Genomic DNA, 72,089 nt, shown 5'->3' on the forward strand with positions numbered 1-72,089 from the left:
TGTGATACCAAGTTGAGTTATTAAGAATTTTCCAGCACATATTGGCATATTGTTGGTTATGCATCACGACTATGTTGCCCCCCTTATCGGAGGGCTTAATAGTCAATTGTAATTGTTTGGTAAGAGCAGTAAGTGCCTGGTTTTCTTCTAGACTGAGATTAGAAGCTCGAGTCTGAGGAGAAAGTTTGATTTTCTCAATATCTTGGGAAACCAACATGACAAAAGCTGCCAGATTGGTATTGCTGTTTAGAGCAGGAAATTTGTCCGATTTTTTTTGAAAGCGGTTTGTTACGCCAGATTGAGGATGTTCGTTTAATAAAGAGTCCAAATCGATCCTGTCTATTAGGTCTAAACCGTCTTGTTCCTCTAGTAAGGCAATTAGTGTATCTAAAGCTTCCGTTTCTAATTTTCTGGTTTTGGGTTGCAGTAGTTTAGGGTTATGTTTCTGAGCATGTTGACTTTGTAAGAGAATTTTTCGAGCAAATAGATTTAGATCTTTTTTGAAAGTGAATTTGTCTATATCAGTGGTGGGACAGAAAGTGAGGCCTTTACGCAGTAAAGATATTTGGGCTGGTGACAGAGTGTAATCTGAAAGATTAATGATGTCACTGTCATCACTGGAAGAGGTTGAGTTTCATGAGTGGTCCTCAAAATCCGTGTTGTCTGCCGCCATGGCATGCGTGGTATCTGTAATTACTATGTGTTTGGTTTCTAGTGTGTTTTTGACCGGTAAGTTCATATGGGCTAAGCGTCGTGTATCTGATGGGAGTGGGGGCCCTGAAGGAGTTGGGGGGCGTTTGCTCGCATTTGTGTTATCATCTTGGGCAAAGGATCTTTTAGTTTTCACTTGTTTGCCCCTATTAAGAGTGGGCAGTGAAGATGAAGACAGTGAAGAGTTTATAGATGAATTTGAGCCTAAATTATGATCGGCTCTGGTTAAATCGCGTCTTTTAGGGCGAGGTTGTGTTTGTCGTTGATGCCATTTATAGGCCTTTTTGTCACGGAAGGCTATTCTGTCCCTACAGAGTTTTTGCTCCTTTTTGTTAATGTTCAATTTGATATTTTTATCTAATTGATTTTTTATGTTGTTTTCCAAATTAATAAATTTTGGGGTGTCCAAATGTGTCTCTAATTGTTCATAAAGTTTCTCAATGGTCAGGTCTAATCCCTTTATTCTCTTATGGTATTCTTCAATGAGGAGGCACATCATGTTCTTTGAACATAATTGTAGATTTGCCTCCCATTTGGATTTAAAGATTTCATCGAGATCCTCAATAGTTGGAAAGATTTGGACTCGTAGGCCTAGGGGATTAAGATTTTCTCTATTATATGTTTCGAAATTATCAATATGAAGATATAGATTGGTTTTCTTTTCTACCGCTTTTTTTAGTTCGAAAATTAAGGATTCAATTTTGGTGTCCTGGGCTTCTTTTTTGCTGTGTTCTCTATAGGACAGGAGAAGATTATCAAAGCCTGTACCCCTAAACATAATGTCTATCAAGGGATTTATTTGTATAGATCGTAAGAATGGGATAGATAGGGATGCTCTAAACCGTATATTTAGATTCTGTCACCTATAAGTTTGAACTATTGAAATATAGAGCAAATGTTGGTTATAGTAGACTAGATAGCGTGAAAATAGATGAAAAGGTTGCTTTGTTTAAACTGTCTGTCTATTGTTGTCCTCAAAGGCAGGGCAATATATGTAAAAAGTAAAAGGAAGGGTTGTGTATTGGTCTCAAACAGATCTCGAGAATAGTAAGGCAGTAAGGGGAAGGGAAGTGAAAGCTATTTTTTCTCACGTCACCCTAATAGACCCTGGGTCCTGGGGGTCCCCGGGGTCTGAAACAGAGCTAAGGGGGCCAACCAGGGCCCTGGGTACTTCGGGTAAACGAGCACACAATAAGGTAACCTTATTTAAGTAGTAACTAGTATTTCATTAAAATAGTAACTCAAATGGTAGCACTAAAAGATTTGTCTTTTTTGTGCACATGAAAATAATAGTCAAGTATAGAAAACACAGAATACGAATGAGACGGGGAAGTGGGTGTTTGCCACCCTAAATATTCAGAAAAGATAAATTCGAATTCTGTGTTTTAAACCTGGGATCTTGCCAACATCCCTAATGAATATGGAACAACAAAAACCCCTGAGGATTGGGACTTTCAACGGCAAGAATCAGGACTTGAGTATAAAAAATATATAAATTTTATTTCACATATGATAAAGATAGATTATACATAATCACATATAAAGTATATGATAAAAACAAGGTCATAGATACGTCTTGGAACCAGGAGGGTCTGAGGTGTCTGGATCGGACTAGACGCGTTTCGGTCCAAATGCCTTTCTCAATGGTCCACAAAACACCAGAGCTCAGACTAGGAGCATAAAAGGTAACAATGAGTATAATACAGAGAATGAGTATAAGGTTAAATTTAACATGTATTAAACAATGTTAAAATCAATGTAACACATAATTCATTATACATAGTGTTTGTCGTATTTAGATGTAAAAAAGAGGGGGGGCAAAAAATGCCTCTATAAATACGTACCAGATATGTAAGACCTCTGTGAAATCCAGGACGTGAGACCAAAAGGATGGGCCTTGGTGGATGAGAAAAAGGCCTTCAATTGACTATGGCCGCAAAGAGTGTATGCTAATCAAAATGGGTCTATGCAAGATAGACTACATCAATATGTTAATATTTGTATGGGTTTCCAGGGGAGATTTCAATATTTGTAAGCCAAATACACAGTGGTATGGCAAATGACAGTGAGAAAGGAGCTCCACGGACAGAAAATCCCACGAGGATCTCCAAAATGAGGTCAGAAACGCACAGGTCATCTAGAAAGTTATGGAAAGATATAGAAGAAAAATTTAATGAAGTCTGTCTATCATGGAAAATAAAGGGGAAAGTAGGACAGCATATTATGAATACAGAATACCTGTGGAATAGTAGTAGGATAGGTATGTCCCCCGATGGATTTATGATGCTGGGACGTGTCCAGCCATGCATCCCTGTTGACATGGAATATGTCAAGCCTGAAATCATGAGGGATATCAAAGGGTAAATAGATAGGGAGTAAATGCAAAGGTAGAAAAAGGTCTCGTTTCTCAACGTGAGTACTGCAGTTGATAGGAAACAAGGAAAAGACTGAGTGGGGAAAAGGCTGAGTAATAAGGAGGAATATGGAAGCAGTGTGTAGTCTGGAATAGAAGTTACTGGATAAGAGAAGAAGTGGTACTAGTAGGAGTCTCAAAGGGTGCCCAGGTATCGGAATGAATATTAGCCAAAGTTCAATGGCGGAGAACAGATATCCTAGGAATCAGAGATAGGAATAGCCAAGTAAGGGGAAAATAGTCCCAATAGTAGTCTCAAAGGGTGCTCAAATACCAGGGGTAGATGTTGACCAGAGTATTGTGACAAAAGCGGGTCCTAAGAGCAGTTTAGAAAATCCAGGGAGAAAGTAACTTACCTGTGTAGGTCTGTGCATAGGAGTAATGGCGGCGCGCTCTGAATAGAGCGCGGTCCGCCATTAAGTACGCCGGCGCATGCGCCGGAGCCTGCGTCCAGTCTCCTCCCAAGGCGAGTGCGGACCAATAGAGGTCCCCCGTGTCTGGAGCGCACAGACGCCGCCCACACAGGGTTGGCCGCGGCGTGCGTTCCAGGCACGCCGACGCGCAATGTCCGGGTCTGAATCTCCGCCTATGGCGGGATCAGGTGACCGGTGACGGGGCGGAAGAACGCCCCCATGTGCGCCGGGGGGAGAATCTGTACGGGGAGCATACAGTGTCACTGACATATGGTTGCGGCTGAGGGGACAAAACCAAGACTATAGACATATAAACAAGGCAAACTCTATGTTTACACAAAGATATAACAATAAAAAGACAGATGTAGATTGATAATGGATATTTTGCAGTAGCATTCAATAGGGACAAGAGCAAAAGACCACTGCAAGGAAGGTGTATTGAATGGCCACATATTTACATGAAGAGAAGGCAAATATGGAAAAAGGATATAGATTGATATTAGATACTTTGAAATGGCACTTAAATAAAGAACCGGAGCAACAAGCTACTGTAAAGGGGGTATATTGAATGACCACGAAGTGGTACTTGTATATTATGCGATGTAGAAAAATTAATTTGTTCTATATATATAGATGGGAAAAAGAAAAGAAATCCTATCCCATATGTTATGGGTATATGGATGTGTTATGGTAATTTTAAAAAGGGGCATGAATTACATTTAAAGACATTACCCCAGGATATTGTCATAGGATAATGTCCTCAAGAGGGAGAAGACAAGGAGAAATAGTGTCCAAAATGCAATGGGTATATATGTACTTTTGATAATTTTAAAATGAAGCAGATATTGCACAGAAGAGCATTACCTCATAGTATTGTCATTTAACCACAGATAGATTATGGATCCCATCCCCCTGATGAGAACCCTTCAAGGAAGGGCTTGAAACTAATGTTTTCATTAAGTCCTGGGGGGATGGTAGCTCTAAGGTTATGGATCCATCTAGATTCCCTCTGTAAGAGAGTTTTGTCCCAATCTCCTCCTCTGCTGCTGGGGTGCACCCGGTCAAGGATGACAAAAGAACAGCGTGGGAAAATACCGCTGTGTGTGGTCAGGACATGTCTCCCAAGAGGGAGATCAGGATTGCGTTGGCGCATACATGTAATATGTCGTTGAGCTCGTTTATGGAATTCATTTTTCGTTTTCCCGACATAAAAACACCCACAGCAGCAGAGGAGGAGATAGACTACTCCTATCGTTTGACAATTGGAAAAATGTAGAGGTCTGTATGGGGAACCATTAGGCAAAATTATATTGGGGTCTGTACAGATGTATTGGCATATATTGCACCCTCCACACTTAAAAGTTCCTAGGCGTTTACATGGATCTTGGCGAAATTCACCTGTATATTCACTTTTAACTAACTTGTCCTTAAGTGAACGGGTCTTGCGATAAGTTATCGCCGGTTGGTCAGTGACAAAGGGATTAAGATGTGGGTCACATGTGAGTAAGTGCCAGTATTTGTTAAGGACATTGTAAACTCTGTCATGTTGTTTCGTGTACGAGGTTATAATACGTGCCTGATGTTGGATCTGATTATTGTCACGTGAAGTTTTGATCGATTTTTTGAATATGAGATCTTGTCGATGTTGCGATTTGGCCCTACGATAGGCCTTTTTGAGGCAAGTTTGTGTATAGCCTCTAGAGGTCAATCTTGTTCTAAGTTTATCTGCTTCCAACTTGAAAATTGCGTCTTCGGAGCAATTGCGTCTAAGTCGCAAATATTGCCCGTAAGGGATAGACTTTATTAAAGGAGCTGGATGAGCACTAGTTGCGTAAAGTACTGTATTGGCAGCGGTGGGTTTTCTAAATAGTGTGGTAGTAATGTTTCCTAATTGATTTTTGTTGATAGTGATGTCCAGGAAGTCAATGGAATTGCTATTGTAACTAAGGGTGAATGAGAGGTTGAAATTGTTTGTGTTCATAGAATGAACACAGTCTAGAAGTGATTCCTCATTGCCTGTCCAGATAATGAGTACATCGTCAATATACCTGTGCCAGGCCAATATGTGCTGAGTGTATTTCAAATGTTGTTCCTCAGAGAGGAAAGAACGTTCCCATTCCCCCAGGTACAGGTTGGCGTACGATGGGGCACAACATGTCCCCATCGCAACGCCCTGTACCTGGAGGAAATGGGAACCATCAAAAGAGAATACATTACGAGTAAGAATGTATTCAAGTGATTGTAGAATAAATTTTTGTGTGGCTGGGGAATCTGAGTTGGATTGTGTGAGGGCATGTGCGACCGTGCGGATACCCTGCTGGTGGGGGATGGAGCTGTATAATGCTTCAACATCTATAGCCACCAGCAGGGCATCCGCAGGGATCGACATGCCCTCCAACAATTGAAGGAGGTGTATGGTATCCTTTACAAAGGAAGGGAGAGTTTGCACGAATGGATACAGTTTGCTGTCCACATATCTACTTAAGTTTTCTGATATACTGCCCCTACCCGAGACGATAGGTCGTCCAGGCGGGTCGTTTTTATTTTTGTGGACTTTAGGCAAACTATAAAAGGTAGGAATAGTAGGGAATTTGATTCTCAAATAATCCCAAGTGGTTTTATCTATGCAACCCGTTAAGTAACCATTGTCCACCAAGGCATAGAATTCTGCAAAATACTTATCGATGGTTGTTCTGGATATTTTGTGATACCAAGTTGAGTTATTAAGAATTTTCCAGCACATATTGGCATATTGTTGGTTATGCATCACGACTATGTTGCCCCCCTTATCGGAGGGCTTAATAGTCAATTGTAATTGTTTGGTAAGAGCAGTAAGTGCCTGGTTTTCTTCTAGACTGAGATTAGAAGCTCGAGTCTGAGGAGAAAGTTTGATTTTCTCAATATCTTGGGAAACCAACATGACAAAAGCTGCCAGATTGGTATTGCTGTTTAGAGCAGGAAATTTGTCCGATTTTTTTTGAAAGCGGTTTGTTACGCCAGATTGAGGATGTTCGTTTAATAAAGAGTCCAAATCGATCCTGTCTATTAGGTCTAAACCGTCTTGTTCCTCTAGTAAGGCAATTAGTGTATCTAAAGCTTCCGTTTCTAATTTTCTGGTTTTGGGTTGCAGTAGTTTAGGGTTATGTTTCTGAGCATGTTGACTTTGTAAGAGAATTTTTCGAGCAAATAGATTTAGATCTTTTTTGAAAGTGAATTTGTCTATATCAGTGGTGGGACAGAAAGTGAGGCCTTTACGCAGTAAAGATATTTGGGCTGGTGACAGAGTGTAATCTGAAAGATTAATGATGTCACTGTCATCACTGGAAGAGGTTGAGTTTCATGAGTGGTCCTCAAAATCCGTGTTGTCTGCCGCCATGGCATGCGTGGTATCTGTAATTACTATGTGTTTGGTTTCTAGTGTGTTTTTGACCGGTAAGTTCATATGGGCTAAGCGTCGTGTATCTGATGGGAGTGGGGGCCCTGAAGGAGTTGGGGGGCGTTTGCTCGCATTTGTGTTATCATCTTGGGCAAAGGATCTTTTAGTTTTCACTTGTTTGCCCCTATTAAGAGTGGGCAGTGAAGATGAAGACAGTGAAGAGTTTATAGATGAATTTGAGCCTAAATTATGATCGGCTCTGGTTAAATCGCGTCTTTTAGGGCGAGGTTGTGTTTGTCGTTGATGCCATTTATAGGCCTTTTTGTCACGGAAGGCTATTCTGTCCCTACAGAGTTTTTGCTCCTTTTTGTTAATGTTCAATTTGATATTTTTATCTAATTGATTTTTTATGTTGTTTTCCAAATTAATAAATTTTGGGGTGTCCAAATGTGTCTCTAATTGTTCATAAAGTTTCTCAATGGTCAGGTCTAATCCCTTTATTCTCTTATGGTATTCTTCAATGAGGAGGCACATCATGTTCTTTGAACATAATTGTAGATTTGCCTCCCATTTGGATTTAAAGATTTCATCGAGATCCTCAATAGTTGGAAAGATTTGGACTCGTAGGCCTAGGGGATTAAGATTTTCTCTATTATATGTTTCGAAATTATCAATATGAAGATATAGATTGGTTTTCTTTTCTACCGCTTTTTTTAGTTCGAAAATTAAGGATTCAATTTTGGTGTCCTGGGCTTCTTTTTTGCTGTGTTCTCTATAGGACAGGAGAAGATTATCAAAGCCTGTACCCCTAAACATAATGTCTATCAAGGGATTTATTTGTATAGATCGTAAGAATGGGATAGATAGGGATGCTCTAAACCGTATATTTAGATTCTGTCACCTATAAGTTTGAACTATTGAAATATAGAGCAAATGTTGGTTATAGTAGACTAGATAGCGTGAAAATAGATGAAAAGGTTGCTTTGTTTAAACTGTCTGTCTATTGTTGTCCTCAAAGGCAGGGCAATATATGTAAAAAGTAAAAGGAAGGGTTGTGTATTGGTCTCAAACAGATCTCGAGAATAGTAAGGCAGTAAGGGGAAGGGAAGTGAAAGCTATTTTTTCTCACGTCACCCTAATAGACCCTGGGTCCTGGGGGTCCCCGGGGTCTGAAACAGAGCTAAGGGGGCCAACCAGGGCCCTGGGTACTTCGGGTAAACGAGCACACAATAAGGTAACCTTATTTAAGTAGTAACTAGTATTTCATTAAAATAGTAACTCAAATGGTAGCACTAAAAGATTTGTCTTTTTTGTGCACATGAAAATAATAGTCAAGTATAGAAAACACAGAATACGAATGAGACGGGGAAGTGGGTGTTTGCCACCCTAAATATTCAGAAAAGATAAATTCGAATTCTGTGTTTTAAACCTGGGATCTTGCCAACATCCCTAATGAATATGGAACAACAAAAACCCCTGAGGATTGGGACTTTCAACGGCAAGAATCAGGACTTGAGTATGAAAATATATAAATTTTATTTCACATATGATAAAGATAGATTATACATAATCACATATAAAGTATATGATAAAAACAAGGTCATAGATACGTCTTGGAACCAGGAGGGTCTGAGGTGTCTGGATCGGACTAGACGCGTTTCGGTCCAAATGCCTTTCTCAATGGTCCACAAAACACCAGAGCTCAGACTAGGAGCATAAAAGGTAACAATGAGTATAATACAGAGAATGAGTATAAGGTTAAATTTAACATGTATTAAACAATGTTAAAATCAATGTAACACATAATTCATTATACATAGTGTTTGTCGTATTTAGATGTAAAAAAGAGGGGGGGCAAAAAATGCCTCTATAAATACGTACCAGATATGTAAGACCTCTGTGAAATCCAGGACGTGAGACCAAAAGGATGGGCCTTGGTGGATGAGAAAAAGGCCTTCAATTGACTATGGCCGCAAAGAGTGTATGCTAATCAAAATGGGTCTATGCAAGATAGACTACATCAATATGTTAATATTTGTATGGGTTTCCAGGGGAGATTTCAATATTTGTAAGCCAAATACACAGTGGTATGGCAAATGACAGTGAGAAAGGAGCTCCACGGACAGAAAATCCCACGAGGATCTCCAAAATGAGGTCAGAAACGCACAGGTCATCTAGAAAGTTATGGAAAGATATAGAAGAAAAATTTAATGAAGTCTGTCTATCATGGAAAATAAAGGGGAAAGTAGGACAGCATATTATGAATACAGAATACCTGTGGAATAGTAGTAGGATAGGTATGTCCCCCGATGGATTTATGATGCTGGGACGTGTCCAGCCATGCATCCCTGTTGACATGGAATATGTCAAGCCTGAAATCATGAGGGATATCAAAGGGTAAATAGATAGGGAGTAAATGCAAAGGTAGAAAAAGGTCTCGTTTCTCAACGTGAGTACTGCAGTTGATAGGAAACAAGGAAAAGACTGAGTGGGGAAAAGGCTGAGTAATAAGGAGGAATATGGAAGCAGTGTGTAGTCTGGAATAGAAGTTACTGGATAAGAGAAGAAGTGGTACTAGTAGGAGTCTCAAAGGGTGCCCAGGTATCGGAATGAATATTAGCCAAAGTTCAATGGCTGTGAATGAAAACAGCGGGAGCGAGCCTCCGGCGGCGCGGGAGCGAGCCTCCGGCGGCGCGCAAGCGCCGCCCAGAAGGGGGAGTGTCTGACGACGTTAATACTACGTCGTCAGACGATAACGAACCACTTTGCCGCAGTAGTACTACCGTACTCGGTCGGCAAGTGGTTAAAAGCCACTAAAAGAAACCTCTATTTGAGTGAAAAAGAGTGATAAAATAAAACTTTCATATGGATACAGTGTTGTATGACTGCAAAATTGTCATTCAAAGTGTGATGGCGCTGAAAGCTGAAAATTGGCCTTGGCAGGAAGGGGTAAAAGTGCCCAGTAGGCAAGTGGTTAAACTAGTGTTCTTTGTATTTGTATGTATGTGGAAAAAATGGAAAGAGGAAAAAACAAAAACAGCAATAGCTGTCTACACCCCACTCACTCAGCGCTATGAAGCTAATTGCGCTGCCGCAATAAAACTGATATAAAATATCTAAACAAAAATTATAAACAGCAGCTGTTATAAATAGAAATGACATATAAAAGGTGTGTACATAATATCCTGCTAGTAGAAGGCACATGCAAACACTAACAGCGCTAAAATAGTACACAGCAAAAAGTCCCAGTGTGTAATAAGTAGTCAGAGGTGCTCAGACTAGTCTGACGTGGGTGCAGGATGAGACAATACAGAGGAAAAAATCCTGTTAAAAAGTCTTTAATACTGGTCAGAAAAGCTGGCATAGGCATGCACCATCACCTCACCGTTGTGACCCCCCCTAGGTATTGCCCACGTTCCTTTTGTATGTATATGTTTTCTCCTTTTTATATGTTTGATTGTTAACTTGTGTTCTGTTATTTTAAAATTGTTACTTTATTTTTTTCCCTGAGTTTTTTTCTTTCTGTGAAACTAGTCTATGGATGGAGGAATAAGGTGTAATATTTATCTTTTTTCACCACGCTGTGTGACTAGTCTCCTGAAGTTTCTATCCAGCCAGCAGTCTCATGCTGACAATATTAAAGTGGTTCTAAAGCTAAACATTTTTACCCTAATTCATTCTCTGCATTGGGGTTATAAATGTTTACATGACATTATCACCCTCTCACACCTCCTTATACTTACCTGAGCCCCCAATTGAGCCTTCACCTCACTCCATATGTAAAGGCTCTCTCTGCTCTCACAGGCTTTGCTGAGGCAGAGGGAGCTGTGAGGAGGGAGTGGGGGGTGGGGCCAAGCTGCACTGATTGTGTCTATGGACACAGGCAGTGCAGCGCGAGATCAAGTCCGCAGGTGTATCACCATAGAAAACGGCATCCTATGGTGGCACACTGAGAAAAGGAGGAGCCAGGAGTGCCGATGGTGGGACCTGAGAAGGGGAGGATGGGAGCCATTCTGTGCAAGTGAATTGCAGGTAAGTATCATATTTTTGTTATTATACAAAAAAATGTACTTTACAATCACTAATAGCCCTGCCTTGTACATGAAGACAGCAATGGCCCATTCATAACCCTCAGCATCAGAGAGATGAGGTGAGCACCTGAAGCTCTGTAAAACAACGCAGACCACTGTTCTGTCAGTAATTAAAACAGGGATCCTGTGTCCCTCATATTTATGTTAGAAAGCACCCCCTAGGGACACATTTAACCCTTTGATCGCCCCTGGTGTTAACCCCTTCCCTGCCAGTGTCATTAGTACAATAACAGTAACAGTGCATATTTTTGCACTGATTAGTGTGGTAATGTCACTGGTCCTCCCCAAAAGTGTCAAAAATGTTAGGGGTCCGATCTGTCCGCCGCAATGTCATAGTTCTGCTAAAAATCACTGATCGTCGTCATTACTAGTGAAAAATAAAATATGTAATAAAAATGACATAAAACTTTCCCCTAGTTTGTAGACACGATAACTTTTTCACAAACCAATCAATAGACACTTATTGGGATTTTTTTTACCAAAAATATGTAGCAGAATACAAATTGGCCTAAAATTATGAACATTTTTAAATTTTTATTTTTTAAATTGGGAATGTTATAAAGTAGAAAGTGAAAAATATTGCAGAGGTGATTAAATACCACCAAAAGAAAGCTCTATTTGTGGGAAAAAAAGGACATAAATTTTATTAGGGTACAGCGTCGCACGACTGTGTAATTGTCAGTTAACCACTTTACCACCGGAGGATTTTGCTGTCTTACGTCTGGGCCACTTTTTGCGATTCGGCACTGTGCAAATTTAACTGACAATTGCGCGGTCGTGCGACGCCGTACCCAAACAAAATTTAGGTCCTTTTTTTCCCACAAACAGAGCTTTATTTTGGTGGTATTTGATCACCTGTGCGATTTTTACCTTTTGCGCTATAAACAAAAAAAGAGCGTTTATTTTGAAAAAATAACAATATTTTTCACATTTTTTTTATATGAAATCCCCCCCCCCCCCCAAAAAATGTAAAAATCAATTTTTTTTTACATTTTTGGCCAATTTGTTTTCTGCTACCTATGTTTGTTAAAAAAAATCACAATAAGCGTATTTTGATTGGTTTGCACAAAGGTTATTGCGTTTACTAACTAAGGGAAATATTTCTGTCATTTTTGGTGTTTTTCTTTTTTTTAACGAGTAATGGTGGCGATCTGCGTTTTTTTTTTGCGGGACTGCGACATTGTGGCGGACAGATCGGACCCTTGACTGACATTTTTGACACTTTTGGGGGTACCAGTGACATTACTACAGTAATCAGTGCTATACATATGCACTGTTACTGTAAAAATTACACTGGAAGGGAAGGGGTTAATTTTATTGGAGAGGGAGGGGTTAATGTATGCCTGGTGCTTACTAACGTGTGTGGGGGGAGGTGACTGAGTGACACAGGGACAGATCGCAGGTTCAGCTATGCTGAACCCTGCAATCTGACCCTGTCTGTCACTTAGAAGATCCGCCCGCTTTGTTTACACAAGCGGGCGGATCTCCAGACTCGATTTCCCGACGATCGGGGAAGAGCAGTGGTGAGCGCCACCGCTCCTCCCCTGGCCCGACTGAATACAGCGGGAGCAAGCCTCCAGCGGTGTGCGCTCGCCGCCCACAAGGGGAGGAGTCCAGCGACGTAGGTCTACGTCGTTGGACGGGAACTAAGCATTTTGCCGCAGTACAGTCAACGTGACTGGTCGGCAAGTGGTTAAAGTAATACAGTGCTGTATCACAAAAAATGGCCTGGTCATTAAGGGGGAAAACCTTCAGGCCCAGAAGTGGTTAACAAGCATTTGGGAGAGTCCCACTGCAAGGGTGTTGTTGTTTAATTTTTAGAATTCTGCTTTAAAACCTATCGTACCCTTAAACTTTACCAAAAAACACCTTAATTTATCATTCTCCATTGACTCATATGCATTCTGCAAATTGGCAAACTTTTACAGAAATCTCCTGATTTTCACCAAAATTTCCGGGAAATGACAACTCTCAATTTTGCTCATCATTTTATTGAAACCCACTGTAACGTTTGTCAACTATGTAGAAATAAATTGGTTTTCACACAGGAGACTCTTCCCTTTAGGTTTCCAGGAACTGAAGACTTACAAGATTGCTAAATAATTCTTAACAGATCTTTTCATATCAATCTTTTATTCATACAGTAATGGTCCGATTGGTATACTATACAACACATCACTGTTCAGCTCACAGCTACATTCCATATTTATGTACATTTTACTGCTGTGTATCAAAATTTGCTACTGGGAAAATGCAAATTATATCAGAAGAACTGTTTACTTAAAGGGGATCTTCACTGCATCTAAACCCCACAAACAATATATATTTTTAATTTTTATACTTTTTCAAGATATTACAACGTAATATAAGCAAACAGAAAATAAAATAAAATATAAAATTAAAAATCAGATATTATTTTGGTACCCAGTGACACTATTTAATTCATTTTTAACATTCTAAGCAAACTCCCCCATCCATCCATATACTGTATTTCTCTATGCTTTATTTTGTTGAAAAATCACTTTGAAAAACACCACCTAAGTACCTAAATAAATTCATTCACCACAAGGCAGTCTCAGCACTGGTTATTTTAGCAAATTATATTGAAGCACTCATCACTTTTAGTCACTTATACATACCATTACCCAGCACACTGGCACTTTATAACACACAATCTGGTCCCCTGGCTCCACAAGGACCATATCTTACTGGGTCTAAGCAATTTTTTCCCAGATTTTAAATCCAGCACTGAACATTTTTTTATATGCACTGTGCACTTTCATATGACCCAATACCACTATATTGGCTCTTATGTGATTTAGGTCTCTTAATATTTTAAACATTTGGCACAGTTTGTGGTTTCACCTTCTTATGAGTTTTATGATTTATGTCCTTTAACCTGGAATACAGTGGCAGCGCCATTTTACCAACATATTTACACCTTTTTATTCATTCACTACCTCAGTGGTAGGTTGGTGGCAGCTTTTAACCACATATAAACCCCCAACTCCATAGCACAGGTATAACCTAACCTTTTTCAAGACCAAAGAGCTGTCCAAGGACGTCAAGGAAAAGATTGTAGAACTACACAAGGCTGGAATGACCATCGCCAAGCAGCTTAGTGAGAGGGTGACAACAGTTGGTGATATTATTCGCAAATGAAAGAAACACAAAATAATTGTCAATCTCCCTCGGTTTGGGGCTCCATGCAAGATCTCACCTCGAGTTTCAATGATCATGAGAACGGTGAAGAATCAGCCCAGAATGATATGGGAGAGTCTTGTCAATGATTTCAAGGCAGCTGGGACCATAGTCACCAAGAAAATAATTGGTAACACTAGGCCATGAAGGACTGAAAGGTCCCCCTGCTCAAGAAAGCACATGTACAGGCTGTATGAAGTTTGCTAATGAACATCTGAATGATTCAGAGGAGAACTGGGTGAAAGTGCTGTCATCAGATGAGACCAAAATAAAGCTCTTTAGCATCAACTTAACTTGCTCTGTTTGGAAAAGGAGGAACGCTGCCTATGACCCCAAGAACACCATCCCCATTATCAACATGGAGGTGGAAACATTATACTTTGAGGTGTTTTTCTGCTAAGAGGACAGAACAACTTCACTGGATCAAAGGGACAATGGACGTGGTCATGTAATGTCAAATCTTGGGTGAGAACCTCCTTCCCTCAGCCAGGGCATTGAAAATGGGTCGTGGATTGGTATTTCAGCATGACAATGACCTAAAACACACAGCAAGGCAACAAAGAAGTGGCTCAAGAAGAAGCACATTAAGGTCCTGGAGTGGCCTAGCCAGTCTCCAAACCTTAATCCCATAAAATAATGTATGGAGGGAGCTGAAGGCTCGAGTTACCAAACGTCAGCCTCAAAACCTAATGACTTGAAGAGGATCTGCAAAGAGGACTGGGACAAAATCCCTCCTAAGATGTGTGCAAACCTGGAAAACTACATGAAACATCCTACCTCTGTGATTGCCAACAAGTATTAAGTCATGTTTTGCGATTTTGCAATAAATGTAAATTATTAAAATGCAATAGAATTTATAACTTTTTTGAAATGTGTTTTTCTGGATTTGTTTTATTGTTATTCTGTCTCCCACTGTTAAAATAAACCTACCATTAAAATTATAAACTGATCATTTCTTTGTCAGTGGGAAAACGTACAAAATCAGCAGGGGATCAAATACTTTTTTCCCTCACTGTAAGGATCTAGCATAGATGAAGGAGACCTCAGTGGCTTTGTCTACAAGCAGAATGAAGCTGCTGGGAAATGTCATTTTCCGGTAATTTAGGTAGTACTCTTTTTCTTTGTATATGTCACTTTTGTTGTAATACATTTTATACATCTTACGGATGCTTGGGGCACCCCTCAGGCATGTTATTTAAAGGAATTTTTCATTTATTAATGTTGCCATTTAAGCATTATTATAATAGGTGCTCCTCACTTAAAGTGTTACTAAACCCACAACAATAAAATCAGTCTGTACAGTATATGCAGTAATGCATGCTTGCTATAATCAATGTGGAACATAAGAGGTTAATCCTCTGCATTATGTAAAAAGGCTGTTTGGTCCTGTCTTCTCCGATCCTACCCTTCTTCAACTGTCCCGTGATAATTTTCTGATAACACAGTCTATGGAGTCAGGCTGCACATGCTCGGTTTGGTATGTATTGCCAGAGAGGTTTTTGTTTTTCTTGAGAGAGTGCACTTGATAAGCACAGGGCCAATCAGCACTGCCCAGACAGAAGGTCAGGGATCTTGCATTCTCATATGACAGTCAAAAAACTCCTCCCACAAGCTTTAACCAGTGCTTGGATGGACACTGATAGAAGTAACAAGACTGTTATATACTGCTGATGAGAAAAGGTATTTAGCAGTCTATATTTACTAAAACTATTACATTTTCATGGTCTGTGTACTCTGGGAGAACAGATATAGTGAATGCAGGGTCCTGGATTTAATAGAATTAAAAAAAGGCATTGGTACACATTCTGCCAACTGATTCCAGGTAAGTTCATCTCATCCCCATTCTGCTCCTAGTTGATAAATGTCATCTTAAATCAACCCTCCGCTTGATCCTTTGGCTGATTACACAACCTGTGACACTTGTAGAAAGGAAGTGGTTGCAAAACGTTTATTGGAGATCAGCAGCACTGAGATGCAACAATGAATAAAGAAAATGTAAAAATAACGGCAATTGTTTAAGATGCACAGTGTTTTAGCAAACAAAATATCATTATTTAGCACCCATTCACATAGGGGCGACGCTACTTTGCACCGCGACCTCCGAGGTCGCGGTGCGAGCAGCGCGCCGCTACCTCGGAGCGGCCGCCACGGACTTCATAACATTGAAGTCTATGGCGGTCGCCTCCGGGTCGCCCCAAAGAAGCTCCGTACCCTTTTTCTAGGTCGGAGCGACTTGTGTCGCTCCTATTAGAACGGGTCCACAGCTTCCCTATGGGAGGCGACCTGCGGCGACCTGTGAGGTGACCAGGTCGCCTCACAGGTCGCCCTAGTGTGAACCGGCACTTAGGGTTTACATCTCTTTAAAATGTGCCTGTGTTTCTCTTGGAAGAGCCTTTGCAAATATTCATCTAGCACAGGATATGTAGATATAGCCCAAACAAGCTGAAGTATTAGTAAATGTGAATAAATAAGCCTGTCGTTGTTTGGTACGATGATATTATACTCAATCATACTGGAATAAATGTATGCTTTTGAATAACAATATCAGGTATTAGCAGTTCCTGAATGTCTACTCTACCGTTTATTTTTACATCTTTAATGCAGCACTGCAACCTTCAATGTGTATCTTTTTTTATTCTGGAAAACGTAGACGTATATAAATAAAATAATTTTGTCTCCAAACTTGTAGCTCGGTAATGAACTCCAACTCTCCCCGGGCTCCATCAAAATATATGAGGGTATAAAATAATCTACATATAAAACTATATCACTCTTCTTAGATTACTGTATCGAGATAAAAATAAACGTGTAGAGCAGCAAACTATTTATGCCTTTATTAAATTAGGGTAATGAGCTTCTCCGGGTAACTTATACGCATTCATCTAACAACATATAAACATCTTTTAAACAGCAATAAAATATAATAAAATGGTAATTCGGCTTTAAGGTGGCAATGAATTCACTTGTTTTATGCACCATCTAGTGGCCTTTCTTTAAACTACATATAGCAAAGCACAGTAGAGCCTTTTTAGGCAGAAGGTTATCTCCATGTCTCTTTCCATCCTAAATCCCAAAAATGAGGGGTGATTATTATTTATGTGGACATAGTGGGTGATGCCACACATTTTTTTTTTTTTTTAATGCCTTTAGGTCAGCTGTATATTCAGACCTGTTGGATGAAGTTTGGAATGAATAGATAATATTAGGTTATAACTGTTCTATACACCAACAGGTGTAGGGTTGTTAGCTATCAGTGTGAAGAAATAATAGAGTAGGGTTTGGGTATCATTGAAAAAGTATATTCTGTTGAGTTTTTCTATCTACACATACATATTATAAGTTGCTAAGGTGCTAGGCTATGCTCTTTATCTCCCCCCCCCCCCCTGTACACATTATCCCTCTGTTCTGCTGACATATAATCAATGTTATATGCCATAGGGGTTATTTCAGGGATTCAGGTCAGTACATAGGACTGACAGAAGCAGCAAAATGCTGCTTTATCCTTTTGGTGTTTTTTTTTTTTAATTGTTTAAACACTTCTTAGGCACAACTAAAGGAACTGGAATTGGGCGTAAGCCTAGTAAATTCATGACTCTCGCTAGACAGGTACTTTAAATCCATTTCTATCTCTGAATGCTGTGAATGGATAAACTGTTGGTGCTCTTTGTATATCACAAACAACATTGCGCTCCAAATTTTACATTTTGGGCTTTCATTTTCAGGGATGAAATCCAGCAACAATAACATACAGTGTTATTTTAAGAAGCTATTCCTTTTTTTTTTTTTTTTTTTTTTTTTTACAGTAAAGTTTATTGGGTTTTGACAAAAGAAAAATTCAAGAACAATTACAGTACACACATATAGGTAAAACAGCCTAAATTAACTTATGATAAATAAGTCATACAGAAATCTGGAGTGTTAACGCACAGTACAAAAAAGGGAAACAGATAGTATATAGGAACACATATACCGGTATTACCCCCCTGAAGTCAATCACGGCTTCTCTTCTGGGCTCTGGAACATATTTCTCCAGATGCCAGAGGAGGTGATTGGAATAGGAGAATTTAGCAAAGAGAATCCAGATGGATTTATAATTTGAAAGTCACTTATCCACCAGGTCTTAATGTTATATACCATTACTAGATGGTTTCATCTCAGGAAAAACTAAGCATGCTGGACTAGGTGGGTGGTGCCTACAGCACTGGCACCACATGATTGGACTGGGAATTTTCCACATATGTACCTAGGTGAGGCCACAAAGTGGATTGGTTCGTTATCTCCAGCCGCCACCCTGGCCCTCTTTATAACTCGGGGTGCTTACACTCTTGATGCACCACCCAAGGTGACAACATTGACCAGATGCATGTCTATTTTTTATCTTGATGGGTATGCTATGAAAATGTTATCACCATTAATACTACTTTAAAAACAAAATAAAGTGAGCGCTGTATAACTAGATAAGCAGCTAGCACACAAAAGTGAATTTACAACCTTCAATAAAACAGAAAATTGTGTGCAGTACTCAGCTATGACAAGCATACAAAAAAATCTTAATAAGTGACAAGCAAATACATTTCTTAAATAAATTGAGGGAATTCTTTTGTGTGTTTAACGCTCACCAGAAATCAAATAATATGAAGCAGGCGCATGCGGGGCAGCTCCCTGGAAGGCGGCTTGACCAGGGAGCTCCATCCCGCACCGGCACTATAGGCGTCCTGTCCGTGCCCCCAAGCAACACACCGCCTCCATATAAGGTCCATCTGATCCCCCACATACCAGGGATCATACCAGGGAAGAACGGATCTCAGGTCCGGCGGGACCTCACTCCTCAACTCAGCTCAGCGGTGTCTCAGCCCTGCAGTCCTAAGATGGCAACCGAAGCAGCATACAGTCCGGGACCCGCTGAGGAGGAAGACATCTCGGACACCCGACCGCCTCCACCACAGCAAAGGTCAGTCCTCCTTAGCCCCGCAAACCCCCCGGATCGCCCTCTGATCCTGGGGGTGCCCCTCCTGGAGCGTACGCTGGATGAATTAATACAGTCCCCGGCTGGGGCATACTCTGATCTGCAAGGCCTGTCCCAGGGCTCTCTGCCACAACCTCATAACACACAGCAGGATTTCTCATACCTCATGGCCACATTCTCCTAAATGCTGTCTGCGGGCTTAGCCCAGACTGCCTCTCAAATCATCTCAATGTGAAGGGGGAAGGGGCAGGGAATGCCGCTCAGGTGTGCGTCCAATCTGGTGCTGGCTAGATCCGCCTTCCGGAAAGATACATGCGAGAATGTGGAGCCGCACACAGATAGATGAAATCAAAAAGGGTGTCTTTATTCTTCAAAATCATCCAGGACAAACAGACAGTGTGAGGAACAGAATATGTCCAAGGTAGACGCGTTTCACGGCACGAACGGCCGCTTACTCATTACCACGGCTTACCTTTATCTAGGTGGCTGCTCACTTCATCTTAGAAGGTTAATAGATTGGTTTGGCAAGAACGATTTTTCATGAATCCATGCTGATTACTACTTATAATACCGTTTTTATTACTAAAGTCTTGTATGTGGTCCCTTAACATCCCCTCCAAAATGTTGCAGACTACAGATGTTAGGCTGACCGGCCTATAGTTAACCGGGATATATCTCGGCCCCTTCTTAAATATTGGTACCACGTTGGCTTTTTTCCAATCAGCTGGCACCATACCCGTCTGTAAACTATCCTTAAAGATCAAGAATAATGGTCTGGCAATCACCTGGCTGAGCTCATTAAGAACCCTCGGGTGCAAGCCATCCGGTCCCAGGGATTTATTTATGTTAAGTTTCTCTAGTTTAGCTCTAAGTCTATCTTCTGTTAACCATGGCGGCACTTCCTGAGGAGTATTATTTAGTTCGGCCTTACAAGCTGGGTTCGTGTAGCCCCCCGATTCTTTTGTGTAGACTGAAGAGAAGAAATGATTTAACACTTCCGCCTTTTCTCTGTCCTCAGTGGCCATATTTCCTTTATCATCTTTTATGGGGCCAATGTGTTCTGGCCTCGCTTTCTTACTGTTTATATACTTAAAGAACTTCTTGGGGTTCTTTTTACTCTCCTCCGCTATATGTCTCTCGTGTTCTATTTTAGCCGCCCTGATTTCATCTTTACATTTCTTATTACACTCTTAGTAATGCTTAAATGCTGCCAATGACCCCTCAGTCTTGTATTTTTTGAAGGCCTTTTCTTTAGCACTAATATACATTTTTATGTTGGAGTTTAGCCATCCAGGGTTTATTTTTGCTCTTTTAAATTTATTTCCCTTTGGAATGCACTGGCCAATCCCCCTGTTTAGTATGCTCTTGAAGCACTCCCATTTTTCCTCCGTGTTCTTTGTTTCCAGGGTTCTATCCCAATTGATATTTTCTAGCAGCAAGCGCAGTTTAGGGAAATTGGCTCTTTTGAAATTCAGTGTCCTTATATTACCCCTCTGCTTCCTATTACTGTAATTAATACTGAAACTTATTGACCTATGGTCACTGTTCCCTAAGTTGTCCCGTATTTCTATATCCGTGATCAGGTCTGTATCGTTGGTAATCAGTAGGTCAAGTACCGCATTGTTTCTTGTCGGTGCATTCACCATCTGACCCATAAAATTGTCCTGCAAAACATTTAGGAACTGCCTAGCCTTGGCTGAGTGCGCGGTTCCTTCTGCCCAGTCTATATCTGGATAATTAAAGTCCCCCATTATAATGACATTTCCCATCCTTGCTGCCAATCCTATCTGTAAAAGGAGGGCCGCCTCACCCTCCTCCCTCTGGTTGGGGGGCCTATAGCATACGCCCAATATTACCTTCCCCGCCGTGCCATCCCTTTGAAGCTCTACCCATAGGGATTCTGCCTCGTCCATAGCTCCATTATTAATATCATCCCTCATATTTACCTGTATGCTGTTCTTAATATACAGACATAACCCTCCCCCTTTTTTACCCTCTCTATCTCTGCGATAAAGGGAATACCCCTGAATGGTCGCCATCCAATCATGAGAGCTGTCAAACCAAGTCTCAGTTATCCCCACAAAATCTAAGTCCTCCTCAAACATCAGCAGCTCCAGTTCTCCCATCTTGTTGGCCAGGCTTCTGGCATTGGTATACAAACCTCTTAATTTTGATCGGTTACATTTATCCTCATTTGATGTTTTTAGGCTGCTCTCTTGATTTTTCCCCATACCCACCCTGGGTATAGGAGCTACGAACACCCTACCGCTAATGCCCCCATTTCTGCCCTCTGAAACTTGCTTTCCACTGGCTAATTCTACATCTGTACCCTCCCCCCCATTCCCTAGTTTAAAAGCCCCTCTAACTTTTTGGCCATCCTCTCACCCAGTACGGCTGCACCCACCCCATTTAGGTGCAATCCGTCCCTACCAAAGAGCTGGTGACCGACTGAGAAGTCAGCCCAATTCTCCAGGAACCCGAAACCCTCCTTACTACACCAGCTCCTCAGCCACTCGTTAACTTCCCTAATCTCCCACTGCCTCTCTGGTGTGGCTCGAGGTACAGGTAGTATTTCGGAAAATACTACCTTGGAGGTCCTAGTCCTCAACTTAGCGCCTAAGTCCCTGAAATCATTTAGGACTCTCCGTCTTCCTCTGCCTATGTCATTGGTACCCACGTGTACCATGACAGCTGGGTCTTCCCCAGCCCCACCCAATAATCTGTCCATCCGATCCGCAATGTGCCGAACCCGAGCGCCCGGCAAACAACAGACTGTTCGGCGCACACGGTCTTTGTCACAGATTACACTATCTGTCCTTCTAATAATTGAGTCCCCTACCACCAGCACCTGTCTTTCCTTTCCCTTTCTCCCAGCCTCACTGGAGGAGTTCTTCCCCTGGCAGCTAGGGGCGTCCCTCTGCTCCAGCAATGCTGGTCCCTGACTGGTTTCCCCAACATCACACAACGGGGCGTATCTATTGGGGTGCTCCAGCCCAGGATCAGCCTCCTTGCCTTGTCCCCTTCTACCCCTCCTAACTGTCACCCCTCTACTCTGCTCTGATGCCTGCACCTCCAATACTCCGCCCACCTCTGTGCAGACCCCTGCCTGCACCTGACTGGTACGATCCTGGCTCTCCTCCGGTATGGACATTCGTCTCAGTGTTGCCAGCTGCTTCCCTAGATTCAGGACCTGAGCATCCAGGGAAGCAACGTGCTTACATTTTGCGCATTTGTATTCGCCCTCGATCACATGTCTGAGGAACGCATACATATTACAAGATGTACACCGAGTCGCATCTCCACACCCGCCGGGCATTGTACCTACTATCTAATCTAATGGGGATTCAGTAATTTAAGTCTATCCTATGTGGCTATTTCCTGGCTTCCTAACGCTACCTTCTCACCCTCTGGTGTTCCGCTACACTCACTTGACACTCAGTTGCACAACACTCACAATCTCACAGCCCGGTCAGTCTAACGACAATCCCAGTCGCACCACCCGGTCAGTCGCACAACACTCCTGTCGCACACACTCACAGTCTCACAGCCCGATTTAGTTGCACCACACTCACAATCGCACAGCCGGTCAGTCGCACATCACTCTCAGTTGCCCAACACTCAGTTGCACAGCCCAGCCAGTCGCACCACACTCACAGTCGCAAGGACACTCACCAGTCGCAAGGACACTCACCAGTCGCACGGACACTCACCAGTCGCAAGGACACTCACCAGTCGCACGGACGCTCACCAGTCGCAAGGACGCTCACCAGTCGCAAGGACGCTCACCAGACGCAAGGACACTCACCAGTCGCAAGATGCTCACCAGTCGCAAGGACACTCACCAGTCGCAAGGACACTCACCAATCGCAAAGACACTCACCAGTCGCAAGGACACTCACCAGTCGCAAGATGCTCACCAGTCGCAAGGACACTCACCAGTCGCAAGGACACTCACCAGTCGCAAAGACACTCACCAGTCGCAAGGAAACTCACCAGTCGCAGGGACACTCACCAGTCGCAAGGATGCTCACCAGTCGCAGGGATACTCACCAGTGGTAAGATGCTCACCAGTCGCTAGATACTCACCAGTCGCAAGGATGCTCACCAGTCGCAGGGATGCTCACCAGTGGTAAGATACTCACCAGTCGCAAGGACACTCCCAGTCGCAAGGATACTCACCAGGTACTCACTGAGCCTCAGTGTTCAACCTCAGTCACCAGTCCTGTGTGTGTGTGTGTGTGTCCCTTTAAGCCTGACACTTGCTTAGGCTCCTGCCTCCCTCCTCTGTCACTTGCCGATCAGTCTCCCCTCAGCTCCTCTCCCTGCCAATGGCCAGGTCAGGTATTTTGCGTCTCCTCTGCCCCCCTGCCCTCTCTCTGTCTGCCCGCCCTTGCAGGGGGGGGGGTTACCTCACCTCTCGCTGCCCGCACACCACGCTCTTACCTCTGGGGGAGGGGGGTTCTCGCACCGCTCTTCTCAGGAGGGGGGGGGGGGTTCTCGCACCGCTCTTCTCAGGAGAGGGGGGGGTTCTCGCACCGCTCGCAGCCGCTCAGGAGGGGGGGAGGGTTTGCACCGCTCGCCGCCGCCGCCGCTCTTCTTAGGAGGGGGGGGGGTGATCACACACACTCACTCGCTCACACACGCTCTCCTCTCACACGTCCGCCTCTGCTCCCGCGCTGCTCAGCCTCTGCTCCCGCACTGCACCAGTCCGCAGCACAGTACCACCTGCCGGAGATCAAAGATGTTGAAGCTTTAGTGACAACTTTAGAATATGAGTATGGCCAGGATTGGTATCTACCAAACCCTGGAAATGAGGATTTGAGTATGCCTATATATTTGAACATTAAGAGCCATAGGTTAGAAAGAAACTTTCATTAAAATAAAAAAAATACAAAATGTATGCATATAATTTCTCTTTAAGTCTGTTTAAGGCTTATATACGATTTGGACCCTGAGGAAGCTGTTATAGCGAAATGCATCGGTCCATTAGCAGCACATGTTATGGATTGCAGATATACTGTAATATTTATATAAGTAGAGAAATTATATGCATACATTTTGTATTTTTTGTATTTTAATAAAAGTTATTTTCTTTCTAACCTATGGCTCTTAATGTTCAAATACATAGGCACATTCAAATCCCCATTCCCAGGGTAGATACCAATCCTGGCCATACTCATATTCTAAAATTGATTCCAGGGGATGGTGCCAGTTGTTAGTCAGACCATCTCTCTCCATATAATCTCCCTGTAATGACAACCTTCATTCATGAATTGATCCCTACTATACAACCACATAGCCTTGAGCTGGACAGAACACATAGGGCCCTGAGGGCCCCCCTTCCTGATGGCTCTCCAAGAGATATTATTGTAAAACCGCATTTTTATAAAGTGAAGGAGGAAGAAATGAAAATCTCAAGATCCTCTAATCAGTTACTCTTACAAGGACACCCCATTCAAATCTTTGCGGATCTCTCGCCCACTACTATTCAGAAGTGGACAGCTCTTAAACCGCTCCTTCAGGTACTACAGCAAAAAGCTATCAAATATTGGTGGTCCTTCCCATTTTGCCTTACTTGTCTCCATCAACAAAAAACACACAGCTTCTCCACTTTACCGGACGGTGAACAACTCCTTCTTCGCCTTGGTCTGATTTCACATGATCCACCTACTTCTTCCTCGGTCAGAAATTCAGGCTCCGCCAAGTGCCCCTCTCCCCAGAGTCCTCTGGTCCCCACTAGGGATGATCGAACGGTTCGGGTCGACCATCGGTTCGACCCGAACATTGACTGTTCGAGGTTCGGCCGAATTTAGAACTTTTTGCTGAAATAGAAAAAATGCAAAAAAGTTGGACCCGGCGCTACCACTTTAAATCGTGCATGTGCAAATTAGAAAAGTGCATATAGTGCTACAGTGCACCCAATAAAATATAAAATATAAAATATATGTATAGTATATAAAGTGCTACGTGCTATTTATGGGCTGTGCTTAGTGTGCCACATTGTAAACATCATATGTTGTACATATAAAGTGCCGAGTGCTGATAAAGCCAAGAACCACGTGTAGTGATTAAGGAGACAAATAAACAAGCAAAGTTATGGCGTTGGTGGATGCCCCACCAAAAACACCGCTGCTTACCGCACACTCTCGGCCAATGCCTCGACACTTCCTGGTCACTAGAATAAAGGATAAGCCTCCATTGCGTAGCATATGTTATGTCAACCAAAATAACGTAGCATCCACTCACAGTTAGGGAGTTCACTTTCAGCTTGAGAGGTGTTCGCCGGACCGCTTCCGCGTTCCACCGGCTCAAACCACCGTTCCCGGAAGTGACGTATTGACGTACACAAACCACGCCCTACGCGTTTCGTCATACGACGTCATCTGGAGCGTGCCATCCATCACTCCTCCCGGTCTTTTTATAGGCTGGGATGCCGCCATCTTGGTGCACCAAGTTTGAGGCCGAACACGGCGGCCATCTTGGTGCACCTATCCCGTAGCCTAATGATCTTTATTCATCATGTGAACTCCCTTCATGCTGTGTTTGCCGTACATATAAAACCATAAACTTTATTAAAACAACAAGTACGACTAAACTTAAATGCCGATTGGTAATTAAAATGGGATGAAAATTATAAAAATATAAAAAAGAGATGTGCTAAAGGTGATGTGTCTAGCTTAATCGGTAGTGAGCCGATGTCCAGTAGTGCCGTGATATAAATAAAAAGAATACTCATTAGATATTTTTATTGAGTGACAATGTGATCTAGTGATGTGTGTGGGTTACACTTAGTAAGTACGTGGGCCGATGTGTCTACGCAGATGGTGCTAGACTATAAAGAAGAAAGTGCCCATACATGTACCAATCTAATCGGTGAGATAGAAATCGTGCTGAAAAAGAATTTTCGTGCTGAAAAAATTCCTTTTTCTGTTGTTTTAAAACAAGAACAAAAACAGGTTCTTCCATGAGTCCATCCGCTGAAATGTAGGTCCATGTTTTTGTGAACTTCCAAAAAAATAGTAAAAAAATATTAAAATTAAAATAGGTGAATATACCAATCTCTTATACATCCAGGCTTCTCCAGAGGACCCAAATAATGTTATGCGGGAAAAAACATATAGATTATAAATGCTCCAAGGTAGGTAAAAAATATATATATATATTACCTAAAGATATGTGGAAAAATATATATAAAAAATATATATATATAAAAATATATATATAAAATTTAGAAATTGTATCTTTAAAAACAAGTTTCTTTAAAACCAAGGAGCTGTGATACAAGTGAGAGAGGACTGAATTCCTTAAAAAACCTAAAAACCTAAAAAACCCAAAAAACCCTCAATGAGGGCCTATAGGGAGGTTAAAAAGGATTAAAGGAGAATCAAAAGGAGAATCAAACCAGGGGGGGCACAAGCCTTAAAAGATTAAAAATCAGTAATAAAACAGTTCAGATCTATGTCAATGTTCAAGCCTTTCGGTTGAAGGGTCTGCATCTGATATATCCACTTCGTTTCGTTCCTTGATACATCTATTTTCTTGTTACTTCCTCTCCAGTTGTTTTTTATTTTATCAATAGCGTAAAATACCATTACGGTGGGGTCTTGGGAATGGTGAAACTTGAAGTGTCGTGACAGACTATGCTTGTCAAACCCTTTTCTGATATTCTTTACGTGCTCCCTGATGCGGACAAATAGGGGTCTGGTGGTGCGGCCTACATACTGTAATTTACAGGGACATTCCACCACATAGGTGACATGAGTGCTTGTACATGTGATGGTTTCCTTTATTTCATATGTTTTTCCTGTACTATGTGCCATAAAGGAAGTTGTTTTTCTTCTCTTTTCCTTAGATGTTCTACATGGGAGACATTTTCCGCACCTAAAGAAGCCCTTTAGGCTGGTTGGAAGGTTTATTTGCTTAGGAGGATCAACAACATTGTGCACCAGCCGGTTCCTAAGGTTTGGTGCTTTTCTATATATGAAAGTTGGTTTTGCAGGGAGGATGTCTCTAAGTGTTGCATCTGCCTGTAGGATAGGCCAATGTTTTCTCACAATTTTCTCTAAGGCCTTATGTTGGGTATTGTATCCCGTTAGAAATGCAAACTCGGTGTTTTTGTTATTCCCGTTACCTTTATTTGGCGCATCCTTGATCAGATCTTCTCTGTTCATTTTCTCTACAATTTTCTTGATGTTAGTTAACTCATTCCTTTTATACCCTTTCTCCACAAACCTGTCAATTAATAATTCTGCTTGTGTTTCGAAGTCTCTAATATCGCTGCAATTCCTTCTGATTCTCATCAGTTGCCCTTTGGGGATGTTTCCCAGCCACTTCGGATGATGGCAGCTGCTTTTAGGAATGTATCCATTTCGATCGGTTTTTTTAAAAAACGTTTTACTGCTTAGTCTTCCATCCTTTTTTGTTAATTCCAGATCCAGAAATGCAATATGTTCATGGTGAAAGGTTCCTGAAAAAGTGATGCCATATATATTCATATTGATTTCATCAAAGAATTCCCGCAGGGATTGCTCACTTCCCTTCCACACAATGATGATATCATCGATATATCGACGGTAATACTTCAGATTATTCCTTGGTATACTGAAAACTTGTTCCTCCTCCCATTTTTGCATAAACACATTTGCTACGCTGGGGGCATACTTAGCCCCCATAGCTACTCCTTTTTTCTGGACAAAGTAATTACCCTTATACCAGAAATAGTTTGATTCCATCGCTGTTTTTAATCCTTCCAGTATATATCCAATCTGCGTCTCCTTCATGTCTGTGTGGGCATGCAGGGCCCAATCTACCGCTTGTAAACCATCTTTTTGTTTGATATTAGTATAGAGGGAGTTTACATCTATTGTGACCAAGATGTCACTTTCCTCTATTTCTAGATCTTTTATTTCTGCTAGCAATTGTTTGCTGTCCCTCAGATAGGACTTTCCTACTGGGACCAAAGGCTGTAGGAACTGGTCCAAATATTCCCCTAGCCTTGAATGCACTGAGTTAATTCCGCTTACGATGGGGCGGCCTGGTGGCTTCTTGTCATCTTTATGTATCTTCGGAATGTAGTAAATAACTGGGGTTTTTGGTTTTTCCAGGCAAATATACCTAGCTTCTTTCTTATTTAAGATTCCCAAGTCTTTTCCTTTTTCCACGTATTTATGTAAAGTTTTTTCAAATCCTTGTTTTGGGTTTCCTTTAAGCTTGATGTAGGTGTCTTTTATATTGAGGAGATTTTCCATCTCCTCTTCATAATCTTTTTTGTTTAGGATTACGAGTCCTCCTCCCTTGTCTGCTGGCCTTATTATTACTCCTTTTCTTTTTTCCAATTTCTTGATAGTATCCCATGTATTTTTCTCTTTTCTGTTTTGAATCCTTAATGCTCTTATGTCTGCTTCCACCATTCGTTTAAATACCTCCAAATTCTCATTCTGAGGATTTTTGGGGTTAAACTTGGAGCGATTCTTTAATAACGTTTGCTTGTATTCTTTATGTATGGGTCTTTGTATCTGCTTTTGTTTCAGAGTGAAATGTTTCTTTATATTTAGCTTTCTGACGTATTTGTTTAGGTCTATGTAGGCCTCGAATTTATCTAAATTTTTTCCTGGCGCATATTTTAAACCTAAATCCAAGACTTTTAACTCCTCCTCTTCAAATTGTGTATCACTCAGATTGTAGATGCCTTTCCCTATTGTTTTCTTCTCCTTTTTCTGTCGTTTCTTTCCTCCTCGTGTTCCTCGTGGTTTTCGTTTCTGTCTCTTTCTTGATGTCGATTTGTGTCCTCCCTGCTTCCACGGTGTTCTCCTTGTTGTCGCTGTTCCATCCACTGCTCTTCTCGAGGTGGTGCTCGGTGCCAGTTCTGTTGCCAATGGCCCCACGGTATCCGTGGGCCTCCTCTCCCTCGTGGGGGTCTCCCCCTGTTGCCTTGTTGAAAAAAACCCCTTCTGGGGGGAGGTGGTGGTCCTCGGTTGTTATAAGTGGGTTCTGTATAATGTTCCAATGGAGCATATCTGTTATAGGACTCGTACCCATGGTAGTTAACGGGTGTCCTATTTCCATATCCATTGTGATTGTTAATGATCATTAATGTGATCATTGGGTGCAAGGTCCCATCTTAGTCTCCTTGGGGTTATTTTTTCTTTTGTATATTTTTCTAAGGTGGCTATATCCCACCAAACCCTCAGCTGTTTCTCCATATTGTGTCTCAGCTGTTTGAACGAGCTATCCATATCTTGTCTGCTAATGACCACCTCCTGGTCAAAGATAGCCTCCAAATTCACAGTCCTTGAATTCATGTACTTAAAAATCTCCATTGCTGCCGGGGTATGTGATGGGGTTACCATGACAAGTAAATAAAAGGGATTGTATACCAGCGCTATGGAGTTGTACTGAATCAGGCTCAAATGGTGGTGTAAGCTGCCTCCAACCTACCTCTGAGGCAGTAAAATAGAAAAAATGCAAAAAAGTTGGACCCGGCGCTACCACTTTAAATCGTGCATGTGCAAATTATAAAAGTGCATATAGTGCTACAGTGCACCCAATAAAATATAAAATATAAAATATATGTATAGTATATAAAGTGCTACGTGCTATTTATGGGCTGTGCTTAGTGTGCCACATTGTAAACATCATATGTTGTACATATAAAGTGCCGAGTGCTGATAAAGCCAAGAACCACGTGTAGTGATTAAGGAGACAAATAAACAAGCAAAGTTATGGCGTTGGTGGATGCCCCACCAAAAACACCGCTGCTTACCGCACACTCTCGGCCAATGCCTCGACACTTCCTGGTCACTAGAATAAAGGATAAGCCTCCATTGCGTAGCATATGTTATGTCAACCAAAATAACGTAGCATCCACTCACAGTTAGGGAGTTCACTTTCAGCTTGAGAGGTGTTCGCCGGACCGCTTCCGCGTTCCACCGGCTCAAACCACCGTTCCCGGAAGTGACGTATTGACGTACACAAACCACGCCCTACGCGTTTCGTCATACGACGTCATCTGGAGCGTGCCATCCATCACTCCTCCCGGTCTTTTTATAGGCTGGGATGCCGCCATCTTGGTGCACCAAGTTTGAGGCCGAACACGGCGGCCATCTTGGTGCACCTATCCCGTAGCCTAATGATCTTTATTCATCATGTGAACTCCCTTCATGCTGTGTTTGCCGTACATATAAAACCATAAACTTTATTAAAACAACAAGTACGACTAAACTTAAATGCCGATTGGTAATTAAAATGGGATGAAAATTATAAAAATATAAAAAAGAGATGTGCTAAAGGTGATGTGTCTGGCTTAATCGGTAGTGAGCCGATGTCCAGTAGTGCCGTGATATAAATAAAAAGAATACTCATTAGATATTTTTATTGAGTGACAATGTGATCTAGTGATGTGTGTGGGTTACACTTAGTAAGTACGTGGGCCGATGTGTCTACGCAGATGGTGCTAGACTATAAAGAAGAAAGTGCCCATACATGTACCAATCTAATCGGTGAGATAGAAATCGTGCTGAAAAAGAATTTTCGTGCTGAAAAAATTCCTTTTTCTGTTGTTTTAAAACAAGAACAAAAACAGGTTCTTCCATGAGTCCATCCGCTGAAATGTAGGTCCATGTTTTTGTGAACTTCCAAAAAAATAGTAAAAAAATATTAAAATTAAAATAGGTGAATATACCAATCTCTTATACATCCAGGCTTCTCCAGAGGACCCAAATAATGTTATGCGGGAAAAAACATATAGATTATAAATGCTCCAAGGTAGGTAAAAAATATATATATATATTACCTAAAGATATGTGGAAAAATATATATAAAAAATATATATATATAAAAATATATATATAAAATTTAGAAATTGTATCTTTAAAAACAAGTTTCTTTAAAACCAAGGAGCTGTGATACAAGTGAGAGAGGACTGAATTCCTTAAAAAACCTAAAAACCTAAAAAACCCAAAAAACCCTCAATGAACGAAGGAAGGAACGAAACGAAGTGGATATATCAGATGCAGACCCTTCAACCGAAAGGCTTGAACATTGACATAGATCTGAACTGTTTTATTACTGATTTTTAATCTTTTAAGGCTTGTGCCCCCCCTGGTTTGATTCTCCTTTTGATTCTCCTTTAATCCTTTTTAACCTCCCTATAGGCCCTCATTGAGGGTTTTTTGGGTTTTTTAGGTTTTTAGGTTTTTTAAGGAATTCAGTCCTCTCTCACTTGTATCACAGCTCCTTGGTTTTAAAGAAACTTGTTTTTAAAGATACAATTTCTAAATTATATATATATATTTTTATATATATATATTTTTTATATATATTTTTCCACATATCTTTAGGTAATATATAAATATATTTTTTACCTACCTTGGAGCATTTATAATCTATATGTTTTTTCCCGCATAACATTATTTGGGTCCTCTGGAGAAGCCTGGATGTATAAGAGATTGGTATATTCACCTATTTTAATTTTAATATTTTTTTACTATTTTTTTGGAAGTTCACAAAAACATGGACCTACATTTCAGCGGATGGACTCATGGAAGAACCTGTTTTTGTTCTTGTTTTAAAACAACAGAAAAAGGAATTTTTTCAGCACGAAAATTCTTTTTCAGCACGATTTCTATCTCACCGATTAGATTGGTACATGTATGGGCACTTTCTTCTTTATAGTCTAGCACCATCTGCGTAGACACATCGGCCCACGTACTTACTAAGTGTAACCCACACACATCACTAGATCACATTGTCACTCAATAAAAATATCTAATGAGTATTCTTTTTATTTATATCACGGCACTACTGGACATCGGCTCACTACCGATTAAGCCAGACACATCACCTTTAGCACATCTCTTTTTTATATTTTTATAATTTTCATCCCATTTTAATTACCAATCGGCATTTAAGTTTAGTCGTACTTGTTGTTTTAATAAAGTTTATGGTTTTATATGTACGGCAAACACAGCATGAAGGGAGTTCACATGATGAATAAAGATCATTAGGCTACGGGATAGGTGCACCAAGATGGCCGCCGTGTTCGGCCTCAAACTTGGTGCACCAAGATGGCGGCATCCCAGCCTATAAAAAGACCGGGAGGAGTGATGGATGGCACGCTCCAGATGACGTCGTATGACGAAACGCGTAGGGCGTGGTTTGTGTACGTCAATACGTCACTTCCGGGAACGGTGGTTTGAGCCGGTGGAACGCGGAAGCGGTCCGGCGAACACCTCTCAAGCTGAAAGTGAACTCCCTAACTGTGAGTGGATGCTACGTTATTTTGGTTGACATAACATATGCTACGCAATGGAGGCTTATCCTTTATTCTAGTGACCAGGAAGTGTCGAGGCATTGGCCGAGAGTGTGCGGTAAGCAGCGGTGTTTTTGGTGGGGCATCCACCAACGCCATAACTTTGCTTGTTTATTTGTCTCCTTAATCACTACACGTGGTTCTTGGCTTTATCAGCACTCGGCACTTTATATGTACAACATATGATGTTTACAATGTGGCACACTAAGCACAGCCCATAAATAGCACGTAGCACTTTATATACTATACATATATTTTATATTTTATATTTTATTGGGTGCACTGTAGCACTATATGCACTTTTCTAATTTGCACATGCACGATTTAAAGTGGTAGCGCCGGGTCCAACTTTTTTGCATTTTTTCTATTTTACTGCCTCAGAGGTAGGTTGGAGGCAGCTTACACCACCATTTGAGCCTGATTCAGTACAACTCCATAGCGCTGGTATACAATCCCTTTTATTTACTTGTCATGGTAACCCCATCACATACCCCGGCAGCAATGGAGATTTTTAAGTACATGAATTCAAGGACTGTGAATTTGGAGGCTATCTTTGACCAGGAGGTGGTCATTAGCAGACAAGATATGGATAGCTCGTTCAAACAGCTGAGACACAATATGGAGAAACAGCTGAGGGTTTGGTGGGATATAGCCACCTTAGAAAAATATACAAAAGAAAAAATAACCCCAAGGAGACTAAGATGGGACCTTGCACCCAATGATCACATTAATGATCCACTTTATATGGATGACTGGTTCACATTTTTTAATAAATGTGAAAAGGATTTACTCCTGATGATTATAAAAAGGAGACAGCTAAAGCTTAAAAAAGTGGAAGGGGTTATTATCACTCTGAAAGAGCAACTAGCACCATTCGCAGACACAAGGGAATATAAGGATAAGGAAAAAGCTTTGCAGGAAGGAATAGAAAAATATGACAAATTAATACAAGGAAAAAAACAAAAGAAGTACAAAAGAGATGTTTTGGATTACAAAAATAATGAAGTTTATAGATGGCAATCAGATGAAGCATATGGTGTACAATCAACACAAGTAGATCCAGTGAGCACCCCCTCAAGAGAAACCAGTGAAGATCGAGACGAGGATGACACCTGGATGGAAGTCGGGGCTCAAGAGGACACTCCAAGGGGAAATACGCGAGGATATACAGAGGCCAGACCACAAAGAGGCACATCCAGGCCCAATACACAGCATCAGGGGTTTAGAACTCCTAGAAATGATAATGGATATTGGAATTCACATAATAGGACTCCAATCAACAATCACAATGGATATGGAAATAGGACACCCGTTAACTACCATGGGTACGAGTCCTATAACAGATATGCTCCATTGGAACATTATACAGAACCCACTTATAACAACCGAGGACCACCACCTCCCCCCAGAAGGGGTTTTTTTCAACAAGGCAACAGGGGGAGACCCCCACGAGGGAGAGGAGGCCCACGGAGACCGTGGGGCCATTGGCAACAGAACTGGCACCGAGCACCACCTCGAGAAGAGCAGTGGATGGAACAGCGACAACAAGGAGAACACCGTGGAAGCAGGGAGGACACAAATCGACATCAAGAAAGAGACAGAAACGAAAACCACGAGGAACACGAGGAGGAAAGAAACGACAGAAAAAGGAGAAGAAAACAATAGGGAAAGGCATCTACAATCTGAGTGATACACAATTTGAAGAGGAGGAGTTAAAAGTCTTGGATTTAGGTTTAAAATATGCGCCAGGAAAAAATTTAGATAAATTCGAGGCCTACATAGACCTAAACAAATACGTCAGAAAGCTAAATATAAAGAAACATTTCACTCTGAAACAAAAGCAGATACAAAGACCCATACATAAAGAATACAAGCAAACGTTATTAAAGAATCGCTCCAAGTTTAACCCCAAAAATCCTCAGAATGAGAATTTGGAGGTATTTAAACGAATGGTGGAAGCAGACATAAGAGCATTAAGGATTCAAAACAGAAAAGAGAAAAATACATGGGATACTATCAAGAAATTGGAAAAAAGAAAAGGAGTAATAATAAGGCCAGCAGACAAGGGAGGAGGACTCGTAATCCTAAACAAAAAAGATTATGAAGAGGAGATGGAAAATCTCCTCAATATAAAAGACACCTACATCAAGCTTAAAGGAAACCCAAAACAAGGATTTGAAAAAACTTTACATAAATACGTGGAAAAAGGAAAAGACTTGGGAATCTTAAATAAGAAAGAAGCTAGGTATATTTGCCTGGAAAAACCAAAAACCCCAGTTATTTACTACATTCCGAAGATACATAAAGATGACAAGAAGCCACCAGGCCGCCCCATCGTAAGCGGAATTAACTCAGTGCATTCAAGGCTAGGGGAATATTTGGACCAGTTCCTACAGCCTTTGGTCCCAGTAGGAAAGTCCTATCTGAGGGACAGCAAACAATTGCTAGCAGAAATAAAAGATCTAGAAATAGAGGAAAGTGACATCTTGGTCACAATAGATGTAAACTCCCTCTATACTAATATCAAACAAAAAGATGGTTTACAAGCGGTAGATTGGGCCCTGCATGCCCACACAGACATGAAGGAGACGCAGATTGGATATATACTGGAAGGATTAAAAACAGCGATGGAATCAAACTATTTCTGGTATAAGGGTAATTACTTTGTCCAGAAAAAAGGAGTAGCTATGGGGGCTAAGTATGCCCCCAGCGTAGCAAATGTGTTTATGCAAAAATGGGAGGAGGAACAAGTTTTCAGTATACCAAGGAATAATCTGAAGTATTACCGTCGATATATCGATGATATCATCATTGTGTGGAAGGGAAGTGAGCAATCCCTGCGGGAATTCTTTGATGAAATCAATATGAATATATATGGCATCACTTTTTCAGGAACCTTTCACCATAAACATATTGCATTTCTGGATCTGGAATTAACAAAAAAGGATGGAAGACTAAGCAGTAAAACGTTTTTTAAAAAAACCGATCGAAATGGATACATTCCTAAAAGCAGCTGCCATCATCCGAAGTGGCTGGGAAACATCCCCAAAGGGCAACTGATGAGAATCAGAAGGAATTGCAGCGATATTAGAGACTTCGAAACACAAGCAGAATTATTAATTGACAGGTTTGTGGAGAAAGGGTATAAAAGGAATGAGTTAACTAACATCAAGAAAATTGTAGAGAAAATGAACAGAGAAGATCTGATCAAGGATGCGCCAAATAAAGGTAACGGGAATAACAAAAACACCGAGTTTGCATTTCTAACGGGATACAATACCCAACATAAGGCCTTAGAGAAAATTGTGAGAAAACATTGGCCTATCCTACAGGCAGATGCAACACTTAGAGACATCCTCCCTGCAAAACCAACTTTCATATATAGAAAAGCACCAAACCTTAGGAACCGGCTGGTGCACAATGTTGTTGATCCTCCTAAGCAAATAAACCTTCCAACCAGCCTAAAGGGCTTCTTTAGGTGCGGAAAATGTCTCCCATGTAGAACATCTAAGGAAAAGAGAAGAAAAACAACTTCCTTTATGGCACATAGTACAGGAAAAACATATGAAATAAAGGAAACCATCACATGTACAAGCACTCATGTCACCTATGTGGTGGAATGTCCCTGTAAATTACAGTATGTAGGCCGCACCACCAGACCCCTATTTGTCCGCATCAGGGAGCACGTAAAGAATATCAGAAAAGGGTTTGACAAGCATAGTCTGTCACGACACTTCAAGTTTCACCATTCCCAAGACCCCACCGTAATGGTATTTTACGCTATTGATAAAATAAAAAACAACTGGAGAGGAAGTAACAAGAAAATAGATGTATCAAGGAACGAAACGAAGTGGATATATCAGATGCAGACCCTTCAACCGAAAGGCTTGAACATTGACATAGATCTGAACTGTTTTATTACTGATTTTTAATCTTTTAAGGCTTGTGCCCCCCCTGGTTTGATTCTCCTTTTGATTCTCCTTTAATCCTTTTTAACCTCCCTATAGGCCCTCATTGAGGGTTTTTTGGGTTTTTTAGGTTTTTAGGTTTTTTAAGGAATTCAGTCCTCTCTCACTTGTATCACAGCTCCTTGGTTTTAAAGAAACTTGTTTTTAAAGATACAATTTCTAAATTTTATATATATATTTTTATATATATATATTTTTTATATATATTTTTCCACATATCTTTAGGTAATATATATATATATTTTTTACCTACCTTGGAGCATTTATAATCTATATGTTTTTTCCCGCATAACATTATTTGGGTCCTCTGGAGAAGCCTGGATGTATAAGAGATTGGTATATTCACCTATTTTAATTTTAATATTTTTTTACTATTTTTTTGGAAGTTCACAAAAACATGGACCTACATTTCAGCGGATGGACTCATGGAAGAACCTGTTTTTGTTCTTGTTTTAAAACAACAGAAAAAGGAATTTTTTCAGCACGAAAATTCTTTTTCAGCACGATTTCTATCTCACCGATTAGATTGGTACATGTATGGGCACTTTCTTCTTTATAGTCTAGCACCATCTGCGTAGACACATCGGCCCACGTACTTACTAAGTGTAACCCACACACATCACTAGATCACATTGTCACTCAATAAAAATATCTAATGAGTATTCTTTTTATTTATATCACGGCACTACTGGACATCGGCTCACTACCGATTAAGCCAGACACATCACCTTTAGCACATCTCTTTTTTATATTTTTATAATTTTCATCCCATTTTAATTACCAATCGGCATTTAAGTTTAGTCGTACTTGTTGTTTTAATAAAGTTTATGGTTTTATATGTACGGCAAACACAGCATGAAGGGAGTTCACATGATGAATAAAGATCATTAGGCTACGGGATAGGTGCACCAAGATGGCCGCCGTGTTCGGCCTCAAACTTGGTGCACCAAGATGGCGGCATCCCAGCCTATAAAAAGACCGGGAGGAGTGATGGATGGCACGCTCCAGATGACGTCGTATGACGAAACGCGTAGGGCGTGGTTTGTGTACGTCAATACGTCACTTCCGGGAACGGTGGTTTGAGCCGGTGGAACGCGGAAGCGGTCCGGCGAACACCTCTCAAGCTGAAAGTGAACTCCCTAACTGTGAGTGGATGCTACGTTATTTTGGTTGACATAACATATGCTACGCAATGGAGGCTTATCCTTTATTCTAGTGACCAGGAAGTGTCGAGGCATTGGCCGAGAGTGTGCGGTAAGCAGCGGTGTTTTTGGTGGGGCATCCACCAACGCCATAACTTTGCTTGTTTATTTGTCTCCTTAATCACTACACGTGGTTCTTGGCTTTATCAGCACTCGGCACTTTATATGTACAACATATGATGTTTACAATGTGGCACACTAAGCACAGCCCATAAATAGCACGTAGCACTTTATATACTATACATATATTTTATATTTTATATTTTATTGGGTGCACTGTAGCACTATATGCACTTTTCTAATTTGCACATGCACGATTTAAAGTGGTAGCGCCGGGTCCAACTTTTTTTGCATTTTTTCTATTTTACTGCCTCAGAGGTAGGTTGGAGGCAGCTTACACCACCATTTGAGCCTGATTCAGTACAACTCCATAGCGCTGGTATACAATCCCTTTTATTTTGCTGAAATAGTTCGGAATTCGGGAACCAGAACCGACCAAAATGCAATGGGACAGGAAATGGGCTTTAAAAGCCCATTATTGGACCAGAACCATTAGTAAAAGCCAATTGAGGGGGCAGGAGAATGCTAGCAATGTGATTAGAGTGACTAGAGGGTCCAGAGGCCAATCATTAGTGAATACGCCCCCCAGTATATAAGATAGCCCCGCCAAATTCCTAGCATTTTAATACAGGGACATGGAAGAGAGTGGAAGCAGTTCTGTTACTTCTGCTTCAAAAGTGTCATTTAGCAATTATTAGTGTGAGGAAAGGGATATCCAGTGTAGTTAGGGTGCTATTTTCCACTATAGTTAGCTTCAAAAATCAAGTTTCTGTAGGGAAAGTGTTAAGTGCCAGGGTGACCGTAGTGTAGTGTAGGGTGAACTGACACTGACTGCTATGGCAGGGTGACCAAACCCTTCCATTTCAGGGTGACCGCTATAGAGAAAAGATCGTTTTCTCTTATGTGACTTACAGAGCAGCGATATGGCTTCTCTCCAGTCAGCCTGCTTTTTGCTGCATGTTTGAGGACATGTTTGGAGTCAGGCATGACATCTGAACTTGTGTATAGGGGTATATATACACACACATGTATGTATATATACACCTACACATATATAGGTGTGAAAAGAGCAGAACACTATGCTTGCGCTAATGAAATAATTAACAGGCATATGGCTCCGCTCCTTTAACACCTATATGTGTGTATGTGTATAATACATATAAGTGTGTGTGTATATATACCCCTATACACAAGTTCAGATGTTTTGCCTGACTCCAAAGACCCCAAAAAAATGCCCAAAAAAAAGCCTACAATAACACACCTGGGCGTTTTTTTTTGGCTTAGGCATTTTTTTGGGCATTTTTTGGGGGTCTTTGGAGTCAGGCATGACATCTGAACTTGTGTATAGGGGTATATATACACACACACACTTATATGTATTATACACATACACATATATAGGTGTGATAGGAGCGGAGCCATATGCCTGTTAATTATTTCATTAGCGCAAGCATAGTGTTCTGCTACTTTCACACCTATATATGTGTATGTGTATATATACATACATAGGTGTATGTATATATACCCCTACACAGAAGTTCTGATGTTATGCTGCCTCCAAAGTCCCCCAAAAAAACGCTTGCTACAAAACCAGCAAGGTGTGAAAATAGCAGAGCCATATCCCTGTTCTATAAGTGACCTAATAGAAACAATCTTTTTTTTTCTGGTTCTGGACATGCTACAGAACTGAAACTTCACAGGTACACTTTTTAGACCCCCCCAGACACTAAATCCAAAGTCAAAATCAAAAAATCTCATTTTTTTTTTTTCAATAATTTTTTCAATAATTGGCTCTCTATCAAAAATGAAAATTTTTAAGAACTTTTTTTGTGTGATTTAATAGTCTCTGGGGCATGACCCAGAACCCTAGGCACTTTTTAGGGGCATTTATTGGGTTTTAGGGCTTCAAAATGGGTTTTTTTGATTACCGAATTTCGGGTCCCATTGATTTCAATGGGGTTCTGAAACCCGGGTCGAACTTTTTGGAAGTTCTGGTGTTCTGGTCGAACCGAACTTTTGAAAAGTTCGATCATCCCTAGTCCCCACCTGGCAGAAGCAACACTTCAAGAGGTCCAAGGAAGACAAACCTCCCTAGAGACACCTGATCCCTAGCCGGAAACCACCTACTCTCTACAGGAGTCTCACCTCTGTGAAGTATTCAGACAATTATTTCCTTCCATTGCAGGACTGCAGCGGACCCCCTCAGGGCTTTTTTTCTCACTATTTACAACATACAACATTATTTTTTTAACTATTGCTATGAAGCAAAGTGGCCACCTGTCCTGGTGTTGCAATCAGATAATAAATTCCATTGGAATCATCGACAGATGGCGAACATCAATGCACATTGATCAATTGCTATGAAGCATAGTGGCCTCCTGCCCTGGTGTGTGTAACGATCAAGTGGTGATATCCAAAAGGGTCATACACTGTACAAAAAAGCTCGCCAGCAGGAGCCCAAATGATGTTAACATAGTGTAATATTTTATTGATATAATAAATAAAAATCAATTACAGTTGCTGCAGCAAAAAACCATAACAATTGGCCAGAAAAGACTTACAAGAATAGCCGCTATTCCTACTCCGAGGACCTGGCGGCAATGACGTCAGCATGTAGCCTAAGACGGATCCCTTGAGAACGTGCATGAAACGCATCGGGAGGGGCCTATGTGCTGACATCATTGGCGACGAGTCCTCGGCAGCTATTCTTCCAAATAGTTTCTGCCCATTTTTTATTATTTTATGCTGCGACAACTGTAATTGATTGTTATTCATTACATCAATAAAATACTACACTATGTGAGCATCGTTTGGGCTCCCGCTGGCGGTCTTTTTTGTACAGTGTATGACCCTTTTGGATATCACCATCCGATCGCTACTCCAGGTCACAAGGCCACTATACGTCATAGCAATTGATCAATGTGCATTGATGTCCACAATCTGTGTATGATCCCTCTGGAATTCCCCATCTAATTGCAACACCAGGACAGGAGGCTACTTTGCTTCATAGCAATAGTTTAAGGCTCATCAAATGCAGTATACTTAAGGTCTATACCTTGTTTTGGATTATGGGACCTTTCTCAAAATATCTTGGGGTTTCTGCTAGCACACCAGGGCTTGTATCCATCCCAGAGGGCAGATTCTGCCGCAATACATCCTGGGAGGGGATATAAGTCTGGGGGGAGCACATGACAGGGCGTCTTTGGCTGGAAGCAGAGTCCCAGGAGGGGGGTGACGGCTGTCTCTCCTCCTGTCAGTGAGGGAAGGTGTTCTGGGCGGTCGGCCTAGAGGACAGAAGGTTGAGCTGAGCTGCAGAGAGGGATCCAGTGTGCTGAGGACCATGCGGAACTGTTGGGGCCAGAGATTCCAGGAAAGCAAAGTCGTGAGTACTGTAAACTGCCCCGGGGTCTGCCTAGGATAGGGGACCATTCCAGGAAGGTCAGAGGGATCCAGGAGCCAGCTAACCAGGAGAAAGCTTAGAAAATGGGGTGCCTGAGTCTAAGCCCTGAATAAAAGTATAAGAGTAAAGAGGGTGCCAGTGTGTGCGGACCCTGAAGTTTTAAGAGCTGCAGCAGTCTTTTAAGTATCTCCCTTAGCCATGAGGGCTAAAGGGAGCAGTGCCAAGGACTTTGTGTCACCGGGGAAGTGTAAAAGTCAGTACAGAGTTACCAGGACAGCAAGTCAGTGTTAACAAGTGCCAACCGGCATTGACCGGCATTCAGCCACTGTCAAGTCAGCGTCAAGAGGCATTTTTCTCAGTTGTCCCATTACAGTGTAAAGTTGAGCCAGAGGAGTATCCCACTCATTCCCTCTTCCCATCCAAGTTCCTAAAATAAATACAAAACCCAAAGATGCTGGACCGTTTCTTGTCTCAGTGCTCACACTTGGAGAACATGCTTAAATGTGCTGTTGTTACTAGTGGTAACCCTGGCAGACCCACATCTGGCACAATGCCTGGAAATTATGCTACATATATATATATATATATATATATATATATATATATATATATAAATAACGTATCTCACAAAAGTGAGTACACCCCTCGCATTTTTGTAAATATTTTGTTATAGCTTTTCATGTGACAACACTGAAGTAGTGAGAGTACAGCTTGTATAACAGTGTAAATTTCTCAAAATTGCTCAAAATAACTCAACACACAGCCATTAATGCCTAAACCACTGGCAAAAAAAAATGAGTACACCCCTAAGTAAAACTATCCAAATCGGGCCCAAAGTGTCAATATTTTGTGTGGCCACCAATATTTTCCAGCACTGCCTTAACCCTCTTGGGCAAGGAGTTTACCAGAGCTTCACAGGATGCCACTGGGGTCCTTTTCCACTCCTACATGGCACCATCACATAGCTGGTGGATGTTAGAGACCTTGTACTCCTCCACCTTCCATTTGAGGATGCCCCACAGATGCTCACTAGGGTTTAGGTTTGGGGACATGCTTGGCCAGTCCATCACCTTTACCCTCAGCTTCTTTAACAAGGCAGTGGTCATCTTGGAGGTGTGTTTGGGGTCGTTATCATGTTGGAATACTGCCCTGTGGCCCAGTTTCTGAAGAGAGGGGATCATGCTCTGATTGGCATTCATGGTTCCTTCAATGAACTGTAGCTCCCCAGTGCCAGCAGCACTCATGCAGCCTCAGACCATGACACTCTCACCACCATGCTTGACTGTAGGCAAGACACACTTGTCTTTGTACTCCTCCCCTAGTTGCCGCCACACATGCTTGACACCATCGGAACCAAATAAGTTTATATTAGTCTCATCTGACCACAGGACATGGTTCCAGTAATCTATGTCCTTAGTCTGCTGGTTTTCAGCAAACTTTCCTACTGGGATGACAGCCATGCACACCTTGATGCAGTGTGCGCTGTATGGTCTGAGCACTGACAGGCTGACCCCCCCACCCCTTCAACCTCTTCAGCATTGCTGGCAGCACTCATATGTCCATTCCCCAAAGACAACCTCTGAATATGAAGCTGAGCATGTGAACTCAACTTCTTTTTTCGACCATGGCATGGCCTGTTCTGAGTGGAACCTGTCCTGTTAAACCGCTGTATGGTCTTGGCCACCGTGCTGCAGTTCAGTTTCAGGGTCTTGGCAATCTTCTTATAGCCTAGGCCGTCTTTATGTAGAGCAACAATTCTTTTTTTCAGATCTTCAGAGAGTTCTTTGCCATGAGGTGCCATGTTGAACTTCCGATGACCAGTATGAGAGAATGAGAGCCATAACACCAAATTTAACACCTCTGCTCCCCATTCACACCTGAGACCTTGCAACACTAACGAGTCACATGGCACCGGGGAGGGAAAATTGCTAATTGGGCCCAATTTGGACATTTTCACTAACTTTTGTTGCCAGCTGGTTTAGACATTAATGGCTGTGTGTTGAGTTTGAGGGGACAGCAAATTTACACTGTAATACAGGCTGTAGTGTACACTTTTACTACTTTACGTTGTAGCAAAGTGTCATTTCTTCAGTGTTGTCACATGAAAAGATATAATAAAATGTTACAAAAATGTGAGTGGCTTACTCACTTTTGTAAGATACTGTCTATATATATATATATATATATATATATATATATATATATATATATAGATAGATAGATAGATAGATAGATAGATAGATAGATAGATAGATAGATAGATAGATAGATAGATAGATAGATAGATAGATAGATAGATAGATAGATAGATAGATAGATAGATAGATAGATAGATAGATAGATGATGTACAATAAACTTTTTGCACTTTTTATGGTTGCAATCTTTTGGTGCCGTTAAAATCCCATCCATTATCTTTTTCATTTATACTGTTTCTAGGGATGTGGCACCAGCCATAGGAGGCAGGCTCCAATTGTCTGACATACTTTTCAAACCCTTGTGTGCTGTCCTACTATCCCTCAGCTGACAGCCAGTTAACAAAACAGACAGAAATAGCATTGTGTTTTATTCCAAAACTGAATTTACTTCTATCAATAGTTCTGTAAACTGCAATACAATCAGAGAGACTTAGAATTACAATTATGTATTACATGTGACACTTTGCTAATAAGCACAATATTAAACATTACTATGCAGAAAGCTTATAATAAAATGATATATCAAACACACAAGAGTGCAGTCCAAGTGTAAAATTTACTTTGGGAAATAATAGACTTACAGGCATTTGTGTATCTAGGGGCAAATATGGAGATCTTCATTTTTCTGCATCAGAACTAAAATGGTAAAATTGTTATGTGGTAACCAAGGTGAAAACTTTATGTTGTTCAAACTTTAAACTTTATTAACAAAGGCAAGCCCCAGGTGTCCTCAAAATGAAAATATTATAGACAATTCTATAATAGACAGCACACCTTGTATTCAACTTGCCCTTGCAAAGGCACTGTCACCTTGCTCATACAGGGCAGTTGACTGTTGACAATGTCTAAAAAAGGCACCAAATGACCCCCCTATACTCTCTTTACCTGCACTCCCTAGCAGCTCCTTGTTCCTCTACAGCTGGCAAAAATACCCAGCACTTCTGAGCGTGAAAAAGCATATAACCTGCTTCCCTGTCATGATGTCCAGCCCTAGCAGCCAACTACTTAGCCCAAGCATTGTTAAATGACACGAGGGATGTCACCACTCCTCTGGGTCACTGACAGAACTGATATAAGTGAGGGTTACAGAAATGCAAGAAGCTGCAAGGGAGCCCAAGTAAGGTAAGCATATTTGGATCCCCTTTTTAATGCCCCTTTTTAATTGCCATGCTATACAGGGCAAGATGACAATGTCCCTTTCAAGTGTGTTACTCAAACATTTCATATTTCTGATATGTGTTTGTTTTACCATGTACTTGTATGAAAAAGTAGTCTGTTCTCTTTGCATTCCTTCCCTTGTGTAAAATACCTGGTGATCCTGCAAGTCCCCTACTTTCCTATTTCAAACCGACCACAGAGGAGCATGGAAGCACATCTATCCCTGCATGGTCGTTTTTGTTCTTTGCATTCTACTTGGGATCACAGCCTGCCTGTACTCCAATGGTCCTACATCTGCTGACATGCCCTCTGCACAGTCCTTCACAGGAAAGATCAGTGTATTGCTGTTTCTCTGCCTCCAGCTGACACACTCCCTTGCACAGCTCTTTACTGGGAATATCAATGCATTGCTCTTTCTCCGCCTCCTGTTGACACACCCCTTGCAGTCTCATCTGTTACTTAGGACTCCCTTACCTGTCCAGGATTTCTCAGGTGCTTCTCCACTTTCCTGGAACTCCTTCCCCACAGCAGTTGTCACATACCTGGTCTGAGGCCCATTTGACAAGAGGGCTTCCATTGCGGCTAAGTGCCAAGCACCCCTGAAGGTAAGAACAATGAGTGCTAGACTCAAAGAAGCACGGGTGCCATTTAGGTAGATCTGCTGGAAGTGGCTTGCAGGACAGTGGAACTGGCTAGCTGTCAGCTGGTTTGTCAGGGAAGATGAAATTAAAGGAGAAGTCCCCATGCAGACACGCTGTTCGAGTCGCGGCCTATCAATTGATTCATGACATGCCTGTATCAAGCAGCAACATGTGAGTTTTTTACCTTTGTATATAATAAAAGTTTGTACATACTTCACCATGTGCGCCCCCATTTGTGTTATTGGAGGTAATCCCTTATGCATACCTGGGGTCTATTGAGGTCTACTGGATCCGTGGTCCTATCCGGATGTCCTGTGGATGACTGGAGGAGAATTGGATGCATCGTTTGTCTCTGGTGATTGTAATCACACGCCTGTTTGACCTTCCTTAACAGGGGGTCCAACTTTCTGGTAAGGGTACATCCTTTATTGTTTGTGTGATTTCTGCCGGATACTTCCTTTGCAAGACTGGTGTTGGATCTACGGCCATATTTTCCACATCTGTTACTTTTTCTCCACATGGACTCATGGACTCTGGTTTACCTCTGCAAGTTTTTAGCTAGTTATCTGATTTAGTGGCGCTGTACTTCTCCTTTAATTTTTCTTGGTCTGATATACCTTATACGAGCAGCCTTTGTAGCTTAACATCTTTGTGTGCAGCTTTCTTCCCTTTATTGTCAGGGAAGATGGCAGGACCTCCATAGCCCGAAGTATGTAGCCAAACCAGGGCAGCAACCACAGGCAAGGTGGTACACAAAAAAGAAGCGGGAACAGGCTAGCAGGACTGGACTGAAGAGGTGTAGTCAGGATGGGAACCAAAGTCATACACAAGAAGGCAAGCCAGAGAGTATGCAGAAGGGTAGTGAGGAGCAAGCCAGGGTCATGCACAGTAGAGCAAGAGAAGCAGAGTCCTTAGAGCAAGCCTGCGTCAAAACCTGGGATCAGGCAGAAGAGAAGTCCAAAAGCAAGCTGGATCAGTAACAGGTAATCCAAAGAATATGAGAAGCACAGAAGCAAGGAGTACTGTTGGTAATAGGTAATCCAAAGGATACAAGAAACACTGGAGCAAGGAGTACTGGTAGCTGAAGACCATCCAGAAATGTCTAAATGCAGACACTGAACTTATATAGGGCCTTTGGCGCCATTTCTGGCAGCAGGTCTGCATGAACGTGTGCCAGTGCGAACGTTCGCGCTCATGCACATTTTGGTGCGCATGTGTGCATTTCTATCCAAACATGCAAAACCATTTAAAGTATTAGCAACTATGCCAGGTCCTTTCCTCATCAAGTGCACATTTTTATTCTTCTGTCTACTTTTCAGCACATGCTTATTTTTATTATGAATAGCATCCTGACAGCAGTTTCCAGACCCTGAAACACTGCTTCCTATCATTTCACTGTCCTGAAGCTCTGCCCACCACTGGAAGCTCTGTGTAAACTCCAAGTCACAACCTGAAGATTACACAGTAATGAGGACTCTCTTCCCAACCCCACATGACAGCGCCGGGTTCCTGAGCATCCAATCACCAATTACCAGAACTGTCATGTGTGTGAAATGAGAAAAAAACTCCTGCTCTCAGAACTATCTTTTCAATCAAAGTTGGAAAAGTTTATATAAAATTGTGGGTCAAATTTGAACAACAAATTGGCCTAGTACCATGGGTAGAAAATAATACAAAAATTCAATGCAAATCTAAGCAAAAAATGGATGTAGTATTGATGAATGCGCAGGCAGCATAAGTCTTTAAAGAATCAAAAAGTCACTTGAAACTAGGACATACTAAACAACCAGATTCTCATTTTTTGAAAATGACTTAAAAGTCTTTGATCAAACAATTGACAATAAGTGATTATATCATTGACGCAATGATGGCTTCTCCAGAGTAAACATCTCGCCAATATAATCCCAAGTAATCCTTCTGTATGGGTATTTAAACATTTAATTATCAATGTGTTTAAAATGTTGCTCTCATTATCAGGCAGAAACATGAGAAGGCACTAGGAGACCTATAGCCGGGAACCAGGAAGAGGGGATGCTACAATAATCCACTAATGTTGGCACCAAAAGATATTGGCATCGGAACAAGTATCCTATTCTCAGCCCCCGAACAAGGGGACAATTAAAGATTGCATTTGTAATAATAAAACATACTATAAAAAGGGATTGTTCATGAATTGTCATATCTTCCCTGAACAGACTACTTTTCTATGTGTTTTTCAAATTAGCAAAATGAAGCACATTAAAATGATTATATGCTGTATGGATTCAGGATTAACCAAGCTTAAAAAATGGGTTGCATCTGCAAAGTACACACACAGAAAAGAGGAAAAGTTAATAAATAGAACTTGTGTGTGAAGATGAGCAGCTTTTTATAGTTTTTAAACTAAAACTCCAGTCTTTTAGCCTTCAAGAAACTTGTGCTGTGAGAAATATGTTGTCAATTACTGCTGACTTGTTTAGAAAGTCATAGTTGCTTGGCTGTCATACGATCCAACATAGCCCACATAACTACAAAATCTGTAAAGTTCTATTCACACTACGTGCAGTGGGACTGTCTTGGATAGCTATTCCAGCACAGTCCCACTGTTAGACACTGGCCAGATAGGAGGCAAGGCATTTTGCCTTGTCTTCCGGTGGTACTGGACTGGAATAGCTGCCATCCACTGTCCTACCACACCTAGTGTGAATAGACTCTTACATATTTTGCAGTTATATAGGCAGGCTTGGCATAGCTACACACTTCCCTGATTTGACCACTTCAATGATTTGACATCTTCTTCTGAGGCTGCTGTAAGCTGTAAGTCTGTGACTAGCAGTTTTAGGCCCAGTTCACATTGGTGCGACATGGAATCCAACTTGTATGAGCACAAGTCACATGACATGTCAAAATTCAATGTTTCTCTATCGGATCAACTTGTGTCAGATCTTAACTGATCTGACACAAGCTGCTCCGACTTTAGAAAAGGTACCTGCACTACTTTGGTCTGACTTTGATACAACTCCAATGCCCTAGAGTGTGAAAAGTCACATTAAAGAGAATGTAAAGGGCTGCTTTTTTTTTTTTGACCTGCAAAATAAGGGCATAATGTGGTATGCATCGCATACTAGCACATTATGTAAAACTTACCTGCAAACGAAGCCCTCGTTGTCACTATTAGCTGCGTTCATCTTCATCTGTCTTCCTTTCGGGTCCGCGGACTCCCATTGTGTGACCGGCCAGAGCCACATGACGTCACTCCCACCCATGTACACAGGAGCCACCGGTCAAAGCACAGGGCTCTGAAGAAACAGCACCGGTGGTCGTTCCTTCAAAGCACATGCGCTGATGACGTCATCGGCTGCACATACAGTAAATACAGTTGTGTTCAAAATTATTCAACCCCCCAATGCTGTAAAGGGTTTAGGGAATTTAGTGTACATTTGTAATTGTATTCAGAATGAAATCCTACAAGGACTTTTTAAAGAACCATATGCAACTAAAATGACATCAATTGGTTTTGTAATACAGTAGTAAATGTTTTTTTTGTGAATTCTTCATTGACACAATTATTCAACCACTTAAAGACTACCACTCTGAAGAACAGAGATTCATTGAAGTGTTTTCAATCAGGTATTGAAAACACCTGTGGATGTCAGGGAGCAGCAATAAAGCCTAATAAGCACCAATTAGGCAGCTTTAAAATGACTGTGATACTCATCTCCTTCTAGACATTTACTGGTGTGGTTACAAACATGGTGAAGTCAAGAGAATGGTCCAGGAAGACAAGAGAAGAGGTGATTACTCTTCACAGGAAGGGCAATGGCTATAAGAAGATTGCAAAGATGTTAAACATACCAAGAGACACCATAGGAAGCATCATTCGCAAATTCAAGGCAAAGGGCACTGTTGAAACGCTACTTGGTCGTGGCAGAAAGAAGATGCTGACTTCAACTGCTGTGCGCTACCTGAAGAGTAGAGTGGAGAAAAGTCCCCGTGTGACTGCTGAGGAACTGAGAAAAGATTTGTCAGAAGTGGGTACTGAAGATTCTGCTCAGACAATACGGCGCACACTGCGTAATGAAGGCCTCCATGCCAGAACTCCCAGGCGCACCCCCTTGCTGTCTCCAAAAAATAAGAAGAGTCGACTGCAGTATGCCAAAAGTCATGTGGACAAACCCCAGAAGTTTTTGGATAGTGTTCTGTGGACTGATGAAACAAAATTAGAACTGTTTGGGCCCATGGATCAACGCTATGTTTGGAGGAGGAAGAACAAGGTCTATGAAGAAAAGAACACCTTGCCTACTGTGAAGCATGGCGGGGGGGTCAATCATGCTTTGGGGCTGTTTTGCTTCTGCAGGTATAGGGAAGCTTCAGCGTGTGCAAGGTACCATGAATTCTCTTCAGTACCAGGAGATATTGGATGACAATGTGATGCAGTCCGTCACAAACCTGAGGCTTGGGAGACGTTGGACCTTTCAACAGGACAATGATCCCAAGCATACCTCCAAGTCCACTAGAGCATGGTTGCAGATTAAAGGCTGGAACATTTTGGAGTGGCCATCACAGTCACCAGACTTAAATCCGATTGAGAACCTCTGGTGGGACTTAAAGAAAGCAGTTGCAGTGCACAAGCCTAAGAATGTGACTGAACTGGAGGCTTTTGCCCATGACGAATGGGCGAAGATACCCGTAGATCGATTGCAAGACACTTGTGTGAAGCTATGCTTCACATTTAAAAGCTGTTATAACTGTAAAAGGATGTTGTACTAAGTACTAAGATTGAATGTCACTTGGGGTTGAATAAAACTGATAATGATGTGAGCACAGAAAAGACATTTGTGGTTATTTCATTATAAATGTTATGTTATATTTGTCTGACCTACACGTGCCTCTTTGAATTAATTGTAAGCAGGATGACTGAATGATCAAAATCAATGTCAAACTGGCCAAAACAGTCAATTTGAGTGGGGGTTGAATAATTTTGAACACAACTGTATCTCCTAAACAGTGCACGTTAAGAAGATATTTACAGTACCTATAGGTAAGCCTTATTATAGGCTTACCTATAGGTATAAACAATAGATGGAAGTTTAATTCCACTTTAAGTCGAATCAAAGTGGGACTGAAGTTTCAGGGCAAAGTCGGATTGAAAGTAGCGCGACTTTCATGTCAGAGCAGTGTAAACCTGGGCTTAGTCAGGTTACAGTAATTCCAGCAACTATTTGTCTTTGCACACACACACAAGGCATTTACATGTGCAAATACATGCACACCAAATACATATATAAGGCCAAAAGTACACAGCAAAATAAAAAAAAACATCATAAGGAAGAAAGATACTTACATATGTATTGATAATGATACGTTAAAAGCAAAAATAAATTGAAAAATACATGTTCCCTAATTGCTTGTTATATGTTCCTTTATTACACCTGACATTTATAAATCAGTTCTCAGTGGGTGCATTTATAAATCAGTTCCCGGTTGAATGACAACAACTGGGTAAGTCCATGTCTTAGCTTACTTTATTATTTACTTTTAACATTTTTGGGAGATATCTTCCAGTTAAGCCAAGGATGGAACAGGACTACAAGTCTAAGGAGAGAGCTGCAGCAGGAAAGGAAAAGGAAGGAAGCCCAGGGCTTGGGGCAGTCTCAGGGGACACAAAAAGGTGATTATTACAAAGCCGGAGAGAGACTCTGCTGCCACGTGTATCCAAAAATCGCAACTGTGAGAGATGGCCACTGTAAGGTTCTAAGTCTCTGCTGACATCACTGGTCCTGTGAGAGATTGTTATTCCCGGGCCCTGATATCTTTAGTTCCTTGGGAGATAATCATTGTCAAGTGCTGAGTCACAGTCAATGTCACTAGTTCCAGACAGATAGTGTGAGAAGCTGTAATCACAGATTGTTTTGGTAGGTCACAACTTCTTGCCCATTTCTTAAAGGGTCACCCATTTTTAGGACACAGTTTGGGCACTTACGCCCAGAATTATAGGTTTCCCTCATATCTGAGCACCCTAACAACGGAACTTTTGTCCCAAACTATGATTAATTACACTGGCCAGTGGGAGGGGTTTGGAGAGACTGACGGACCTTTATTTCCCAATACCACCCTTAAGTTAGAGGTTTTAGGGTTCAGCGGCAAATTTTGCTGTGTAGGGCCAGAGAAATTTGGTACTCCAGTTGGTGCTATGAAAATGTATTAACAATTACTTTTTACTATTGCTTTTCTACATTTTTTTGCCCATTGGGAATATTTTCCCAAATAATTACACCACATCAATCAAATTTGGTGTGGCATTGCTAGTGTAGCACTGCCCCCCCCCCCCCCCCCCCAACAAACTTCTGAGTATTGTCTTGACGGGCTCTCAATTTTCTTTGGAATAAGTCCCTGGATCCTACCTTGCTCCTTATGGCTCGTCAGACAAAAGTACAGTCTAGGGGTGTTGGTTTATTTTGTTCTTTATTTGTAATTGGGATAGGAGAAGGGACTAGTGGGATACTCCAACTGAACTATTCACAGGGATTGAGGACTTTTATCTTCAGAACTTCGCTTGAGAATTTGGAACAGCCAGGCTGTTAACCCACACTGCCACAAGTGTAGATGGGGTTAGGTCTCTTGCTCTCTGAAGGCAAGAAGAAATTCCCCAGGGTTTTTTTTCAGCAGCAGTATATTAAATCAGACTAGTAATTTTTATAAATTCACATAGGAACAAACTTTTAATGAATTGTTAATAAAATGTATATATTTCTGTAAAAATGACTAGTCTTATTTAATATACCGCTGTTAAAAATCCCCTGGGAGAATTTCTTTTTGCCTCCTTTCAATATTTTGGGGTGTGCAGCGTTTCTAGCTCCCCATGTGTTTCTTATCCTGTTGTTGTAAGTCTCTTGCTCTCTTTACTCTCTGACAACTGACACCCGTTCACTGACAATCCTAGGAGAAGGGGTGGCCCCCCTCAGGTCAGGCCCATTGACACAAGTTTCTGTACTCACTGTACTGCAGAGACAGATCCTCCAGTGTCTCCCCTCTTAGTCAGCTTTTCTGGACCTGTGGGTTCAGCTCCTCACTGCTACTCTTCAGGCCCTCAGGGCGACCCCCTGAGGCCACATGGCACCTCTACAGAGGAGGAGGCAGCCGCCTCTCCCTCCGGGACTCCGCTATCCAGCCGAAAGTCCTTGAGCACATGTGCTCCTGCCTTTTTTACAGTATCCCAACATGCACCAAGACGACCCTCCCTCCGCCAACCACCAGGACTGCATCAAAAACCCATGCATCCATTCACCAGGCGTCCTCCCACCATCCAAAAAGCCCCCCCTCCCCAGTGCAAAACACTTTCTAGACAGAATGAGCTGCATCCTGAGCAAAATGGGCAGACCTCACCTACAAATCCTGCTCTGTAGCTCCTCTGGTAAGCAGACAGAGTTCAAACTATACTTTCTCACTGGCACCTACCTAGAATCAAGGAAACCAAACATCAACAGCTCCCTCAGAGGTAGTTGCTAAAGAAGATTTGTTATCATGCTCAGCATTTTAACAAATGTAGGGCTTGGATCAGAACTCCAGACTCTGGATTTATTTTTTGTTTGGTGAAATCAGTTAATATGAACATTTCTGTCACATTTTCTCGCAGTGGGAGAGCATTTAGTACTTGACACCTACCGATAGATCAAACTGGATGACTGCACAATAAGTAACAAAATAGATGAAGAATTCTGGTCCATAATGGGAGCATTTTCCTGGTTCATGACATGTTGATGTGTATTGGCTACACATTCATAAACAATTACATTCGTAATATAGTCATATCATTTATGAACAACATATCTCAAGGACTGGCTGTTTTGCTTTTTTATTTATAAGTGAGTTTTTTTATGTGGCTCCTTTAGATAAGTAATATTTTTCCATTGTACTGTTACCTTGATGAGAAATATATAATATGTTGTTTTAGCTGTACCATGGTTTTTCAAGACTTTTTTTCAATTTAAAGTGCAATAGCTTTATAACTGAAAGATAAGCAAAGCTGCAACCTCAATGCAAATATCAGGGTCAGGGTTGTATTCACTACCTCAGTTGTCTATACCTCCACATTTGTTGCTGGAAGGTCAAAAATTTTGCAGAAAGGACCCGACTCACCCCAGGCTATAGAAGAGACAAAAATATGTGACCTAAAAGAAACCGAGGGGTGCTGAAATGGACTGTAGTTCACAAAGCTGTTAATACAGAGCCTCTCCGACAAAAAATTGTATGCTTTGCAGAATGACTTGTAAGGTGTAACTTGTCTTTTTTTAGATCAAATTACCAAAATATCCAATGTTTTCTACAAAGAGCTTTCAGAGTTAAAGCCACAAGCTAAAACTAGAAGAAGCAAGATCTGCAGCCGACTGGCCATTAACCTGTATAAAAACTTGAAAAAGGAGGAAACATGGACTTTGCATGCACTGGGTACTTAAAAATCACATTGTATTGTATAATGCATTTAAAATCATCAAAGAAAAAAAACACAAAAAAACATATAACAGTAATATCCCATATTTGGGAAATATAAAATACAAAGTTGACAAATAGGTGATTACACTGTTGGTAATGCTGGACAGTTATACAAACACAGTATAGTATATCAGTAATAATACTTCACTTCGAGACGATCATAGCCGCAGGTGACAGGGAATGGTACTGTCTTCCCGGGAAGATCGAACGATGTATATTAGCAGTAGATCGTACAATTCTGTTGAACCATATTGCTCGACATGGTTCGCCTTATGCTTCCTCTGGGAGCTAATGGATCAGTATTCTGTATATTGGTAGAAAAAGAAATCAATTAAACCAGATGAATTGGGTGAATGTCCAAACGTAGTGCATATTTCCAGATAGAATGCCATGGGAAGAAAATATTCCTAGATCAGGGCCAGGATATCTCAGGCCATCATATCTAAGATATCACCCAATTCATTTGGTTTAATTGATTTCTTTTACTACTACTTTTACTTTTACTACTTTTACTACTTTTACTTTTACTTTGCCATTACTAGTAAAAAAAAACAATAAAAATTACATAAATCTTTCCCGTAGTTAGTAGACGCGATAACTTTTGCGCAAACCAATCAAAATACGCGTATTGTCATTTTCTTTACCAAAAATATGTAGCAGAAAGCAAATTGGCCTAAGATGTTTTTTTAATTTTTTTTTGAGAATGTTATATAGCAGAAAGTGAAAAATATATATATATATATTTTTTTTTTTTTCAGAATTGTCGCCCTTTTTTGTTTATAGCGCAAAAAGTAAAAATCGGACAGGTGATCAAATAACACCAAAAGAAAGCTCTATTTGTGGGAAAAAAGGACATCAGTTTTATTTGGGTACAGCATCACACAACCGCACAATTGTCCGGTAAAGTAATGCAGTGCCGAATCGCAAAATATGGCCTTAACCGCTTGCCGACTGCCGCAAGTACATATACTGCGGCGGTCAGCCCCTCACAGGCAGAGTGACGTATCGGTACGTCACTAGCCTGTGAGGCTCTGGGGAGCGAGCGCGCGCCGCCGGCGGCGCGCTTCCGCTCCCACGCGGTCACGGACCCCCCCGCGCGTGTGACCGGCGGACCCAATGTCCGCCGGTCACTCTGCGATCGTCGGGGGAGAGGGAGAAAGGCAGGCGACTAGTGTAAACAAGCCGCCTGTCATTCTCCCCTGTGTAGAAACACTGATCATACGGTTCTACTATGTAGGACCGTTAATCATTGTTCCTACAGCTCAAGCCACAGCCAATCACAGTTAGAATCACGCCCCTAGGGACACACACAGCCCCTCCCTCTCAAATAAAGTTAACCCCTTCACTGCCAGTGTAATTTTACAGTAACAGTGCATATATATAGCACTGATTACTGTAGAAATGTCACTGGTAACCCCAAAAGTGTCAAAAATGTCAGTCAAGGGTCCGATCTGTCCGCCCCAATGTCGCAGTACCGCAAAAAAAATCGCAGATCGCCGCCATTACGCTTTAAAAAAAAACAACAAAAATGACAAAAATCTTTCCCTTTGTTAGTAAACGCGATAACTTTTGCGCAAACCAATCAAAATACGCTTTTTGCGATTTTTTTTTACCAAACATATGTAGCATAAAACAAATTGGCCGAAAATGTTAAAAAATTTTGATTTCTACTTTTTTTTGGGGGGGAATTTCATAATATTGTTATTTTTGCAAAATTGACGCTCTTTTTTTGTTTATAGCGCATGATCAAAAAATCGCACAGGTGATCAAATACCACCAAAAGAAAGCTCTGTTTGTGGGAAAAAAAGGACGTCAAATTTGTTTAGGTACAGTGTCGCATGACCACGCAATTGTCCGTTAAAGTCACGCAGTGCCGAATCGCAAAATACCCCCTGGTCTTTTAGCAACCAAATCCTCCAGGGCTTAAGTGGTTAAGAGGGAAAATATTCTGGTCCAGAAGTGGTTAATTGCTGTCACAAGAAATGTAAAAATCCTTGTGGCAGCAATAGGCATGGGACAGGTACTCTTTATGGAGGGATCTGGGGTCAATAAGATCCCAAATGCCTCCTCTGCACTTAAAAGCATTCAAAACACAAAGATCTGTGTTTTTGAATACTTTTGATTTTTTTTAAATGGTGCTGATGACATCAGCGTAAACCAGAAGTGATGTCACGTCATCACTTCTGGGTTGCCATAGCACAGTGCTCAAAATTTCAGGTCCTGAGCTACTAGCAATGCTTAAGAGTTTCTCACCACCAGTTGCCCTACCCAAACCTTACCCTGCTTGGCCCCTAAATTCCTCCCTTAAACACGCCCTCGTAAATTATCTCATGAAATTACACTGTTAAATGTTTTATACAGAATTAAGTTACAAAAATAAATATTAACAACAACAACTTTAATAATATTAACATAAAGCATATTTCATTGATCTGACTGTGCACTATGCCGTGGCTATGTGCATTGGAGTGACCTCATCGCGAATCGGCTATTCAAGCTGTCGGAGTCCGTGAACCCAGAAGGAACGAAGACCAGGTGAAAATGGAAGCCCTGTCAGCACTGCTAGAGGGCTTCATTCTAAGGTAGTTATTTCATAATGTACTAGTATGCAATGCCATTGCCTTTCAGGGGATTTTTTTTTTTATGCTGGGGTTTACTACCACTTTTAGTAAAAGTTTTTGTGCCTGATGTGCCTTAACCTTTGACTAACAGGAGTCAAGTCTTATAGCTCCAGACAGGCAGTTAAATTCACATTTAAAAGACACATACATGAACTGTTTTAGCTGCCAAAAAATGTATAATTGTGTTCAGCCAGTCTTGTGATTCAGGAAACCCTGCCAGGTGGCATCATCAGGACCTTGACCTTAACTGCAGCAGCAGAATGGATTGGTCAAGTACACTAATAAAAAACACAGACCCTGACTGCAGAATGAACAATGATGCAACAGTACATTGATAAGTCATCATCACCATGCTCAGCCTGCCCAAAAGCAATATTGCCCAGAAATCTTTGTACCTTTTCCTGGTCACTCACAGGGAAAGTATTAGCTATAGAATCAAAAAGACAGCTAGACAAGTAGCATTTTCAGCAGAAGAGGCTAGCTTTTGTTTTTCTCTCATCACAGAGAATCGCTTGGCTTGCGAGTGGGAAATTTGAGGGCTGCCATAGCGGAGACCCAATCAAAGCTGACCTGGGCTTTGTTTGGGTGTCCTACCAGCCAGAGGACACGCTGTCTGGTAGCTCGGGTCTCCCAGGTGGGATGAGAAAACCAGAGAAAGCAGTGGAAGGTGGCGGGGGGGGGGGAGGGAGAGTCCCCTCCCACTGCTTGTAATAGTAATCAAGCAGCTGGTTTGCCGCTCTGATTGCTATTTCAAGAGAGCAGACCATCAGCTCTAAAAAATGGTCTAGGGGTGATGCCTGCAGCTGCAGGCATCACCCTGGTACAACCACTGGAACTACAATGATGTACCAGGTACGTGATTGTGTGGCAAGTGGTTAAAAAACAGAGTTCAGGGGGTCAGGATTAAGAAATGCATAGAGTTCAGGGGTCAGGAATAAGAAATGCATAGAGTTCAGCAATCAAGATGTAGTAACACACATATTCAGTGGTCAATATTAAGGCCAGTTCACACCACAGAAGTGCAGTCTGGATACATCCCAGATATGTTCCCACATGCACGTTTCTAGGCATTCCGGTGTGTTTTGTATGCATTTTCAATATGTTCCAGAGCGTTTTTTCCCCCTCTTGTTTTTTTTCTCAAAGTTTCCTGTTTATTTATTCTGCTGGTCTGTGTTCCGGTGCATTTTTGATGCGTTTAGATGCGTTCCGGTGCATTCCTGATACGTTTTGCCTTGATATGTTTTCCAGTTCAGTTCCTTGCAGGAAAAATGCAGCATGTTCTATATTTGTTGACTGTACTGGAACACACTGCAGTAGTGTGCACTTTGCCATTGAAAACCATGTAGCCTTCTGTCGATGCGCTTTTGATGCTGAAAAAAAAAACGCACTGGACTGCATGTGGTGGGAACAGGCCCTAAGTACCACACAGAGTTCAGGGGTCAAGATTAAGTAAGGCACAGAGTTCAAGGGTGAGGATTAAGTAATGCACAGATTTCAGGGGTCAGTGTTAAGTAATGCACAGAGTTCAAGATTAGGTAACATACAGAGTTCAGGGTCAGGAATAGGTAACACTCTGAATTTAGGGGACAGGATTAGGACATAATCCTAACCCCTGAACTCTGTGCATTACTTATCCCTGACCCCTAAACTTTGTGTGTTACTTAATTATTAAGTAACACACAGAGTTCAGGGGTCAGGATTAAGTAACACACTTGTTCAGAGCTGAGGAGTAAGCAATGCATTCATAGATCAGGTCAGCAAATACTAACAGGTTGCAGCATCCTTCCTGGAAATCACCAGGTAGGGTGAAGTTTGCAGTGTACAGGCTCTAACTCATCACAGCGCAGGTGTCAATCCAAAATGGCTGGAGGAGTCTGCGCATGCGCAGCATGAATCACAGTAGCCACGCAGCGTGCTCACCACCTGTTTCCCGAGGACAGATCCTCAGTACAGGGACCAACCTTCAATTAAAACCCTGTTCTGACACTTGAGGACCCCCAGGGGAACTGGAGAATAAAGCTTGAGCAGGGTGGTGATAGAACCCCCCCCCCCCCTCCCAAAAAAAAACAAGGACATTGATAAATTTGCAGGGGTAAAAACAGCTAGAAAATGAATGTAAAAACCAGGGCCAGAAGTCAGAAGCCTCAGCAAGGTCAAGGTCTTAAGGTCCCGCAGTGCTCTGGGTTCCCTCTAGTTCACCAGTCACAGTGGCAAGACATGTGGTAGCTGTGCAACTGCCCAAATGTCACTCCCACTACCATGGCTGTGTTTAGATGAAAACAGCTGGAGGGAGTCCTGGGCTATTGAAAGGTAAGTATTGCATGGTATTTTATAGCAGCTTATGTCATATAACAGCTTTTATGCTAAATTCAAATTTAAAATCAAATAAAAGTATCATATAAGATAAACTTTAAAATGAGCATGCATGATGGATACCATTTACATGTCTAAGTTCCTTTATTTCCAGCCTTTTGTCTGCATTTATGCAGCTAAATTATTCACTATATGTCACCCAAATATAGAAAAATTGAAAATGATTTTGTTTATTTTATATAAATCAACACAAGTCTTAAAAGTTGTCATTCACACACCATATACATGATAAAATGGTACAACAAGATCTCCAGTTGCATAAATATTACAGTAGGACAGCACTTCCGTCCCCCTTGACAGTTTGTAGTTCATTAGCAGCAGCATTCACAAGCCATCTGACAGTTGGCCAGAATACTGAGCTAAACTAGAAGATAATGAGGTTTAGAGCGCATCTAAGAGGAAGAAGAGATCTCTGGAGGATCGCCGGATTTACAAAGCAATTTCGAAAATGCTTTAAGATCTGACAGTTTGTAATGCCTCAGTAGCAGGCAAAGTTGGGCTTTTTCATCTCATCTGCAAAAACAGGATATGGCATAAACAAGTCAAGCAAAAAATATGCAACCCCATCTGTAACGGCGGCACTGGACAGTCCAAGAGTGAAAATATTGCCTTTGCAGTCTGCTCTCACAGGGACACATTGGGTGAATAGGGCCTATTAGTGGGGTACCATGGTCAGAGGGAGGCCAAGTGATCAGGATAAAAATGAATCCTCACTTTCAGAAAATAATTTGTACAATAAGGATGAGTTAAATATTTATGTTAGTGTTGCCTCCCTCCAGATCTGCTACACTATGAACTCTCTGTTGGATTTTCCATTTCTTTGACTTTTTAGGGAATGCAATGAGGGGACCAAGACACTTTTTCAAAGACAGGAGACTGGTTGAGTGGTAAATACTGGCAAATATCAGAAGAAGAACCTGTTCCTTATGTGCCGAAGAGAAAAAGAAGAGAAGAGAAAAAAAAAAAAAGAAAAATGCTGTGGCTGTTTCAGTCCACCACAATCCACCTACCCAGCTCTCCAGGATAATCTTCACCAGTGAAGTTCTCACCTCTGATGCTCCAATCCAAACAGCTATCTTCCTACTCCCCTGGATGTACTCTCCTGCAGGATAGCAGGAGAATCAGGCGTAGTCTTCAATTCTGGCAATAGATATTCCTAGGCAGCAGGCCTGGAAGGCACAAGCCTCTGATGCACAGATCCTATACTAGCAGGGCCTAGGAGGCAGGACAGCTACCAGAAGGTCACACCAGTGGCGTAGCGTGGGTTGTCAGCACCCAGGGCAAGGCAAGTAATTTGCGCCCCCTAACCCGCGGGATTTTAGCACTCGAGTCTCTTCCACTAGATTAGTTATGGAAACCCTTACCCCCTAAGCACATGTATTGTTTGTTATGAAAATACTGATGTAATTAAAGTAAAATGCATCTAAATACAAGTTTGAATGACCAGCGTGCCCCCTTTCAAAGTAAAATGCATCTAAATACAAGTTTGAATGACCAGCGTGCCCCCTTTCAATGCAGAGAGACCAGCATGTCCCCTTTAAATGCAGAATGACCAGCGTGCCCCCTTTCAATGCAGAGAGACCAGCACGCCCCTTTCAATGCAGAGAGACCAGCACGCCCCTTTCAATGCAGAGACACCAGCGTGTCCCCTTTTAATGCAGAATGACCAGCGTGCCCCCTTTCAATGCAGAGAGACCAGCGTGCCCCCTTTCAATGCAGAGAGATCAGCATGCCCCCTTTCAATGCAGAATGACCAGCATGCCCCCTTTCAATGCAGAATGACCAGCGTGCCCCCTTTCAATGCAGAGAGACCAGCTTGCCCCCATTCAATGCAGAGAGACCAGCGAGTCCCCTTTCAATGCAGAATGACCAGCGTGCCCCCTTTCAATGCAGAATGACCAGCGTGGCCCCATTCAATGCAGAGAGAACAGCATGCCCCCTTTCAATGCAGAATGACCAGCGTGCCCCCATTCAATGCAGAGAGACCAGTGTGCCCCCTTTCAATGCAGAATGACCAGCGTGCCCCCTTTCAATGCAGAGTGACCAGCGTGCCCCCTTTCAATGCAGAATGACCAGTGTGCCCCCTTTCAATGCAGAATGACCAGCGTGCCCCCTTTCAATGCAGAGAGACCAGCATGTCCCCTTTCAATGCAGAATGACCAGCGTGCCCCCTTTCAATGCAGAGAGACCAGAACGCCCCTTTCAATGCAGAGAGACCAGCACGCTCCTTTCAATGCAGAGACACCAGCGTGTCCCCTTTTAATGCAGAATGACCAGCGTGCCCCCTTTCAATGCAGAGAGACCAGCGTGCCCCCTTTCAATGCAGAGAGACCAGCGTGCCCCCTTTCAATGCAGAGAGACCAGCGTGCCCCCTTTCAATGCAGAGAGACCAGCGTGCCCCCTTTCAATGCAGAGAGATCAGCATGCCCCCTTTCAATGCAGAATGACCAGCATGCCCCCTTTCAATGCAGAATGACCAGCGTGCCCCCTTTCAATGCAGAGACCAGCTTGCCCCCATTCAATGCAGAGAGACCAGCGAGTCCCCTTTCAATGCAGAATGACCAGCGTGCCCCCTTTCAATGCAGAATGACCAGCGTGGCCCCATTCAATGCAGAGAGAACAGCGTGCCCCCTTTCAATGCAGAATGACCAGCGTGCCCCCATTCAATGCAGAGAGACCAGCGTGCCCCCTTTCAATGCAGAATGACCAGCGTGCCCCCTTTCAATGCAGAGTGACCAGCGTGCCCCCTTTCAATGCAGAATGACCAGTGTGCCCCCTTTCAATGCAGAATGACCAGTGTGCCCCCTTTCAATGCAGAGAGACCAGCATGCCCCCTTTCAATGCAGAGAGACCAGTGTGCCCCCTTTCAATGCAGAATGACCAGTGTGCCCCCTTTCAATGCAGAGAGACCAGCGTGCCCCTTTTCAATGCAGAGGGACCAGCGTGCCCCCTTTCAATGCAGAATGACCAGTGTGCCCCCATTAAATGCAGAGAGACCAGCATGCCCCCTTTCAATGCAGAGAGACCAGCGTGCCCCCTTTCAATGCAGAGTGACCAGCGTGCCCCCTTTCAATGCAGACAGACCAGCGAGCCCCCTTTCAATGCAAAGAGACTTACCTGCAGCGGCGGCTTCCCCGCGTTTCCTCGAGTCCTCCCGCCTCCTCCTTTCGGCCAATCAGGAACGGGTCTCGGACCCGCTTCCTGATTGGCCAGGAGGAGGATCCATGTGACAATAGCGAATTTTCATTCGCTATTGTCACACAATGGGTGGGCTTGGGGCGCACTGCTCTGCGCCCCGGGTCCACCCTTTTTTGAAGCCTATTAGAGCCTCTGGCTCTAATCAGGTGATTAAAAAAAAAAAAACCCACTCTGTGACAGCGCCAGGCTGCTGACTCACTCACTGCTAAACTGACTGAGCAGTGAGGAGAGGCGGCATAGGCAGGGCTTGGTTTGCAACGCCACCGCACCCTACACCAATGGACAGGTGAGGCACAGTCCAGCCCCTCCCCGCTCTGACCCGCCATTTTCAGCCATAGAGCGGCCGCGCTGGACATCTCCCAGCCTAAAGATGGAGGCAGCCACAGACAGTGTGTGAACTGTGTATGTCATAGTCAGGCAGACAGAGTGACACTGCGGATGCGCCCCCCCAGATGTTGCGCCCGGTGCGGCCCGCCCCCCCTGCACCCCCCACGCTACGCCACTGGGTCACACCAAATATTTATATCCTCCCCCAGCATATACCTGTGGCGACAAACCTCCTTGTGGTTGGTCAGGGAGATATAAATATTTATAACTCAGCAGTATTGTACCTCCTCACTCTATTGCCAGTGGGGTTTGTTTTTAGATCTATGTAAAAAATCAATAGTATGTGTTTGCCTTCTTCCCGGATAAAATTAATGTATATTTGTTGGTACCTCAAGCCAAAGGGGGTGGGACTTTTATGGCAAGTGATTGATAATATCAGATATAATCAAGAATATTTATTTTTAAAGAAAATATATTTACATAAAATTCATATTTTCAAAATATATGCATTCGTTGTGCTGGGTTTTAGACCGAGGGTGAGTACGTGAAAAGAAATTAAGATATTGTGACATGTGTCATTTGTGACAATGTTGGAATGTTTTATCTCTGTTTTTCCATGCTTAGTGGCTTGGAATTTTCCAGAGATGATTCCTGGTGCGGAGCGTTTCGGCTTATGAAAAGCCTTTATCAAGGATTATGTTTTTTTTTGTCACCGTTTCTGTAACAGTAAAGATGTAGTATATGAATTATTTATTTTGATATACCTTCGATTAGCCGTTGGTTTAGGTATACATACATATTTTGTGTTCAATCCAGGTACAGCTAAATTGCCTTCTTTAAGCAGCGAGAACCTTATGAGTGTTCAACATTTTATGAATTTTATGTAAATATCTTTTCTTTAAAAATAAATATTCTTTGATTATATCTGATATTATCAATCACTTGCCATAAAAGTCCCACCCCCTTTGGCTTGAGGTACCAACAAATATACATGCACTCTATTGCCAGTAACACTCCCCAACAGCAGGCAGGATCAAATAATAACAATGATGAAGGGACCTGGCCATAAGCAGGCATGTCCTTTTTCTAAATTTGTTGGTGCTTGCTGTAGAAAGCCTCAGCATGAATTGATAGTTTTGCTTTCTACAGATTTTCCCCTAAGTTCAGGTTTTTGTTTAACTGTGTTTGCTGCCAGGGGATGTCCCCAGCAATAGTGGGGAGTATGAATATTTATATCTCCCAGGCTAAACACTAGTGGTTCTATTGCCAGTGGTGCATGCCTGGAGAAGGGTATAATTATTTGGATGAATCATATGAAAATCTCTCTTGCCTCCCAGACTTTGGGGAGGATGTGTGTGTGTGTGTGTGTGTGTGTGTGTGTGTGTGTGTGTGTGTGTGTGTGTGTGTGTGTGTGCGTGCGTGCGTGCGTGCGTGCGTGCGTGCGTGCGTGCGTGCGTGCGTGCGTGCGTGCGTGCGTGCGTGCGTGCGTGCGTGTGTGTAGCTGTTTCCTGACCCCATAGTCCTTCTACCTGGGGAGAACACATGTGCTTGAGAAAAGCAAGCCCAAAGCTTGTGCCTGAAGCCAAGTACTGTCTGGCTGAAGGCATTACCCAGGAATAATGAAGCTTGATCCTGGATACTAGCACCAAAGGGTGAATTTCTGCTGCAAGAGGGGTATCTGGATTGGCCTTGGGCAATAAAAATAGGTTATTGGGCCATGGCTTTACTGCCTTGAGACCGCCAAGCTGAAGGTTTACATGGTCAGCAGCCATTAAAGTACCCAGAGGCATGGCCTTTGTGTGGCACAGTGAAAATTACACCAGACATGACTCATTCAAGTGAAATGTTTAGCTCGCAGTTGTGGCATGGTATTTCTCTACAAAATCTCTATCTGGTGGAAAAAAAAAAAAAAACAGGTATTCAGACGCGGCAGTAAAGGTCCTTTTTCTGTGTTGGCTGTATGTAGGTTTTTGGAGGCTGTTTATTGTTCTGTGCTCTAACCTCTTTCACTGGAGTTTACTGTCCTGAAAAAATCTCTGTTAACTATCCAAAAATGAATGATGCCCATCAGTTACTGTCCTTACTACAAGTCAAAAATCCAACCCTGAGGTGAAATGTCAGCCATCATGACTTCTTGGGGTTCCTAATAGACTTTGGGGGATAAGGGAGTGCTTCACTAAGCTTAGGGAAAGCCGAGTTATTAATTAAAACTCAAGCTAACCACAGCCTAGCATTAAATTCAGGCTGAGGACTTCTCTGCTTAGGGCAGGGTCCCTACACCTGCTATGCACATGTATTTTGCAGGTCAGGCAAGATAAGTATGATGGAAAATTCACCTTCAAAAACAAAGGAGCAATAGCTCCACATAGATATCAATCCTGACAGCTTTCTTTTTATCATTTACGTTTATCCTAATTAAAAAAAAAATTCAATTTTGGATAAAATAGGGAACAATTAGATATCTTTACAGGTGTTTTCTTCAGTTTGCATTGTGTTAGAGAGATTTCATTGTGTATCGGAGACACAGCGAGGAGAAGAGAGAGTCCCTTTAACAGGGCCCGGACAAGGGGTGGGCAGGAGGGACGGTTACCCTGGGCGCAGTGGTTTTCTGAGTTTAGGACCCTCTAAAATTGCACATCATGAATGGGGGAAGGAGGCGCCATTTGGCATCGTTGCCCTGGGCACTAGATGATCTTGTCCCGGCATTGCCTTTTAAAACAGTGGTCAAAAGTACAGCCTTCTAAATTTCCTTCTTTTTTTTGGTGACAGCAAGATCATTTTGAATTTCTTATTATTTTCTAGGTAACAATGATCACATGTTCAAATAAAAAGGGTGAATATCCCCAGCAGAAACACACACAACAATAAAAATCTTAACACGTTCCCATACTTTCACACTCTATCTAAAACAAAGCAAAAAATGATTTTGATATGCTTTAACATTGTACTTAATCACTGCTAAGGAGCTAATGATTTTTCTTGACATATTTCCAGACATTCATAAGCGTGTTAATAAATAAGCCAAATAAAAAAATTAAATTCTTGAACTATGTTTATTTTCACATTACATTCATACATGCCATCCAAATCAAACCGTTGTCTGACAGCTAGAAAGCTAGCTGACGTGCATTTAATCTGCCGATACTTTTCTCTTTTAAAAGAAATTTCTAAAGAAACTTTATCAAGCCTGACAAATGTTAATATAAAACCTATGTTACTCCAGAACCTATGGCACCAGCATGACCTGGCATCAATCCAGTCTCTGCACCTGCACAGCACCAGCCAAGCTCTTCTAAACACTTCTGAGCTAACAGCTTGTTTTTTTTTTTCACTGAGCACTTAAGGCGTAATTTTTCAAATGTTGTTTTGGAGAGTTTATTGGAGCTAATCGCGTACACCCCAAGAGAGGAAAAGTGAGGCAGGCCCAAAACGAAGCAGGAATGAGATAGTTCAAGTAAAAGATACCGAAAAGATCTAAAGCCACCTGGCTCGCCTGAAGGGTAACGTAAGATTTTGTTGAAAAGGAGCAGAGCGAACATCTGTTTTCTGCTCAAGCCACTCTGACAGTTCCCGCTGAACAAGTAAAGCTTGTGTTATCAATCATGATGGGATAAGCCAGATTTTCTGTTCCTCTCTAACTTTCTCCTTGTGTATCTTACTTTCCCTCTGTTCCTGCGATAAAGTACCTTGAACAGTGTGCACCAAAGTCAAACACTTACTGTCACTGATATGAATTAGGCAATATATTAGGGTAGCCAAGAAAGAAATAATTTCCAGAAAAAAAAGGTTTGAGGTAAAGAACCACCGGGGTCTAATATGAGTCTAATACACACACAGATGACAGTATTGAATACAAAATAGACTTGTGTGGTGGGTGCACACAGAAGATGGATACATAAGTTTCACAGCATGAGGGAAGAATCCACAAAAGCACCAAAAAGAGGAAAAACTGTCTACAACATACCAACAATAATGTCCCCAAAACACTCCAATACTTATCTAAGCCACAGAATCCTGAAAGGATTCCAGTCCAAGACCTAGACAACCTCTCTGGCTGAAGAGCCTCGGTGTCGCACGCCTAAAACCACCCTTCTGCTAGAAGGAAATAATTGTATTGTAGGAATTGAAATACCCCTCCAGTAAGCACACATCACATAGTTCATATAAAAGATTTACAAAACGTTATTTTGTCCAATAAAAACATATTCAATAAAAACAAGTTTCTTATATGCATTTGTATATTTATACCCTCAATTAATACCTGCTACATGGATAAAGACCATTGTGGTTTAGTTGAGATAGGAAAAAGTTGGAGTTGACGTGTTTCACAGGATTACAGCTTCCTCAGGACCTCCTATCTTTTACTTTCGCACAAAGGAATCAATCAACTCTTTCCACAAGGTATGAGTCTACACCATGTGTGTTATTTACCCATCTAAGTAACCAAAAATGATATAATATTGCAGTATGAAGAGCTCATTGTCTCACCGGCCTGTAGGAGAGTGACCAACCAACAGAATGGTTTCTGGGGGTGAGGGCCTGGAGGCTTGGACATCACGCTGCCAGCTTAGTCTGTTTGCTCAGCTTCTTACATACATCTTTTACCCTGTTGGCTAATTTCTTGCAAGTATATCACAGCTCCCTCCCATCATCTCACTGCTTATTGATCACTGGAAGTGACACGCTTTAATACCTAATACCTATGTGACAGTCTTCAGCCCTCCGAAACCATTCTGTTGGTTGGTCACTCTCCCACAAGCCGGTGAGACCAAGTTCACATGATCTCTTCTAACTGCAATATTTTATCATTTTTTATTACTGATGTAGCACCCTACAGGTAGGTGCTAGGTAAGCTAGCCTGCAGCTTACATATGTATTTGCAAATGTGTGCAACCAAACCCCTGTTTTTAACGCATACTGTTAGACAGGTCAATTCGGTTGGTCGCTGACTGGTTGGTAAGTTGCGACTGGAAATCTCTTCGTTTTTGATATGCTTCCGCCCTTCCAGTGCTTCTTACCATCAAGACCAGTTATAGATGGAGGCGGTGACCACTTTATGCATTATTGATATCTATATTGAGCCAGGCAACGCACTGACACCTTTGCCGCCATTGTGCGATGTGCTGGGTGTTCAGTGTGACCCTGTGCCTTTAAGGAGGGGTGGGCTCCCTCTAGTCACCTGTCCTCCATCTATCCCATTAAATACATGTGCTCTCACTGTAGAGACTCTTTAAATTGTAGAGTTAGGGACTGCAGATCACAGGGTGCCTTGTCGGGGCCTGCAGCTTATGTATGTATTTGCAAATGTGTGCAACCAAACCCCTGTTTTTAACGCATACTGTTAGACAGGTAAATTCGGTTGGTCGCTGACTGGTTGGTAAGTTGTGACTGGAAATCTCTTCGTTTTTGAGGTGCTAGGTAAAGTATATGGGTCTTGGCTGCCTGACAGCAGGGCCAGCATTTTTAGTATTTTGTCATGGTTCCTAGGTGTGTCTGCTGAGAGGGGAGTCTCCCCACTGGCTCTATGAAAGGCTTCTCATTGGGCAATGGAGGAAACTCAATCAGGGACACATTCAGGCTTGTAACTACCCCAGAAGGCAGATTCTGCCACAGAGGATTCTGGGAGTGGGTATAAGTCTGAAGGAGGCGCATGATGCAGTGTCTTTGGAGGGAAGCAGAGTCCCAGGAGGGAGAGTACGGCTGTCTCTCCTCCTGTCAGAGGAAGTGGGTGCCCCGGGTGGTGGCCTGGGAATCCAAAGAGTGTGAAGCTGAGCTGCAGAGGGGATCCGGTGTGCCGAGAACCAGCGGAGACAGAGAGGGGTCCAGTTCCAGGAAAGCCTACAAAGGTCGTGAGTACTGTGGATTGCCCCTGGGGGTGTGTCTAGTCTCAGAGGGGACCACTCTGGAGAAGGTTCTAGGGATCCAGGAGTCAGCTAGTTGTAAAGGGTGTACCTAGTGAGAGGACCCTGAAGTATTAGAGGGGGTACCTAGTGAGAGGACCCTAAAGTGTAAAGGGGGCGCCTGCAGTTTGGGCCCTGAAGAGTCAGTGTATAGTGTGGAGTGTACAAGGTTAAGAGTTGCAGCAGCACAAGTATCTACACAGAGCTACCTCAGCCAATGCAGGGCTGAAGGGAGCTGTTCAGTGACTTTTGAGCTAAAGCAGTGTCAGGAGTCAATTGTTCTACAGTCCTGGATCTTCTGAATTAAAGTCGAGGTTCCAGTACTATAGCATTTTTGAGCGTCAGGAAGCGCTGGTTGGCATTCAGCCAGCGTCAAGACAGCGATGACAGGCATTTTTCTTCAAGTTGTCCCAGAGTGTACCTAGTTGAGCCAGAGGAGTATCCCACTCAGTGGCGGCCGGTCTATAGGGGGCGCCGCCCCCCCAATCAGCATCTTCAAGGGGAAAGAAAATTACCTTTTAAAGCCCACTAGGGGCGCCGGACCTATTGAAGTCTAAGGGGGGGGTGGGTTTTGGCATCTCACGTGCTGTCAGGCAGAGGCGCCGATTGGCAGCTGTTCTGGGTGTCATCGGGGCGCAGAGCAATGCGCCCCGACACTCCCACTTCTACACTCATAGTCCTGTGATTGGTCCAGACTCCAGCCTGGACCAATCATTCAGGACTTCAGTCTGATGTCGTCGTGGGGGCGGTGCGTGAGTCAGTTACTCTGACTCACTCACCTACCTGGTCCCCGCCCGCCGTCAGACTCAGCGAGGAGGAGCAGCCGCGAGATGTCTCAGCCAGGAGCAGGTAAGTGAAGAAGCCGCTACTCATGTGTGTCTCCTCTGCCGCCGGTGTACCGCAATCTAGTGTCATACCTGCGGGAGATCTGCCAGATTCTTTCAAATCCGAGATGGATGTGTGACGTGACGGTTAGAATAAGATCAGTGATCGGAGATCGCTCTGTGTATCAGATCAGTGTATGGACAATGTAGGTGTGAGTGGCAGTGCTTCCCCGGTCTCCATAGCAACCCCAGTACACACGCCTGTGAGTGCAGGAAGCAGCTGCTTGTACACTGACAGAGCAAATCCTTCTCCGTCTGCTCATTGTATGGGGCCAGCCCTCAGTACGGAGTCAGCTGCTCCCTGCACTCACAGGCGTGTGTACTGAGGTTGCTATGGAGACCGGGGAAGCGCTGCCACTCACACCTACATTGTCCATACACTGATCTGATACACAGAGCGATCTCCGATCACTGATCTTATTCTAACTGTCACACATCCTTCTCGGATTTGAAAGAATCTGGCATTGATGGGGGCATGCTGGTCACTGCATTGATGGGGGGACATGCTGGGCAAAGTCCAAGCAGGGGAGACCGCTCCAGGTGAGACTGGGATCAGGTGCTGGTCGGATCCGCAATCCAGGATAACTTCAAACAAAAAGGAATGACCGCACTTCCGATGGATTTTCAGAAAAAGGAGTGTCTTTATTCCACATCAATCAAAATGGCAGATGCAGATACACACTGTGAGTGCAGGACAATTGGTGGACGCGTTTCACGACTGGATATGTCGCTTATTCATCACCAAGTCTAGACCACCGGGGAATGACATATGAACTTCGAGACCACTTGCGTCTCCTTCATTTGAGCGCACTTTTGGAAAATCTGTTCAATTACAATGGCGGTGTACTTATGAATACTTCATGACAATTTATGTGCCCAGTTTGCTAACTTAGGGGATACCTCCCATTTGGGGATATCAAGGGAACATTATTTTCCCTCCCTGCCCCTTGGTTTGACATTGGGGTACTCAGTGAATTAAGTGCACATTCATCATAATCAGCTTGGCTGTCACCCTCTCTATGGGTCAACTTTAAGAGGTTGGCTGTCTCGGTTCCCCTCCCCCTCTGTGCTCGCTTTGGTGGCGTCACTTGTGTTGCCTCCACCTCAGGCATAAGAAAGGGTTCAGGTTATTTTAAGAAATGTTCACTCTCGAGAAATATCTATGAAAACTCCTGAAGAAGCTATTATGAAGATGGCGAAACATGTAGAGTTGATATTTTCGAGTGCATTTTCTTGATTTTATCATTTTATATTGATGTATTGTCTTGTCCTCACCTTCTATGTGTAATAAAACGTATAATTTTTGAGAATTCAGATTTTTCTCCATCATTTTGCACCGTTAAAGTCCCACTTTGCCCCCCCCCCCCATTGTAGTTACTTTAATTAAAGGGATGTGGTGCTTCCTACTTCATCTCTAGCAATATTTCTTTAAAATGTGCAAAAAGAATTGCTTCGCAGAAGGGAGACCAGGAAGCGGGACAAAATGTGCCATTTTTGAAAACCTGTCAACAACCACCCATATGACTGTGTTGCCATGGGATACGGGAAGATCTGTGACGAAGTCCATTGCTATGTGGGACCAAGGCTGTTCAGGCACTGGCAGAGGGAGAAGAAGACCTGCAGGCTTCTGGCGGGGAGTTTTATCACGTGCGCAAACAGTGCAGGCCTGAACGAACTCCATTACGTCTCTCTCAAAGGAAGGCCACCAATAGTGTCTGGCAATTAGCTGAGTCGTCTTTTTAATTCCAGCGTGACCCGCCAGGTGAGAGAAGTGACCCCATTTGAGAGTCCGTAGGCGAAGGCGTGGAGGAACAAATGTTTTCCCTGGAGGGACTGATACCAGCGAAGCAGGGGCAGTTGAAATTAGACACTCAGGAGGAATGATGTGTTGAGGAACGGCTTCATCTTTGGAGGCATCGGTGGAGCGTGATAGGGCATCCGCCCTGATGTTCTTATCAGCAGGACGAAAATGGATTTGGAAAGTGAATCGGGCAAAGAACAATTACCACCTGGCCTGGCGCGGATTAAGGCGCTGGGCAGACTGAAGGTACGAGAGATTTTTGTGGTCAGTGTAGATGGTGATCAGATGAGGGGATCCTTCCAGAAGATGTCTCCATTCTTCTAGTGCCAACTTAATGGCTAGTAGTTCCCGATCTCTGATGGCATAATTCTTTTCAGGAGGAGAAAAAGTTTTTGAGAAGAAGCCGCAGGTGACGTTTTTTCCTTTAGCAGACTTTTGAAGAAGAACCGCTCCGGCTCCAACTGAGGAGGCATCCACCTCCAGGAAGAAGGGTTTCAGAGGATCGGGCCTATTCAAGACTGGAGCGGAGGCGAAGGCGGCTTTAAGGCGAGTAAAGGCTTCTTCAGCTTGGGGAGGCCAGGATTTCGGATTCGCTTCTTTCTTGGTTAGTGCCACAATAGGCGCCACGATAGTGGAGAAGTGGGGAACAAACTGGCGGTAATAGTTGGCAAATCCAAGGAAGCGCTGAATAGAGCGAAGTCCTGAAGGGCGTGGCCAATCCAAAACTGCAGAGAGTTTGTCGGGGTCCATTTGAAGACCTTGTCCCGAAACTAGGTATCCGAGAAACGGAAGACAGCTGCGTTCAAAAAGACATTTTTCCATTTTGGCGTAAAGATGGTTGGCACGAAGGCGCTGGAGTACTTGACGAACATGGCGACGGTGTTCCTCCAGGGTGGAGGAGAAGATTAGAATGTCGTCAAGGTAGACCACTACACAGGTATACAACATGTCCCGGAAGATCTCGTTGACAAAGTCTTGAAAGACTGCAGGAGCGTTGCACAGGCCGAAAGGCATGACGAGATACTCTAATGGCACTTTTCCACTGCAAGTACCGGCTAGAACCGGCTCGGCTCTACTCGGCCCTGCTTGGCCCGGTTTGCTTTTCCACTGCGGTACCGCATGGTATAGTGTCGGAACGGTTCGGTACGGTACGGTATAGGTTTGCTTTTCCACTAAAGTAGTACTAAAGTTAAGTGGGTGGGATAACAACGGGGTGGGTGTGATTCTCTGACCAATCAGTGGCTAGTAGTGACTGCATGCAAAGGATTGTGGGATATGGTACCAGTTTGGTACCTGTTGGAACCACAATCGAGTAGGTACTGTTTTTTCAGAGCCGTACTGTACCGTACCGTTCGGTTCCATGCAGTGGAAAAGCAAACCTATACCGTACCGTACCGAACCGTTCCGA

Source organism: Pelophylax lessonae (genome assembly GCF_965119305.1).
Source record: "Pelophylax lessonae genome assembly, chromosome: 3".
In the NCBI taxonomy this organism is placed as follows: domain Eukaryota; kingdom Metazoa; phylum Chordata; class Amphibia; order Anura; family Ranidae; genus Pelophylax; species Pelophylax lessonae.